Genomic DNA, 72,089 nt, shown 5'->3' on the forward strand with positions numbered 1-72,089 from the left:
GATGAAATGAACTGTCTCAGTGTTCAGTGGTACTTTTCTATCTCTGAATATAATCTAGCAGAGCCTGGATGGGGGGACTCCTTTTGATTTTGAGATATCTGGATCTAATTCACAGTAGAATTTCAGGAATGAGTCTAGCTAAATGGGTTATCTCAGGGATGTCTGCTCTGAAAGACAGACTCCAACAGAATCAATGCTTTAATCAATTTTCTCAAAGGTCATTTATTTGCAAACTGTCTAAAAGTTGTGTTATATGCCTTCTATCTCTACAGCAATTTAGTTAACAATTTTCTTTTAATTCATTTACATTTTAAATTTAGACTGTATCTGAGAAACCATAGGTTAGGTGTAACAGCTACTTGTTTTATCTAATAGTTTTTTTTTTGTGTGTGTGTGTGTGTGTGTGTGTGGTAATGGAGAGTGAATCCAGTGGTGCTTTATCATTGATCTATATCCCCAACCCCTGTTTATTTTTTATTTTGAGACAGCACCTCAGTAAGTTGCTCAGGCTGGCCTCAAACTTGCAATCCTCCTGCCTCAGACTCTAGAGTAGCTGGGCTTATAGGTGTGTACCACTGTGCCTGGCTAATATCTAATAGATTTTAAAATAAACACAAAAATACTAAAATCTCTTCTCAAGTGTTGTTATTTATTCCATTGTAAGAACATTCTCTTGATACCTTATTTCCCCCTTAACGAATGCACTTATTTCTTTTCTTTTTTTTAAGAGAGAGAGAGAATTTTTAAAATATTTTTTAGTTTTCGGTGGACACAACATCTTTATTTTATTTTATATGGTGCTGAGGATTGAACCCAGTGCCCCATGCATTCCAGGTGAGCATGCTACCGCTTGAGCCACATCCCCAGCCCCTAATGCACTTATTTCTTGACTTCTCTCTATAGTCAAGTTCCAACATCTCTCTCCCTCCTCTTTCTTCCTTAAAAACATTCTAGTTAGGCTATCACTCCAACCACTCTGCCCAAACAGCTTTTTTCAGGGCTACCTTCAAGTTATTAAATTCCCTAGATAATCCTAAGTGATCTGCTATAGTTTGGATGTGAGGTGTCCCCCCAAAACTCATGTGTGAGACAATGCAAGAAGGTTCAGAGGAGAAATGATTGGGTATGAGTGCCTTAACCCAGTCAGTGTGTTAATCTCCTGATAGGGATTAACTGAGTAGTAATTGAAGTGATAGGGTGTGGCTGGAGGAGGTGGGAATTGGGGAGTGGCTTTGGGTATATATTTGTATCTGGCAAGTGGAGTCTCTATCTCTCTGCTTCTGATCACCATGTGAGTTGCTTCCTTCTGCCACACTCTTCTGCCATGATGTTATGCCTCACCTTATCCCTGAGGAATGGAGCCGGCTGTCTATGGACTGAGACTTCAGAATCTGTGAGCTCCCAAATAAACTTTCCCTCTCCTACAGTTGTTCTGGTCCGGTCTTTTAGTCACAGCGGTGAAAAAGCTGACTGAAGCATCATCCTCTTACATGACCTGGCAGAAGCCTTTGAGATATTTGGTCATTCCCTCATCTTTGAAACACAGTCTTCACTTAACTTCTACAACACCAAAGCCTTTCAGTTGCCTCCTACTTCACTGGCACCCCATTCACAGTCTCTGTTACTTATTTATACTTCATTTCTCCAACCTCTGAACATTAGTGTTCTACAGGACTAAGGCCTCTTTTGTTTTTGTTTTAAATATTTCTTTAGATGTTGATGGACCTTTATTTTATTCATTTATTTATATGCAGTGCTTAGAATTGAACCCAGTGTCTCACACATGTGAGGCAAGCACTTTACCACTGAGCCACAACCCCAGCCCCCTAAGGCCTCTTTTCTATCACTATTATTCCTTTGGAGGTCCCATCTAATCCCATAGCTTCAAATAACATCTGTATGTTGACGATCCCATAATGTACATCTCCAATTCAGATCTCTGCCCTGAACTCCAGATTCATATATCCAACTACTAGATTGACATTTGCTGTTAGATATTGTGGTACAGAATTCCAACATGTACCCCACGATTCCTGCCTGTCGTATGCATGCTGTGTATACTCCTCTTCCCCTGAATGAGGATGTGACCTCTGAATATTTTGCCTCTCTGATGATTAGGTTGTCATATAGCAAAGGTGAAGAAATCTTTGCAGATGTAATTAAGGTCCCTAACCTAAAGTTACTTTGAATTAATGAAATGGGAAATTATCCAGAGTGAGCCTGACCTAATCAAGTGAGCTAATCAGACCCCCTTTAAATTGGGGTCTAGGTGTGGTAGCACTCCCCTGTAGTCCCAGCTATTCAGGAAGTCCCAGCTATTCTGGTTCTGAGGAACCCAGAAGTTTGAGACAATCCTAGATAACACAGTGAGATGCTGCCTCAAAAAAGTAGGGAGCCTAGAGAATAGATACTTGGCCTATTCTTAGCCTTAAAGAAGCCAGATGCCATGCATTCTGTAGCTGCAGGGAAATTAATTCAGTTAACAACCATGTAATTTTGAAAGCATTATTCAGCACCTCACATAGTATATGTATATCTAATTTGTTTATTGTCTGTTTCACCCCCATTGTGAATCTCCAAGGGCAGAGTTTTTTTGTCTGTTTTATTTTATTTTTTGTGATGGTGAGATAGAATCTGAGCTCCACATGTGCCAGGCAAGTGCTCTACCACTGAGCTACAACCCCAATTCCTGTCTGTTTTATTAATTGACAAATCCCTAGGGCTTTAAACAGTGACTATCACATAGCAAATGCTAATAAATATTTGTCAAATGAATGAATCAATAAATTTGATTAAATAAATGAATTCAATAAATGAATAAATAAACTCAATAAATGAATCAATTATTTATTGAATTTTACATTTCTCCCTAAATCATTCCCCGTGGTAACTATTCTCTCACCCAATTACATCCCAAACTTCTACCCCTTTCACAGAGACATGAGTTTACTCTGTACTATCAAAAAATGATATCCCAGGACTAGACATGTAGTTCAGTGGCAGAGGGCTTACCTAACATGTGTGAGGCCCTGGGTTCCATCCCCAGCACCACACACAAAAAATGATATCCCACAAGATTAACACCCCCCACACACACACACACGCGCACTGAAGGAATTTTGGATACTTTACCAAAAAGTTATCATTCTTGGCAGATGTGTTGGTTTGTGATCTAGATGGACCTGGATGGGAATGCTGGCTCTGCAACTTGGTAACTGTGTTTAAGAATTAAAGTCTTTACTTCTTTTTTTAATATTTATTTTTTAGTTGTACACAATACCCTTATTTTGTTTATTTACTTTTATGTAGTGCTGAGGATCGAACCCAGGGCCTCGCATGTGCTAGGCAGATGCTTTACCACTGAGCCACAAATCCAGCCCCAGTCCTTCAAATTCTTTAGGACACATTCCCAAAGTGAAGTTGCTGATACCAATAGTGTGTGTTTAAAAAGTTAAAATAGTGTCAGATTATTTTCCCCAAAGTTGTAACAATTCATATCTATACTAGCTATGTATGAGAATGCCTGTTTCCCTCATGCTGTTCAGTAGTAGTGGATGGTATCAATTTTTTTCATTTTTGCATTTGATGGAGGAAAAAGGTATCCCATTGTATTGATTTCTATTTCCTTTATCATTTGTAAAGTTGAACATCTTTTCATATGTATATTCATTTTCATGTCTCCCTCTGTGAATTGCTTTTTTTTAGGTACTAGGAATTGAACCCAGGGATACTTAACACTGAGCCACATTTATAGCCCTCTTTATTTATTTTTTATTTAGAGACAGGGTCTTGCTGAGTTGCATACAGATTCACTAAGTTGCTGAGGCTGGTTTTGAACTCATTATCTTCCTGCCTCAGCCTCTGGAGCCACTGGGATTACAGGTGTGTGCCACCATACACATGTGTGAATTGCTTTCCTTTTGTCCATCTTCTTTTGGGTCATTTATAATTTTCATATCAATTTATAATATGGGAGAGTGAGGAGTGACTACTAATAGGTACAAATTCTCTTTTTGTATGATATAAACATTCTAAAAGTAGATTATGTTGTGCTACGGTTTGGATATAGTTTGAGTGTGTCCCCCAAGAGTTCATGTGTTGGAGGCTTGATCCTCAATGCTGCGATGAGAGAGGTGGTGGGACCTTTAAGAAGTGAGGCCTAGTGGAAGGTCCTTGGATCATTGGTGACTCTGCCCTTAGAATGTATTAAGGTAGTTCTTGAGAGAGCCTGAGGGTTGTGATAAAAACAGTAAGCTTGGCCCCACTCAGATCTTTGGCTTCCTATTTCAAGATGTGATCTCTTCTCCAGCAAAAACCACTCCCACCTTTGTGATACCATCTTCTGTTAGGCTCTCAACAGAGACCAAACCAATGGGGGCTGTTCAATCTTGGACTTTCCATCTCCAAAACTGGGATATAAATAAACCATTTCTTCAAAAGTAGCCTATCTCAGGCATATCTCATGCAAAACAGACTAACAATTGTGATAGTTCCACAACTCTGCAAATATACTAAAAACATTTGAATTTTACACTTTAAATGAAAGCTTATGACATATAAAATTTATGGGATATAGTTATATCTCACAAAACAAATTTTAAAAATACTTGAGAAGTGATTTTTAATAACTGCATAAAATTCCCTTTTATGGAATTATCATATTTTATTCGATCATTCCAATTGCTTTCATTATTTCCAAAATTTTACACTTATAAAAATTGTGATGAATATCTTTATTTATAAATCTCTCTCTTTTGATGGATACATACTTGGAATGCAAATTGCTGGAGGAAAAGATGATTTTTTAAAAGAAAGAAGTATATTCCTAATAAAAATATGTAAATAGTTGACAGGGATTCCATGTCAATCTGAACATTAGGCATTTTCACATTAAGTTCAGAATCCTATGTTTAGCACCTCAAAACCATTGTTGTTCTGCTTCTTCCTCCTGGGGTGATACCAGGTGCCACTATAGTTGAAGGCAGAGAACATTTTCAGTTCTCATCACACAAATATGTAAAGTGTACTTCTCTCTTTATCACCAGTTGTTTAATTGGTACAGACTGATTGCTGGAAAAACAAGACGAGAAGCTAAATTGCTTTCCGTGGTTCAAATCTATGGGGATTAGCAGCTAATTTTAGCACAATTTTTGTCAAAAGCTGGAAGCGGTGCTTATGTGGTCTCGTCTGCTACAGTTTCCTACTGCCTTCACATCTTGCTAACATATGCTGGAAAAAATACAATAGGGGTTGAAATCATGATAGATATTATTGACTGGTATCCATAAGGTTCTTTGCACAGAAAAGTACCTATCTTCTTGGTTAATTGTGCTAAATACTAAAAAAAAATCTCCCAGAAGGAACATGAAGGAAAAGACCTTGCATTTCCTCATTATTCTTTGACCCATCTTCTAACCAAGCCCTTCCTCTGTCAGTAAATCTTCAGATTCAGTTGGGCAAATTGATTGATGATCATTTATTCACTGATTTCCAGGACATTAGTAATGCTTGAGAAGAAGATCTATGCTATCATGGGCAGTTGATTAGGCTTTGAACAATAATCCTGGGTTTTAGTTCTGACTCTGCTGTTAACCTGTTATGTGGCTGGGCAGATCATGTGTCCTATCTGGATTTCAGTTTCCCACCTCTAGATGATTTCTCAGGGTTCTTTCAAGATCATCCTATGGTTCTAAAGAAACAATAGAATTAAAAATCTTCCATTAAGGAGTAGGGCAGGGAATAATTTGGGGAGTTGAGGTTAGAGGAGAGAAACTGAGTTATATGAGAAATGCAATATGATCTGGGATATTTTAAGTTAGATTCTTAGATTCATCATTAATAAACATACATTTAAGATTGCAAAACTCTTTAAATTTACTAAAACTCATAGAATCCTAGATATACAATAATAGATTTTGGGTACATAAATGATACCCTGAAAGAGCCATTAATATATATGTTCATTCTGTCATTTTGCTTCCAAATAATCACAGGTGGAATGTATGAAATCAAATAATCACAGGTGGAATGTACTGCGAATTGAACTGCGAATCTGCTACTTTATACACATGCATGAAAATGAGTGAGAGCAAAGAGACATGTTAATAATCTTGGGAGTTTTGTTGGCTTAGAGAAGCTGCTGGGCTCCGGGGAGATTGATGGAGTTAAAATGTCATTGTCGCAAGGGAGACAACTATTGATTTCACTGACAAACCCTGTAATTATGGAACACAATGCCTAGTTACATTAATTAGAAGGGAGTGAGAGAGTGGAGCTGAAGGCTCTGCTGGCAGGGAGAGGGAAAGTGGAGATCAATCTTCTCAGGTGTGGCTGGAGCACACAGGGAGTGGGGAAAGGGGAAGCTGAAAAGTAGGTTGGAGGTTGGAACCAATTTGAAGGTCTAAGATAAAGCACAATATTCAGTACTTTGTGTTGCATGTATATCAAATAAAATCACATGTGCACAATTATTTAAAAGTTGTGAAGTACTACAGAACTAAAACTATTTTAAAAGACAATATCAGCATATGGTAAAGTCTCAAGTGGTATAAACGAATACGCAATGGAAAGTCTCCTCCCCACCTGTCACACATTGCCCTTCCCACCAGTTCAATGTTTTATATATCCTTCCAGAGATCTTGTAATGTATTATTTTATGCATATACAAGTACCTGTGCAATTACATATATAAGGTATATGCATATACATGTATCTATGCAATTATATATATACATATATGCATATATATTTTACAAATGATTGGATATGGTTCATACTTTTATATATACACAAACACACACACACACACACACACACACACACACACATATTCCTTGCCTTAACAGTGCAGCTTGGAAGCACTCCTTATCAGCATATACTGATCCACCTCTTCTTTTTTAAACATATATAGTATTTCCTTGCACTGCAGCTTAAACCAGTCCTCTTTGAAGCACATTTCATTTGTTTTAGTGGCATCTAATTTACTAACTTAAGTTAAACTTCACCACTGAACAAGAAAGTAGTCTCTCAACATAGCATTAGAGAGGAAGGTTTTGGATTTTTCTTTTGCTTAGTATACTAATTTATTTTCATTTTCATTTTTTCAGCAAGTGTAATCATCTTAATATCCTCAAGACACTTTAAAAAACATTTCAATGATGCAATAAAGAGCTACAGAATAATTCAAGTATAAATCACTTCTAGAGAACTGATTTGGCCTGGCCAAATATAGTCTGCTAGGCAGGCTGGGCAGAGGTTTCTACATACTCAGGCTCCAACATAGAAGGAGTACTTAAGCCTTTAAGAGCACTGCCTGGAAAGAGAAGAACTCAGAGATGTAGTAGAGTACAAAGATTTCAGAGTCTGGAGTCAGAAGATTTGAGTTCTATCCTTAGTTTTACCACTAACTTACCTTGGATAAGTCTCACCCTTAGAGGTTTAGTTTTCCCTCAAGTATTAAATAGGGGTAGAAATATAAAACTCATAATGCTGTTATGAGGATTGGGTGAATTAATAGTCTCATAAAGTGCTTGATAAATGTTAATAATAAGGGACAGAGACATAAATCCAGAAGAGCTAGAGCTTGAGATAGAGAAAATACACACGAGCACAGATAGCAACCTGAAGGCTAAAAAGATGAACTGAGAAATAAATGGCCACTTCTTGGTAAGATATTAATTAATTCAGAACTTAACAAGGGCAAAGTATCCCTTTTTGAAAAAGTTCTTGTAGGTCTCCAGTTAAACGGTACATCTTTGGATCTGCAGACTATCATTCTAAGTGAAACAGGCCAGTTCCAAAAAAACAAAGTTTGAATGTTTTTGCTGATATGTGGAAACTAACCCACAGTGGGATGTGGAGAAGAGAAGTTCAGTGGATTACACAAAAGGGAATGAATGGAAGGAGGGAGGACAGAAAAAAAAAGAAAGACAGTAGAATGAATCTGACATAATTTTCCTATGTGCATATATGAATATACTACAGTGAATCCCACCATCATGTACATCCATAAGAATAGGGTCCTAACTAGAATATGATATAGTCTATGCTTGTATTATTATGTTAAAATGGATTCTACTGTCATGTGTAACCAAAAAGAACCAATAAAAAACTGTACACCCTTGTCACAAACTGTTGGAACCACTACTCTTTGTACATAGCATTTTTCCCTCTTTATAGTTCTCTATATCACAATTTACTGACCAAGGATAATAGTTAGTAGCCTTCAGCAAGAGTGAATGAGAAGATTTGCATTCTCAGGAGAAACACTCCCTATTTAGATATGCCAGTACAGAGAAGATATTTTTTTTTTAAATCAGAGCATTTGATATTTCATTGGGAGGAGACCAAGAAATAGTACTAGAAAGTAAAAACTAACCAGCACCTCGAGAAACAAGAAAAGCATGAGAGGGGCTTCTAGTATTTGTTAACTGATATAAGGTATTCAGAGGACAATTAAAATTTATATATTTGAATATATAATACGTAAAATTACACATATATGATATGAATAGATATAAATATGTATTTGTATATAAATATGGTGAATATATATAAATATGTATATATATGTTTTAATATATTTTGAATATATAAAAATATATAAACCTATATTTTGAATACATATAAATATATAAACATATATTTGAATACATATAACTATACATAAATATGTAAAATATAACTATATTACAAACATACAAACACTCATTAAGTATATATTTATTTGTTTTTAAGACAGGGTCTTGCTTTATTGCCCAAGCTGCCCTCAAATTGCTGGGTTCCTGCCTCAGCCTCTGGAGTAGCTGGAACTACAGGTGCATGCTTGGCTTAAATATTTTTTAAGAAAGCTAAACTGAAGGGGAAGCTCTGCCAGCTGGAGACCAGTCATTTAACTATTTGGTATATATTCATCCAGTCTTTAACATATGCACTACTGTTTTTTAAGCCTAGTTGAAACTATATTGTGCATACAACTTTTTTGTTTTTCTTGCTCTCCATAAAAATGCCAATTTCTTTTAAAAACACCTCTTTTCAAGTCTTATAAATAGTCATAGTATTTTCTAGAGCTGGTGATAAGGGTCCCTGGTTCATTTCAGAGAAGAGCCAAGTAATGAAATCCTTGAAAAGAAAATCCTGAAAAAAATGGGAAGAGGAATGTAAGGGGATGCAGTTACTAAGAAATGACTTGTATTTACTTGCTCATGAATGCGGAAGTCTAGATTCCATCTTTTCTTTTTTCTGCATCTTTATTACATTGTGCTCAATTCCTATTTGGATAGTTTTTTTTTTTTTTTTTTAGGATCAATATGCTTAAGTGACTATCTGGGAACAGCAGAGCATTCTGAAAATTTTTGTAGGAATCCAGTTGTAGGAAAACCAAAAGTAGATTATTGCAGTTTTAAGCTATTAAAATATATATACTAATGTCCTAATATATAAATGTCCTAGAGTATTAGAATGTTATATACAAAATATACAGATTACTGAGCCTAACTATCTGTCATTTTATAGATGGACAAGCTGAGCCCAGAGAAATTAAATGAATCACTTTGCTCACATAGCTACTGAAGGCAGAGCTTGGACTAAAATTTAGGTCTCCTAATTCCTAGGTCTCTGTTTTAGAAAACTCCTGAAACCCTTCAAAATTAATTAATTAATTCTGGTAAGAACGCAGCAAAGTAGGTTAGAGTTATTTATTCTGTCTTTAGAGCCATTTACTGAAAAAGTGATTAAATGTGTATAATATGAGCCAATTCTACTAAAATTAAATATGTTTTTAATTGCTCTAAAAATAACAGACTATTAAGTAGGCTTATCATAGTAGGAATTAGCTTTCAGTTTCTTGTGCAACCAGTTTGAAGATCACCACTTCTCACCTGGCATCTTAAATTACTTTTATATTAGGCATAAAGCCTTATTTTCTTATAAGATTAAGCAAATACATAGTCATTAGATTAGCTGCATCTCAGTGTTCTTCCAGTCCTCTCAGCAAAATCAATGAACGGGGGAGGGGAAGCATTTCACCTTTGGACTTGTATAAATTATTAGAATGCATCCATTGGCCTGTTGGTGATCCTTCCAAATGACATCCTCAGGCTTTAATTTCCGATCTTCCCTCTTTGCTATATGGAATAAGCAGGGGATGCACAATGGGTTTCTTTATATCATTTTGTGCCGAAATTATTCTCTGAATATGATCAAATAGTTTGCCAAAACAGACTTTAATCAAGATGTGCAGAGAAGACTCTTTAATCATTAAAGCAAATGAGTTGGAATTTTTAGTTCAAAATTTAAATTGAAGTGGTTGTATTATAGACCCAGGGAGTAGGTGAGTTTGGAGACTAGATCTTTTCTAGGATCCTCATATTTTCTTCCTTATAGTATTCACTGCTCTCATGCTGTCTGCTTTGGCATTCCACCAGAGCTTATCCTTTCCAAAATGTATCTCAAGTGCCAAAATGATTTTTTGTAACTAGTAAAACACTAAACAACACCCCCCCCCTTCCAGTACCCTGATTGCAGAAAGCAGGAATGAGGGGATAACAGACAAAGCTACAAGGACACTTGCAAATCATCTCATCTGATTTTATTGATAGGGAAACTGGGTCATAGAGTGGCATAGTCACTTGCCCAGTGTTAATGGCAGAACTAAAATTCAAATACCCTGCTGGATGATTTAGCCTAGATGCATTTTAACCTCCTCTCCTGTAAAATGGAAATAAAGATATTTATTCAGGTTACTATGAGGATCAATCACTTTGAAAATTGCAATTTGGTACATGTGTCTTTAATTTTTTTCCCATTAGGCCATGCCTCTTTCCATATGCTAGGAGTTAATAACTAGTAAATGTTAACATGTGATTCTTCCAAGTGGGTCTTACATTTGGAAAGAAGAGGTCCTGAAGACACATCAAACCCTGGAGGGGAAAAATAGATAATAGAGAAACATCCCAAGTGTCCCTCAAATTATTGCAGATGCGACAAACTCGGACTTGTAGAGCCATGGTTGTTTTTTTTTTTTTTTTTGCTTTGGTTTTTGGATTTTTGCTACCAGGGATTAAACCCAGAGGCACTTAACCACTGAGCCACATCCTCAGACCTTTTAAAATATTTTATTTAGACACAGAGTCTCCCTAAGTTGCTTAGGACCTTGCTAAGTTTGCTGAGTCTGGCTTTGATTTTATAATCCTCCTGCCTCAACCTCCCAAGCCATTGGGATTATAGGCGTGTCCCATGGGCCTAGCTGAGCCATATGGTTTAATAGTAACAACAACAAAAATAACTCATTTTCAGATTCTAAGGAGCTAATAACTTTGTGAAGAATCCCCAAAACTGCCCACATAGTAGTTTAGGCATCTAGGGTGGGGTTTCATTAAATTAACTTAAAAGTCCATGTTAATACCAAAGTTTTGCCAGATGAGGTGGCACATGCCTGTAGTCCCAGCAACTTGGGAAGCTGAAGCAGAGGGATCACAAATTCAAGGTCAGCTTCAGCAACTTGGTGAGGCCCTAAGCAACTTAGTGATGTTGTCTCAAAAGAAAGAAAGATTGGGGCTAGGATTGTGGCTCAGCGGTAGAGCGCTCCCCTAGCAAGGGCGGGCCAGGGTTCGATCCTCAGCACCACATTAAAAAAATATATTGTGTTGTGACCATCTACACCTAAAAAATAAATATAAAAAGAAAGAAAGATAGGCAGGCTAGGGATACAGTTCAGAGGTGAAGCACACCTTGGTTCAATCCCCAATACCAAAACAAACAAACAAAATCCCTAAGTCCTGTAATTGTGTGATTAAAACCGATTCATTTGTACAACATACAATCCTGTTCATGTGTTTTCTCTTCAGATCCAGAAACACTATGTTACAAATTGATTATCTGATCTTAAAAATGAAAAATCAAAAGGAAAAAGAACTCAACACATCTACCCATAAGCACATGTAAAACACTTTAGCAAGTTGGATATTTTTATTTATTTATTTTTGTACCAGGGATTGAACCCACGGGTGCTTAACCACTGAGCCACATCTCTAGCCTTTTAAAATATTTTATTTAGAGATAGGGTCTTGCTAAGTTGTGTAGGGCCTCCCTAAATTGCTGAGGCTGGCTTTGAACTCATGACCATCCTGTCTCAGCCTCCTGAGCCACTGGGTTTACAGGGATGTGACACCACACCTGACTATAAGTTGGGTTTTTAAGTTAAACTGTTCAGTGGTGAAGCACACCTGGGTTCAATCCCCAATACCAAAACAAACAAACAAAACCCCCAAAGTCCTGTAATTGTGTGATTAAAACATGAAAGAGTCATGACCTCTGGCCTTCAAATTGCCAACCTTGCTGGGCATGGTGGCACATGCTTATAATCCAGCGACTTGACTTGGGAGGCTGAGGCAGGAGGATCGCAAGTTTAAAGTCAGTCTCAGCAACTTAGGCCCTAAGAAACTTAATGAGACCCTGTATCAAAATAAAAACAAAAAAGTGTGGGAATAGAGCTCAGTGATAAAACACCTCTGGGTTAGATTCCCAGTACCAAACAAAAAACAAAAACCACACAAACAAACAAAATTGACAGCCTTAATGGAATGAGTTTAAATATTATTTAGTGATATTAAGCAAGAGAGAAAAATCTCAGTTTGTTTCCCCAACCCTTCATTTATTTGGATGAGTCTGAAGTCCAAAGTAATCATTCCAATTAGCTTCCTTGGGTTGGGAATGTAGCTTAGTGGTAGAGTGTGTGCCTGCATGTTCAAGGCCCTAGGATCCATCAGCATCCCCCTCACTTGCAAGGGAACCAATTAGCTGCCTCAATGTCTGTGTGGCAATGTGAATGGAAGCAGAATCATTACATCCTATTGAGGAGCACCTGATGGAAGGACCCAATCTTACACATTTTCATTTATTTATTTTTTCAGGGAAAATAACACACAAAATTTATTACATGCCTAAGGCATGGGAGTATTAGACTCTAAATCTTATATATTTTTATACCCCAACACTTGGCACATAATAGATGTGCATGATGTACTTGTTCAATGAATGAATAAGACACATCAGTATGTTTTAGGTCACATACAGTAGGGTAGGGAGAAGGTTATTTTGGACTTTGTATAAAAAAAAATCAAAGTGTTTGAGACAATGGCTCTTCTGAGTAAGAGGAAGTTCAGTTTACCTTAAGTATAGACTGCTCTGTGATTGGAGGTGGAATAGCTAGAAATGAGGCTGGGCAGGTGAGGTCAGGTCACCAAAGGTTTTCCATGCTGTGCCATAGATTTTAGATCTTATCCTGAAAGGAATGGGGGTAAGGGGAGAGAACAAAAAGGACTGGAAGCTGGGATGAGCTTTTAAGCTGGGAGGTGGTATCATGATTGCATTTGTGTTTTAGATCTGACTCCGGCTTTCCATGTGAAAAGGATGAGGAGAGGAGTGTTGGGAAGCCAGCCAGGAGGATGGAAGTCTAGAGGCAAGGTGAGGGGTTGAGAAGCTCTTTGGCAGTTGTGGTGCAAAACAGGGTAGGTGCCTGAACAAAGGCAGTGGTAGGGAGCAGAGATGAAGGTGTATTTAGGACAGAATGAACAGCAAAGATGTCTTGACAGAAGAGGGTGAAATCAACACCCCCCATCTCAGATAATCAAGTAGAAAACAGAGCCCTGTGATAGCAGCCACTGTGAGAAATACCCCAGGGGTGTGTTGAGAGTAAATCTAATAAGTGTCAGCTTTGTAATATGGCAGTCAAGAAAGCAAATGCTACTTTAGGGAGCTCAAGCTGAAAAGTCCTCTAGATAGGAGATGTGACCACCCTGGGTCTACTCCTGCAGATGGGACTGTACCCTGGGGTGGAGATAGGGAGAAGGAAGAATCAGTTCCTGCCTCGTACTTTTAAAAGGTATAAAGGAATTGGCCTAAATTCAGAGAAGAGACTTGAACTCAGTCTTTGGAGCAGCGGAGCCTGGAGGGGAAGTGAGCCAGAATTGACTTCAAATTGTGGGACCACGGTGGAGGAAGAAGGGGCAAGGCTGCCTTTGCTTGGCCTCAAAAGGACAGAAGTTACCAGGGAGTCAGAGCCCTATGCTTGCAGTCCGCAGTGAATCCCAATTACTGGAGGTTGTCCAGTTTACAAGGGCAGGACTTCTCTACATGGGACAAACAACAAAAATCAAAAACAGTGCAGGGATAGTCAGTTGATGATCTTTGAGGTTCTTGCTCACCTTGCGATGTGTAAGGCCTGGCCTATTGGGTGGCCGTTTCTCAGCAGTCCCTCCTCACAGGTGAGGTGGGCAACAGCCGCTCTCTCATTAGCCTTTTTATACTATTTTCCTCGAAGGCATTAGTGTGTGCGTGGGTCGGTAGACCAGGTAAGTTGCAGTCTTTAACATTGTAACCTTATGAGGCTGGGAGGGTGGGAAGCCTGGGTGAAGCTAGCGAATCTCAGGAGCCACCGCGTACTGGGGTAAACTTTGGCTCCAGCTTTGCCGCACTAGAGGGGCGGGGTTATTTGAACGGTTCCTCCTGAGAAGGCGATTGGCCCCGGGGGAATCGAAGGGGCGGGACTAGTCCATCTTTGCCATTGGTCCTGTGGGCAAGTTGAGGGATGGAAGCGAGGGGGTGGAGCCTCAGAGGGGAGTCAATTGGTTTGGCGAGAGCCCACCGAGCAGAGCAAGCGGGCAGGCAGGCGAACCCGCAGCCCGCAGCCCGCAGCCCGCAGCCCCGAGCCGGGAGGCAGTCGCTGTGAGCTCGCCAGGGCCGCAGCGGGGCGAGAGGTGCACGGGGCGTTGGCACCCGGCTGCGCGCCTGCGTCGCGGACTTGGATGCAGCGAGGACTCTTATGCTCCTGGTGCGCTCGACGCGAGCCATTCAACAGCTGGCCTCGCGGACAACAGTCGCAGGGAGCGACTGGGAGCGTAGGCAGTGGCTACTGCTGCAGCTGGAAAGGGGCGGCGGCGGCGGTAGTGGCGGTGGTGGTGGCAGACCCGCTATCCCAGAGGAGCCCAGAGTGGAGACGCAACGGCTCCTGAGTCTCCCGGTAAATGCCCTACGCTCTGCTCGCAGAGAAGGCAGCCACGTCCCACTGCGTCTGTGTCGGCTGTCCGCCCTGGCCTACCGGAGCTGTGGGTGCAACGCAGACAGGGCCTTGCCAGACCCTGGATGGGGATTGGGGACGGGCTATGCAGGGGACCCGGGTTACCCTTCCAGCCCCAGCAGAGTCAGGTTTTCCAGAGATGCGTCTAGTCTCTTCCCCTGGTCCTTTCCCTTCACCCTGCTGCGCTTCCTCTGGCCCTGGCACCGCAGTAGGGGGCGCTCTGGCACCCACTCCACTGCTCATTCCAGCCGCTGCTACAGCCGAGGTCACGCGAGGCATTCCCTTAGAGTGTGTTGGCAGTGTCATCCCGCTAATGAGAACTGAAGGTGCCCTCTCCTGCTACATCATCATGCCAAGGGCTTGGGCTCTCAACTTTATCCCTGCTGCCACTGCACCCATCCAATTAATCTTTAGCAGGGTTCTGCTGTCCCTACCTGTCCCCTTGATGACTCGGTCCTTGGTTTCAGGGACTTCTCAAGACACTCTGTCTCCACTGGACTTTTCCAGTGCAGATGGAATAAGACTTGTTTCCAATTTGACCAAGAGAGCAGGGTCACCCACAAGGCATTTGGAATGCTGAGTGCTGAGCTTCGATTGGTGGGCAGAGGGTTGAGGGGGAAAAGCAAGCTAGGAAGGCCCATGCTGCAGGGAAAACTGCCATCCCTGCATGCAAGAGAATCATAGTCTTGGTCCTTGGAACCTTCACCTTCTTTACATTCTATTGCCTGCTTTTTGTAACTCTCTTTAAAGCTGATCATTACCAGAAAACTTTTGAATGCTGCTAACTCCAAGGGGCAACTTGTATTGGAACACTGGTTCCAACAAGGGGGCTGGTTATCCTTCTGGCCTTTTCATTTTCCTTATGATATCAAATGTCAAAGATCATGTCCAATTTGTCCATTTCTGCCTGCTTCTAATCTAACTTTGAAACCTCATGCTGTTCAAAGAGTAAACTCATGTAGCACAGTTGGTGAGGTCCAGTTTTCATGCTTGGAAAACCATTCTTGGGATAAAGTAGTTGGATTCTCAGATTCTGGGTTTGTTTTGTTATGTTTGCTTTCTAAAAGGTATGACATTTCAGTGGTCATATTTTTCTGTGCTGTATTTTTTTGGGGTTGGGAGTCCCCTGAAAACATGGAGTCACCTGAAGCATGGAGTAACTTCCATTAAATTCTTTTTCTTTTAATCCTTGTAAAAACAGAGAAAAGTGAGATGTGGAATAAGATGGTGGGCACTGGTGCCCAGGGGATCCCACCTACTGCACACCTCACAGGATGGATGAGGCTAGACTTGTTACTCCAGTGGAGGTAGAGAGGGGGACAAGACCTGCAGAGGCCATCTTGGCTTCTTTAGTAGTAGATCACAGGCTTTCCATTTAGACAGGCAGTGTAGCCTGTTTGTTCAGGTTCCCCATCATATAGACATATAAAGAGAGTGGCCTTTAACTAGCTCTGTGTGTTATCTCTAGCATCAGAAGGAAGGACAGGGTTGAAGGTTAGGGAAGGTGGAGTGAGGACCATATTGGATAAAACAAGATGGTGTGGGAGGGGGCTGGGAGAGGGGAGGATTATCTAAACATGGAAGCAGTCTCCACCTCTGAGATTAGATACACATTGCTCTTCCCAGCATGCACTCTTGCCTTTGCTGGAGATAGGGACTTTGGCTGACTTGTTTCAGAGGTAGTGTTTGTTGTGCAACTCTGATTCAGTATTCACTCGGGTCTATGGATTCTATGTTGTATCCTACATACTCCTAGTACTTTAAGAAGCTTTAAAGCTAAGTTTCAGGTGAGGCAGGTCAATACTTGGGTCACAGTCGAGTAAAAATGGACTGCATGGAATCTAGTGGGTCTGTGCTCAGAAAAGTCAGCAGAAGGGCTGGAGCACTTACAGAAGGAGAGGAAGGTCAATGAAAATTGAGTAGGTATATTAACAATAAGAGTTCACATTAATTAATCACTTGCTGGGGAGCAAGTGCTTTATTTGCATTATTTTATGTAATCCTTAAAAAATCCTATAGGGAAGAGAGAGGGAGAGAGAGAGAGAGAGGAAGAGAGAGAGAGAGAGAGAGAGAGAGAGAGAGAGAGAGAGAAGAGAGAGAAAAGAAAATCCCATAAGGTAGGTACTATTAGGGGCTAGCTATCCCTAATCCAAACATCTGAAATCCCCAATATTCCAAAATTCAAAACTTTTCCTATCTTGAAAACCTTGCCAAGTTGACATGATACCACAAGTGGAAAATTCCACATCTGTCCTCTGTGACAGGCTGCAGTCAAAACACAGTCACTAAAAATATTGTATAAAATGACTTTCAGACTATGTGTTTGACATGTATATAACATATGAATGAATTTTATGTTTAGACTTTAATCCTATCCCCAATGAGATCATTATTGGTTATGCACATATTCCCAAATCCAGAATCTGTAACACTTGGAGTCTTAAACATTTCAATTGAGGGATATTCAACATGCATCATCTTCTGAGGCCCAAAGCATTTAGGTAACAAACCCAAGGATATCTCCCAGCTTATCAATGGTGGAAGTGAGATTTGAACCTAGGTCTTCTTGACACCATACCTTTTTGCTTTTTACTGTCACAGGGAAGGTTTAATAAAAGGGGTGAAGTGTGAGCAAACTTTGGAATGGTGGATAGGATTTCAATAAGGACAGGAGATATTGGGCTGAACAGATCATCATCTTAGAAGGAATTCAAGGAAGACTGGCTCAAATAGAATGGGGGATGAACACAGGGACATGATAAAATATAGGGCTGGCAAAGCAGGGGAATCATGTTTTGGAGAGCCTTAGAAGTAACTAAGTGCAGTAAGAAATAGGGGAGGTGTCAGGTGTGGCACTATATGCCTGTGATCCCAGCAGCCTGGGAAACTGAGGCAGGAGGATCCTGAGTTCAAAGCCAGTCTCAGCAAAAGTAAGGTGCTAAATAACTCAGTGAGACCCTGTCTCTAAATAAAATACAAAATAGGGCTGGAATGTGGCTCAGTGGTCGAGTGCCCCTGAGTTTAATCCCCGGTACCAAAAAAAGAAAGAAAGAAATAGGGGAGGGAGTTAAGAATTTTTAAGCAAGGAAGAACATAACAAAAGTGGTACCAATCATCTGGTATGACCTACCTGGGTCCCTGGGTCTGTGCATCTCTCCTCTTATCTTGAAAACCTTACCAAGTTGTCAGTACATTTAACTATTCTTTTTTTTTAATTTACTGACTCAGTGGGGAATACTCAATGCATGCAACTGAAAAGATTCCTGGGTTGAGTGTTCAGAAAGAGCAAACTAGAGGCCCTGGGTCAAATTCAGGCCTAGATGATGTGCTTCATCCTGCACACTATTTGAAAAAGCAATTGAAGTAGAGGTCAATATTGAAAAAGCTAAAGATCTCAATCAAAACTGGAATCTACAGCTTATCTTGAGATGTTAGAAGGCCTGAGCTATGTTTCACCTCCAGAAAGCAGAGCTGGGCAGAACTGACCCCTTTAGCTAGGGTAAGTGTTCTGCTTTCCCTGCTCAGCCCCCAACCCCCATTCTGGGAGCTACCTGGCTCTGTAGACTCTGAGCTACTGCTCAAGAGAAAAGAGCCCACACCAGGGAAGATTCTAATTCAAAATTAGCTTCTTACTTTACATTGTAATTACAGAATTATCAGAGGTACAGTAGAACTGTCTTTGAGAAATGAGAATAATCATAACACACAGGGATGCTGATCATCATTAGGGAAGGGCTAACTGCTAGGGACTGAGTATTTTCCATGGGTGGTAACTTTCCTCTGATGTGGGGCTGAAAATCTATGACCCTACAGAGACATTCTGGTGGGCCTTGCTATTCTCCTTCATCCTTTACTTGGATTCAAGTTTTCTTTCTGCTGAACACTTGATGAGTATAGGATCTGATTCAAAGACCCAGCTATTCCACTCCTCGGTTTATACTCAAAGGACTAAAATCAGCATACTACAGTAATGCTGCCACATCAATGTTTATAGGAGCTCAATTTACAATAGCTAAACTACTGAAATAACTTAGGTGCCCTTCAATAAATAAATGGATAAAGAAAATGTGATATATATGATGGAATATTACTCAACTTTAAACAAGAATTAAATTATGGCATTTGCTGGTAAATGATGAAGTTAAAGAATATCATGCTAAGTGAATTAAGCCAATCCCCCCCAAAAAAAACAACAAAGGCTGGATGTTTTCTCTGATATGTGGATGCTAATTCACAATAAAGGTTGGGGTTGCTAGGGAAGAATAGAGTTACTTTAGATTAGATAGAGAGGAGTGAAGGGGGGAGGGGATATGGGGATAGAAAGGATAATAGAATGAAATAAATATTATTACCTTATGTACATATATGGCTGCATGATGGATGTGATCCTACAACATGTACAATCAGAAAAACGAGAAATTATACCCCATCTATGTATGATACATCAAAGTGCTTTAAATGCATTCTACTGTCAAGTAAAACCAATTAAAACAAATTAAATTAAAAAAAATTTACACACACACACACACAGAGAGAGAGAGAGAGAGAGAGAGAGAGAGAGAGAGAGAGAGAGAGAGAGAGTGAGTTCAGAGGAAAAACAACCCAGAAGTGACTACCTGAGAAAGCAACATGTTAGAAATATGAATCTGGAATTCCCTGAATACATTCCATATATTCTAGATGAGTCTTTTCTGTGTTGTCATGGGAAGATCTTTATTGTGCAAGTCTGTCCAGGAACTGCAGGGCATTAAGCAGTTGCTGGCCCCCTGCTTAGCAAATGGCAGGGAAGCTTATTCCTTTGCCAGTTATTGTGACAAGTACAATTGTTTCTACATACGTCCCATTAAACCCACAAAGCACATTCCCAGGAATTCTAACACTCATTTTGTGTGAAAGAGTGTTAAGACCTTTATTGTTTATCTGTGGCCCAAAGTACTCTATACCTCTCATGGCATTCACCATTTTATTCTTCATATTCCAGTTACAAGTTATAAGTTCTTTCTCTTTGCAGACTTAGTCCTTTGAGGGTGACTTATGGTAGCCCTCAAAATGTCTAACTGGGTAGGTGTTAAGTAGATATACCTGAATTTATCTCAATGTTAATTAATGTTAATAGCTCTAGGAATCCAAAAGAACGTGCACATCTGCATTATCATTTTACTATTTGTCTTTGAGTGCTAATATTAGGATTTTAAATATTAAAGTCATGCTTTCAAATGCAGCTTTTGAACAGAATCTCTGTTTTAGGTAGGATTTAGCCTTATGAGTTCTTTTTTAAATATATATATATATATAGTTGCAGTTGGACACAATACCTTTAATTCATTTATTTATTTTTATGTCGTACTGAGGATTGAATCCAGCTCCTCACAGGCTGAGTGAGTGCTCTACCACTGAGCCACAACCCCAGCCTCCTTATTATTTCTTTATATGAGCCAGGTACTATCTTAGGCTTTGAAGATATACTGGTGAACCAGGCAGATGCAACCTTGCCCTCACAGAACTTACAGACTGGGAAGGGAAGGGACAGACAGGCAAAAGTAGGTTAATAAATATACAACATAAATGGATAGCTTCAATTTAAAAAAAATTACTTTAGCTTTTACTCCTTTGTTGTAGGACTATGAACCCCCTTCATTTACTATTATCCTTTTAAATTTTTTTTTGTAGTTGTAGATGAACAGAATGCCTTTATTTTGTTTACTTTCATGTGGTGCTGAGGATCGAATCCAGTGCCTCACACATGTTAGTCAAGCACTCTGCCACTGAGCCCCAGCCCCAGCCCCTATTATTATTCTTGATTTAAGTCACATCAATAGAAGGGAATATTATTTAAAGATTTTATAACTAGAAATGTGTACATCTAGAAGCTCAATTCATTTTTGGTAAAAATTTATGATGGCTATATCTTCCATTTTACAGCAGAATCTTAATTGGAGACTAAATAAAAGTCAAACAAAATAATAAATCATTTTGGATACAGTGATAGGCATGTGAATGAACTCATAAATTAATTAATTCAAAATTATAAGTTAAACTCACAGGAAAGATTTTTTTCTAATCTAAAGAAATAAAATTATGAACTAATCTCAGTTCTTGAAATTATAGACATCCAAATAATCATAATGCAGCACTGAAAGTGATAAGTGTGTTAAGAAAGGTATAGATATATTTCTAAGCAAGCACATTAGTGAGATAGATTATTGGGGAAAGCAGAGAAGTGAGGAAGAAGCTGGATCTAAGATTGAATTGAAAGATGAGCGAAAGCTTGACATGAGACACTGGAGAGAGAAAATGACTCAAGGAGCAAAGCTGTGGAGACTTGGAAGCGAAGAGGAGTGAATTAATTTTGCTGTGGAGTAGGGTGACTGAAGGGTGGTGGGGGATATACAACCTGGGAAGGGAATGAAATTCGCAGAGTGTTTTTGATAACTGGATCAGAAACTCAGACTTCATTTAATAGGAAGTGAAGGTGTACTCTCACATGCTTGATCCCCTATACATTGGGGGCACCCTTTTTGAAATGGGTATGTTTCCATGAATATTACAAGGTATGACTTTTGCAACTTTATACTAGAAACTGTTGGGGACTCAGAATGTCAAAGAATAAAGAACTGAGAATACTTGAAATATCCTGCTAGACTAAAGCACCAGTGACATATCTGACCCCAGGCTCTGGCCACTATTTTCCTTTTTAACCTGGAGTCTAGTGACTTGCATGCTACTCTTTTTATTTTTTTATTTTTTTTTGAAGAGAGAGAGAGAGAGAGAGAATTTTTTAAATATCTTTTTTTAGTTTTCAGCGGACACAACATCATTGTTTGTGTGTGGTGCTGAGGATCGAACCCGGGCCGCACGCATGCCAGGCGAGCACGCTACCACTTGAGCCACATCCCCAGCCCCTGCATGCTACTTTTACCACTTGCATCTTTTCTCTCTTTCTTTCTTTTTTAAAATCACAATTCAGCAATTTATTTAAATGCTTAAAGAAAATTCAAAGGGAAATAAAGATCATAAAATTGTATGTACTACAACTGGTTGTCATATATTAGATAGCATAAATGAATACACAGGGTGGTGCTTAAGGATAAAACTAAATATTCCAAATGCAGCACTCATGCATTTGCTGCTTCAACACAACACACTTTTATACAGATCTACAAGGTGTCAAAATTAGTAGCTAGCTTCAATGTTATGGTAAAAATAAAATGGAGTGATATGCTACTGTTGATAGGAGTGGGGCCAGTTCTATTTCAGATTATTTAGGGAAAGATGCTTTGAGATGATATTCAAGTCAAATCTGAAAAAAATGAAAAAGAATCAACCTTAAAGAAATCTTGGGTGAGAGCCCTTCAGATAGGGGGAACTCCATGTTCACCCTGTGGAGTAAAACTGCTACGTTTGTGGGGCAGTAAAAAGACCAATGGGGCTGGAATGGACAGAACAAAGGAAGGAGGGGAGGAGGGGTGAAATGAGTTGAAAGAGGTGGGTGGGCAGGGGCCATATTTTGAGGATAAGCAGTTTGCATTTCCTTCACAATGTCATGGGAAGCCACTGGAGGGTTTTGGATTTGTTTGTTTGTTTATTGGTACCAGGGACTGAACCCAGGAATCAAACCCCCAGCCCTTGTTTTTGTATTTTATTAGAGGCAGGGTCTTGCTAAGTTGCTTAGGGCCTTGCTGTTGCTGAGGCTGGCTTTGAACTCATGATCCTCCTGCCTCAGCCTCCTAAGTTGCTGGGATTACAGGCATGCATCACTGTGCCCGGTTCACTGGAGGGTTTTGAACAGAGGAGAGACATGGTCTGACTTAAGGTTCTTATTTACTTATTTCTTTAAAAACAATGTTTTTGTTGGTGGTATTTTTTTTTCAGTACTGGGGATGCAACCCAGAACCTGATCCTTGCTAGGCAAGAGCTTTACCACTGAACTACACGTCCTTAAAGTTTTTTTTAAAAAATCACTTTGGCTAGTGCATACAGTAGACTGTTGGGACAAGGATGGAAGAGGAGGCTGTTGGCAATGATCCAGGTGACAGATGGTGGTAGCTTGGACCTGTTATGTAGCAATGAAGTTGGAAATGGGTTTGGAATGTGTGATAAAGGTGGAGTCCAAAGGACTTGCAAAAGGAACGAATCAGAGAAGAAGGGAAGAATAAGTCCTAAGTTTTCAGCCTGAGCACTTGGGTGGAGGGTGACTCTATTTGGGGAGGTGGTAATCACTAGGTGGGAAGAAACAAGTTTGAGATTGAGGACAGATTTGGGGGATGGAAATTAGGAGCTCTGGTGAACTTGTTCATCTGAGATGCCAATGAAATATTCAACTGAAGATATTGAACAGGAAGTGGAATATGGATACAAGGTTGGCTGGAGCTTCAGTCTACATGAAATTAAATGCAAATGAGAGCTACTTGAAGTTTCTGTTATATACTAATAAAGGCAGCAAATATAAACATCATAATGATCCATTGTGTATAGGGCTGCAAGGGGGTCAGGCATGTTTGCTCACTGATGGCCTGATTAATTGACTTAATGTTTCAGGAGACCAATTTGACAATAGTTAATGAGCCATATGAATGAATTCCTGCCCTTTGACAAAATATATTTGAAAATACATTTTGAGGAAATCATTTTTGTAAAGATCTGTACAAATAATTTCATGGTAGTTGTTTTTTCTTATGGCAGTAGTCCTTTGGAAAAGGTAATGGTCTTTCAGGAAAAAAGAATATTAGAAAACACAAATCTCCATGGAGGGGGAATATCTCTAACTAAATCTGTAGTAAGTTCCTATAGAATTTCTACAGAATTTCTCTATCAAATTTCTACAGGAACATTCTGCAGGCATAAAAAGTGAGAAATGCGTTAACGATATCAATATCTGGAATTGTTAATAAAAACAAGTACAAAACCAGATTATGATGGTATATAAGCACGACTGTGCCAATATCAGACTCTTTGTGCTTAAGGTTGTAAAGATATAGTTGTTTTACTTATTTTTGTACTATTTCATCCACTTTTGACTATACCTGTTTCTGGCAGAGTGTTGCCTGGTTAGGATGCCATAGGTTACTATGAAGAGTTCACATGAATTGTGGCCTCCCTAGTTTTTCCTCCCTCGATCACATTTTCCACATAAGATATTGGGTAATATGTGGCTCTGTGGGACTTGTATTCAAATAAGATCACCTTAGGGTTTTGAAAAGCTGGGGAAATACTGCTGCACTCAGAAACTTAGTAGGACAAAGCCAGGTCCCATGTAAAGGTTGCTTTTCTCCTGTAGGTGGCGACTGTGGACAGGAATTCTGCTGGTAATTTTCAGACTCAAGACAGAACCTGGAAGCAAAACACTGGTAATTTCCTAAGATGCATTTCCCACAAACAATTCTAATATTACTCAGTGAGTGAGGAAAAAATATGGGAGATACTTAGCTACATTCCTTTACATCCATGATGGCCTTTTCTTTCTTTTTTGAGGTCATGTGGAGAAGAGAAAGCAGAAAGAAGGGAGTCAACTTTAGTAGCATTATGGTAAATTAATCCAAGGTATAAAGCGTCATTCTTGGCTGGAGGTGTCTGCAAAAAAGGTGCTTTTCAACAAAGTGCCGAAGAAGGGGCAAAAGACTAAAAGACTTGTTGGACAGGTCTGCCCACTGCTTTGTATATACAGTTTTTTAAAAATAGCTCCCTCCCTTGCTGTCATGGGAGGATGCCTGTGCTCACCCCAGCATACAGAGTTATATAAATGGATTTGCATGGAAAGGCTGAATACAAAATTTTTAAAAGTTTATTTATTTTCTGGTAGCCTCAGAAGCACTCAAAGCACTTTGCTTTCATAAATATCACATAAAGGAAACCTTAGAACAATCTTTTGACACAGGGAGAAGAAAACAGAAAATTAAGTTGCCCTGAGAGATGAATTAACATGAATCTATTTTTCTTTATTTCAAGATCAAAATTCCTCATACTAAGCTGGGTGTGGTGGCACATGTCTGTAATTTCAGTGATTGGGGAGGGTGAGACAGGAGGATGACAAGTAGGAGGCCAACCTCAGCAATTTAGGGAAGCCCTCAGCAAATTAATGAGACCCTGTCTCAAAATAGCAAAATAAAAAGGACTGGGGGGCTGGGGCTGGGGCTCAGCAGTAGAGTGCTTGCCTCACACATATAAGGCACCGGGTTCAATCCTCAGCACCACAAAAAATAAATGAAGATATAAAAAAAGGACTGGGGATGTAGCTCAGTGGTAAAGCATCCCTAGGTTAAATCCCTAACACCAAAAAAAAAAAAATCCCCTCACTAAACTCTACCTTAGAGGTAAGTTTCTTTGAGTGATGATAGCAGAGATTGTCTTTGTAGAACTCTAATAATTCACTGTTGCAAAGTTATCATTACTGAATGACTGTGGATCTTCACAAGTCACTTCTTTCCAGAAATCTTCATTGCCCACCCCCCATAATCTCTTTCATACCATCTTAATCTGGGAATTTGGTTGTTTACAGGGTTATCTACTGGCTATATTCCTACTATTGCAAAATTGAGTACAGTTTATTTTAATGATGTGATTTTGAAATTATTCCAAAGATCAGAGCATATGGTTAAGGCTTCATTTTAAAATGCTGTTTGGTTAATGATGTGTCAGAGTGCTTGAACATTTATCTGTGGCATCTTGACTAAAGAGCCAGAAAATATTTCTATTTGGTCAAAACTTACTGGAATTCTTTTTATTGGGGAGAGGTTAATAGGGATTTAACACGGGGCAATTTAACACTGAGCCATATACCTAACACTTTTTATGTTTTATTTTGAGACAGGGTCTTGATAAATTGCTTAGGGCCTTGCTAAATTGCTGGGGCTGGCTTTGAACTTATAATCCTCTTGCCTTAGCCTTCTCGGCTGCTCGTATTACTGGCATGTGCCTCTGCACCCTGTTTACTGGGCTTCTATATGACCAGAAGTTTGCAAATTTCCTAGGTTGATCTGATCCTAACAAATACTGGCTGCCCTGCTGACTTACATAAATATGTTGATATAATTTTATACATCTAAAATGCTTTCAAAATGACAAACTTGGAGGTTCAAAAGCCTGGAGAAAAAAAAAAGGCAGCAAGACCTACTTCAAAAGAGGATATTGAGTTATGCAGATTGTCCTATTATTTTCTACTGTTGTTTTTTTTTAAATGTGTCTTATTCTGATCACCTTGCTAAACACTCTAACAGCAAATATTTGTTTTTTTTATTGTTGGTTGTTCAAAACATTACATAGTTCTTGATATATCATATTTCACACTTTGATTCAAGTGGGTTATGAACTCCCATTTTTACCCCGTATACAGCTTGCAGAATCACATCAGTTACACTTCCATTGATTTACATATGACAGCAAATATTTGAGTGAGAAAGAATAAGAGAGAACAAATGGGTGGATACTTATGACTCAAGTACTTTCAATGTTTCAAAGTTAATTTGATTTTAAAAACCCAAGAGGTATAAGATGAGGCTCTCTAGTATGTTCTGAAATGAGAAAAGGTTTTGGAATGACTTTGGATGCAGACTGTGCAGAATTTATTGAGTTTTCACTGCAGTTTAAAAAAACTATTTTAGGCTTGGGAGAACATTTCCAGTGTGATACCTTTCCCCTAATCTCTTATTCCACTCCTATTTGGCCAGCTTTGCTACTAGGTACAGAGGTAAGGAAGATGAAGTTCCAGGTGATAAGAGAAAGCAGCATGTTCTCTGAGAATCTTCTAGAAATGTTCTGGCATTGGGAGCATGTTGAGTGAAATATTTCTGTAAAGCTACATACACAAGCCATTGCTAGAATGCACACTGTGTAAGCATTATTAAGTAACTGTAATTTTTTAAGGTTAAAGGACCTCCTATTGGCCTCTATAAAGGTATTAAGGAATAAATCATTTCAGTAATGATTTATTCCTTAATACCTTTTAATCACAAAGCTAGCAGCAAAATGTGTGCATGAGGTTGGAGAAGGTGTAAAGGTGGAATATAAGAGAACAGGGAAATAGGTAAAAATATTCATTAAAATTTGACCTTTTGAAGGAAGGGGAAAATTCCAATAAAGCAGGAGACAGATCAGTGGAGTAGAGAAAGGAGACTGAGGGGGAGAGAGGAAAATCAGAATAAGGGAAGAACAGTGGAATGAATCTGACCTAACTTCCCTATGGATGTATATGAATATACAACAGTGAATCTCACTATCATATATATTCAAGACACTAATTAAAAAACTATATAAGTAAATAGCAGAAAGATCAGTACAATGGAGGGAAGGGAACAGGTGGAGGGAGAAGAAGAGGGGAAGGAAAACCCTGGAGATTGAATTAGAACAAATTATATTCCATGCTTTAATAATTATGTCAAAATAACCCTAATGTTAAGTATTACTAAAAATAAACAATTTTTTTAAAAATTGACCTTTTGATTAATTTATGAAGGTCATAATTATGGCATTCTTTTTCATCAGGGCTTGGTTTATACTAGACTCTGAAAACCTTGTTGAATAAATCAATCTGTGGATATTACAATGGTGAAAATGATGAGAATGTTAATGAATTCTACCATTATTGTCAGTTGAAGCACAGGAATATTAAAAAGAAAATTAAAGGGTAAGTTAGATTGTTCTACATAATCAATTTTGAGTAATAGCCTAATAAATTGGTCTCAGTGATTCTACCTGTTTTTAGCAGATATATTTTAATTAATATATAATCTAATATGTAATATATAATTTAAAATAGATAATATTCTAGAATATGTTTATTTGGTTTAAACAGGGTTACAAACAGGGATCATATAGGGGGAAACAAATCTTTTTAGACCTATTTTCAAGAGCAAACCAGGACTCCATACAGCTTTAACTAGATAAAGATTGGTACATTAAGCTTGAAATTGAGAAATCATTCTGATTTACAGGAAAATACCTGTTGAAATTTAGCATTGTATGAGTATTTTCCAGAAAAAAATGTCTATTTTTATTATGTTACCCAATAAGTCAGATAGGACTTAAGCATTTTGCATCCAGATCAGTGGTTGATGAAGGCTGAAAAGGGTTTATAAAAGAGCACAAGAAATTTCAGGTGGGTGATGAGTGTTTTCACTGTCTTGATCAGAGTTTTATGGGCATGTGTACATATGTTAAAACTTACTAAAATGTACAATTTTGATACATGCACAGTTTATGTTATGGGATGTGTTTTATCGTACATCAGTTATGTCTCAATAAGGCAGTTTCATAAATGAGTTCTGCAGCTTGTGATGTAGCTACTATTGCAGTTGCCAAGTGATCTTTCATTGTTCAAAAAGTCCTATCCTAATCTCCCAGCTTCAGTCGTGATTCACACAAACTTTGATTTATAGGTTCAGGTTCCTAGGAGCATTTACATTGATGGCAGATAGAGGGGTGTCTTTGGTCAGGGAAGGGGTTGCTACTATATTAATCTGTTTTGAACTTTTTATACACAAGTTTATATCACCAGTTATACTTTATTTCCTTATAATAGCTTGTTATTATATGTTTCTGCTTTTAATTAAAAACTTTTAAAGCAAATGTAACAATGTTTATCGTAATTCAAAAAATGAAGCAAGAAGAAATATACAAAGTTAAAAGAGAAGGCTTTTTATTACCACTTCAATCTCATTGCTTGTTATTGGTCTGTTTAGGTTTCCTATGTCCCCTTGGTTCAATTTGGGTAGGTCTTATGCATTCATATCTGTCCATTTCTTCTATATTTTTCAATTTGTGGCGTGTAAATTTTCAAAATAGCCCTTAGTGATCCTCTGGATTTTTTTGTGATATCTGTGGCACAGCTCATTTCTTTTTAACCTCTGATTTTATTTGTTTGGGTCTTCTCTCTCTCTCTTTTTGTTAGTTTGGCTAAGGGTTTATTAATATTGTTCATCTTTTCAAAGAACCAATTCTTTGTTACATTGATCCTTTCTAAATTCTCTAATTATTTTTGGTTCTGATCTTAATCATTTCCTTCCTTATATTGGTTTTGGAATTGATCTGTTCTTGTTTTTCTAGGACTTTGAGATGCATCATTAAGTTGTTTATTTAGGATCTGTCTGATTTTTTTACATAGGTATTTGGTGCTACAAACTTTCCTCTTAGAACTGCCTTCCTAGGCCAGGTGTCATGGCACATACCTGTAATCCCAGCAGCTGAGGAGGATGAAGCAGGAGGATTTCAAGTTCAAAGCCAGCCTCAGCAAAAGTGAGGTGCTAAGAAACTCAGTGAGACCCAGTCTCTAAATAAAAATATAAAATAGGCAAAATAAGGGTGGGGATGTGGCTCAGTGCTTAAGTACCTCTGAGTTCAATCCCTGGTATAAACAAACAAACAAACAAACACTGCCTTATTAGTGTCTCAGAGATTCTGGTATGTTGTATCTCTAGTCTCAGTTGATTCTAAGAATTTTTTAGTTTCTCCTCTGATGTCTTCTATGACCTATTCATCATTCAGAAGCACTTTGTTCAATCTCAATGTGTTTCAGTGATTTCTATAATTTTTCTTACTGTTAATTTCTAATTTCATTCCATTACTATCTGATGATATGCAAATAATTATATTGACTTTGTTTTTCATTTGCTAAGACTTGCTTTGTGACCTAAAATAAGATCTATTTTGAAGAAATTCCATGAGCAGCTAAGAAGAAAGTATATCCAACTGTTGTTAGATAAAATATTCTGTAGATATCTTTTAGGTCCATTGGATTTATAGTATTTTTAGGTCTCAAATATTTTTGCTGATTTTACATCTGAATGACCTATCTATTGGTGAGAGCCTTTTTTAAACAAATGGTTCTGGGAAAACTGTTTATTAATATGTAGCAGAATGAAACTAGTTACCTATTGTGAACCCTCATGAAAGTCAAGTCAAAATAGACAAAAGACCTAGGAATTAGACCAGAAAATTTGCAAGGGCTAGAAGAAAACATAGGGGCAATATATATAGGCACAGCCAATGACTTCCTTTAATAGGACTCCTAAGACTCAAGAAATAATACCAAGAGTTAATAAATGGGATGGCGTTAAATTAAAAAGCTTCTGCATAGCAAAAGAAAAGCATGAAGAGAGAACCTATAAAATAGGAAAAAATCTTTGCCAGCTACTCTTCTGACAGCGGATTAGTGTCCAAGATATATAAAGAACTCAAAAAACTTAATATTAAAAAAGCCAAAAACCCAACCAATAAATGAGCAAATGAACTAAATAGACATTTCTCAAAAGAAGAAATTCAGATGACCAATAAATATATAAAAAATTTTCACATCTTTAGCAATCGGTGAAATACAAGTCAAAACTACACTAATGTTTCACCTCCAGTTAGAATGGTAATTATCAAGAGTACAAAGAATAATTAATGTTAGCAAGGATGTAGGGGGAAAGGAGCGCTTTTCAACTGTTAGTAGGATTGTAAATCAGTTCAACCACTATGGAAATCAATATGGAGTTTTCTCAAAAGACTAGGAATGGAACTGCCATATGACCCTGCTATGCCACTCCTCAGTATTTATCCAAAATAATTAAAGTAAGCATACTTTAGAGATGAGCATACCCATGTTCTTAGCAGTGCAATTCACAATAGCCAAATTATGGGACTAGCCTAGATGTCTGTTAACAGATGAATGGATAAAGAATATATATGTTATATATATACAGTGGAGTTTTATTTAGCCACAAAGGAGAATGAACTTATGTCATTTGCAGGAGAATGGATGGAACTGGAGAGTATCATATTAAATGAAGTGAGCCATAATCTGAAAGTCAAAGGTCATATGTTTCTTCTCATATGTGGAAGCTAGAGAGGAAAAGTGAAAAAAAGGAATCTCATGAAAATAGAAGGGAGACCAGTAGAGTAGAGGAATGGGGTCATGAGGATGGAAAGAAGAGTTATTGGGGAATGAAATTGATCAAATTATGTTATGTGACAAATATGTCACAATGAATCCCACTATTATTTGTAATTATAATGTACCAATAAAAAATTTCAAAAAGACTTGGAAACCAACCTGGACAGAAGATGCTAAACCAAGTGTATGGGTTAGAATTATCAACTGGGTATGCATTCATTAATGTGCTACATGTATTTCACCCTTACCCTGTTTATATATAACCCCCAGTAGGGTTTTTTTTGTGTGTGTGATGCCGGGGATCAAACTCAGGGCTTTATGCATGCAAGACAAGCATTCTACCAACTGAACTATATCCCCAGACCCCCAGAAGGTTTTTATGAAAGTTTACATTTGAGATAAATTGTTTAATAGATTGAAGATCTGGAATTTTGGAGTTTTAATATATCAGCAAGCCATTTAATTTCCTTTTCTCTATTGGAATCTCCCTATCTGTAAAACAGGCATGGAATTATCTTATCACAGGCTGCTTCATAGATAAAATGAGATAAATAACCACTAATAAATAACCGTTATAGCTTATGTTTATTGAAAACTTTCTGTGTGCCAGGTACTGTTATAATGATGTCACTTATACTTGTTCACTTAATCCTCAGAGGTTCTGTTTTCTCTATTTTATGGTTAAGAAACTGAGATCAAAGATATAGAAACTCTTTGAAAATTCTAAAATAGATTAAATGTTATTAAATAAAAATTAGATATTATTATTGTTATTATTATTATTAGGCTTTATGTTTTAGAGATGTTTTAGGTTCATAGAGCGGGAGGTCAGAGTTGCCATATATCCCCTTCCCCACCACACATAGCCTCCACCATTGTCAACATCCCTCCAGCAGAGTGGTACGTGTTACAGTTGACTAACACATTGACACATCATTGTCACCCCAAATTCATAGTTTACATTAGGATTCACTCTTGGCCTTATACATTCTATGAGTTTGGACACATGTATAACAGTATGTTTTTACCATTATGGTATCATTTGTAGTGTTATCATCAGGGTGTCCAGTTGGGGTCCAGGTCCTTGGTGTCCTGAACAAAGACTTGAGCAAGACACACTCAAGTAACAGGCAAAGTACAGATTTATTGAAGGTAAAGGTGAGAGTAGCAATCCATTAGGTAGAGCAGAATGGGCCAAGCAAGGGAGAAGAGCTCAAGGCCCTGATCTCTAGAAATTAGTGCCTTATATGCTGAGCTGTGAGGTGTTCTCTCCCCTATACAGACCTGGTGGAAGACCTTACCCCATTTGCTCCCATTAGTTACCTTATGATACCTCATTAGAATATTGTCCAATTTCCCCTCATTGGTAACTTTAGAAAACTGAATTAGAATACTTCCCACTTTACTCCCATTGGCCATTTTAAAATACTGAACACATGGTAGGAGTTGTCATGGTGATAAGTTCTCAGGGGTGGGAGCTGTCATGATAATGGGATTTATTGTAAACAGAGACAGGACTTGGCTCCTTGTTCTCTAGTGGCTTTTCTAATACTGTGTCAGCCATCTTGGTGTCCCTGAACTCTTTTTTTAAAAAATATTTTTTTAGTTGTAGATGAACATAATACCTTTATTTTATTCATTTATTTATATGTGGTGCTGAGGATTGAACCCAGGGCCTCACCAATGAGCACAACCCCAGCCCCCTGAACTATAAATAAAACTGCCTGTTTTAGTCAGAATTTTTGTTACTATGACCAAAAGACCTACAAAAACATTTTTAAGGAGGGAAAGTCTATCTGGGGGTTCACAGTTTCAGAAGTCTCACTCCATAGATAGTTGGCTCCATTCCCTGGGGCTCCAGGTGAGGAAAAACATCATGTGGAAGAAAATGGCAGAGGGAAGCATCTCACCTGATGATCAGGAAGCACAGAGAGAGCTCTACTCAACAAAGACAAAATGTATACCCCAAAGATGCCCCCAATGCTCACTTCCTCCTGCTGCATCCTACCATCCCTCATTTACCACTCAGTTAATCCTTGTCAGGGAATTAATTCACTGATTGGGTTAAATCTCTGTAACCCAATCATTTCACCTTGAAACTTTTTTGCATTTTCTCACACATGAGCTTTTGGGGACACCTAATATCTAAACCATAACACACCCTAAAAATCCGCCATGCTGAGCATGATCATACCTTCCTCCCCTTTACCCCTGGTGACCACTGATATTTTTACTGTCTCCATAGTTATCTTTTCTAGAATGTTATATTAGTTGAAATCATACAGTATATGGCTTCTTTCTCTTTATTATATGAACTTAAGTTTCCTCCTTGTCTTTTCAGTAGCTTTGTGGCTCATTTCTTTTTAGTGCTGTGTGATATTCCATTGTTTAGATGTAACAAAGTTGTTTTTTTTTTCTTTTTTTTAGGAGCTGAGGTTGTGGCTCAGTGGCAGAGTGTTTGCCTAGCATGTGTGAGGCACTAGGTTTGATTCTCAACACCACATATAAATAAATAAATAAAATAAAGGTCCATCAACAACTAAAAATATATATTTTTTAAAAAGTGTTTTTTGGGGCTGGGGATTTGGCTCAAGCGGTAGCGCGCTCGCCTGGCATGCGTGCGGCCCGGGTTCGATCCTCAGCACCACATACCAACAAAGATGTTGTGTCCGCCGAGAACTAAAAAATAAATATTAAAAATTCTCTCTCTCTCTCTCTCTCTCTCTCTCTCTCTCTCTCTCTCTCTCCTCTCTTACTCTCTCTTTAAAAAAAAAAAAAGTGTTTTTTTTAAAATCCACTTAACCTACCAAAGAACATCTTGGTTGCTCCCAGGTTTGCACAATTATGAATAAAGCTCCCATAACTATTGAGTACAGATTTTGTGTGGACATATGTTTTTACCTTCTTTGGGTAAATAAAGGAATATTGCTAGATTGCTAGATTGCATGGCAACAGTATGTTTGGTTTTGTAAAAAATAGCAAATTGTCTTCAAAATTGTCTATATCATTTTCCATTCCCACCATCAATAAGTGAGTTTCTGTTGCTCTACATCTTTTTAAATATTTATATTAAATATAAATATTAAAATTAATTATAGATGGACATAATATCTTTAATTTTTTATTTATTTTTATGTGGTGCTGAGGATTGAACCCATGCCTCACATGTGCGAGGAATATGTTCTGCCACTGAGCCACAACCCTAGCCTCTGCTTTACATCTTCACCAGCATTTGGTGTGATCAATGTTTTAGCAATTTAATAGGTGTTAATGGCATCTCATTATTGTTTTAATTTACATTTCCTAGATGACTTATGATGTATGTGGAGCATCTTTTTATGTGTGTTTTTCCATTTGTATATTTTCTTTGAGGAAATGTCTATTAAGACCTTTGGTCCATTTTATAATCAGATTATTCTCTTATTGTTGAGTTTTAAGTGTTCTTCATATATTTTGGATAATAATTCTTTACCTTTTGCAAATATTTTCTCCCAATCTGTGACTTGTCTTTTACATCCTCTTGACGGTATTTTTTTTGCAGAGCAGAAGTTTTAAATTTTAATGAAGTCCAGCTTATCAGTTATTGCTTTAATGGATCACACCTGCATTGCATTCAAAAGTCATCATCATATCCAAGGTCACATGGATGTACAATTGATCCAGCAAAGACTTGCTGAAAAGACTACCTTTGCTCCATTGTATTGTCTTTGCTCCTTTTCCAAAGATCAGTTGAATATGTTTATGTGGGTCTATTTCTGGAGTCTCTATTTTGTTCCATCGATCTATTTGTCTGTTCTTTTGCCAGTGCCATATCTTGATTACTGTAGCCTTACCAAAGTCTTGAAGTCAGATAGTGTCAGTTCTTCAACTTTGTTCCTCTCCATTAGTATTGAGTTGACTAATCTGGGTCTTTTGCCTCTATGTATAAACTTTACAATCAGTTGTTATCCATAAAATAACTTCTGGGATTTTGATTGGAATTGCACTAAATTTATAGATCAAGTTGGAAAGAACAGATATCTTGAGTTTTCCTTTCCATGGACCACATATTTAGTTTTTTGATATCTTTCATCAGAGTTTTGCAGTTTTCCTCATGTAGATCTTGTGCACATTTGATAGATCTCTACTTAAATCTTTCATTGTTTTGGATGCTAATATATATGGTATCGTGTTTTAAATACCAAGTTCTGCTTGTTCACTGGTGGCATGTAATAAAACTATTGACTTTTTTGTATTAACCTTGTATCCTGCATTCCTACTGGGATTGCTTCTTAGTTCCATGAGTTGTAAGATATTATTTTAATTCTACCCATAGTATAGATCTAAGTCCAGCAAAGCACCGTTTTATAATACAAATCTGTGTTTTGCTCCATTTGTATAAAAATGTTCTCTTTTGCCCTTTAAGGTGAACTGAGGATACCATGACAGTCACAGTGGTATATGATAACTCTGAGGCAACAGAGCTCTGTGCGGCTCAGCACCTCTACCTCAAGCCCATAGCAAAATTGATGATCAGTGTATTGCTCCCAGAAAGTATGGATCCTGTGAGGCCCTTCTCTAACTGGGAAGTTCTTGACCAGCTAAAGAGCCTCATTTGCCCTGACCAGTTCACCACAGTTCGGCTCTCCAAGAGTACAAAAGACTTTATCCGATTTGAGGGTGAGGCTGAAACCAGAAGTTTGGTTCAAATCTTAAAGGCAAAGTTACATGGAAAGATCATCAAGCTAAATGGTTTGAAAACAGACTTAAAAGTAGTGGCTACAGATGCCTTGGGAGAGTGGGAACACTTCCCCAGGGAAAAAGAAGCTTCACTGAGTGATGGGGCTGAAGAGCAGGACCACGATAAGAGCCCAGATTCCATATATTTTGAAGGCTTGCCCTGTAAATGGTTTGCACCAAAAGGTTCCAGTGGGGAGAAGCCATGTGAAGAGATTGTTCGGGTAGTCTTTGAAAGTTTCGGGAAGATCAAGAATGTGGATATCCCTATGCTTGACCCCTACAGAGAAGTGATGACTGGTGGGAGCTTTGGGGGGTTTAGCTTTGGCTTGCAGACATTTGAGGCCTTTATACAGTACCAGGAGTCAACGGACTTTAATAAAGCCATGGAGTCCCTTCGAGGGATGAAGCTGATGCTTAAAGGTGATGATGGGAAAGCTCTGGCATGTAACATTAAGGTAAGAAATAGCCAGACTTTCTTTTATTTCCCACTTTTCAGGTGATCTTGAGTCAAAGCTGGAAGGAAGCATCTAGAATAAATTTCCTTAGATTCCACCAGGCTCTGATTAATAACTCAAGTAAAGACTTATGTTGTCATTAAGCAATGGATGTCTAGGGAGAAAAATAATCTTGATTGGAACACTCCTTCTACTCTCAGGCATGATGGTTGTTATAATCTGGGGTTCTGCTGTAGCTTCTTGAGGGCATTAAAAGATTATTTGTGGCTCCTATGAAGTATCTCATATTCTGTTGTGTTAGGTTGCTGAGGGAGAGAGGGACACATGTAGTTTAAAACCATAAGGACAACAGTTTATTTCCTTATTATTCTGGGAATCACAGCTTATATTTTCAGCATGTCTGTCAGGTAAACTGCTAAAACATAATCCTACCAGATTTGGATCTTTTACTTTCAAAATCAGCCTGTCTATCCAGTCATGTCATCTCATTGATGTCTGTATGCTTTGGTTATCTACTTTTGGAAATCTTAACCCAGAAGTGGAAAAGAGATAACTATATGCTCCTTTTTCTATAAATCAGTCGTTACCGTTAGCATGAATTTGCACTTTTAGCTTTGTGTGTGTGAGGGAGTGCGTGTGTGATCATGTGTGAGCACTTTTGTTAATATGCATATTTTAAAATTATGAGCTATTCAGTAAGACAAAAGACATACCAAAAATTATAATGACTACTCATATGCTATTGCTCAGTTTATAAAATAAACCATTACTAGTAAGATGAAAGAGCACTTCCGTTCTATGTACCTCAATCATATTCGCCTTCCTCCCCTCAAAGGTAACCATGGTCATGAATTTGTTGTTTTTCATTATCATATAGATTTAAATAGCTCTCTCTAGCTGCTTTTACATTTTTAAGCAAATCTGTTTATCTCAGTCTGACTTTCACTTTATGATTTGAAAAGTAGTTTAATAATCATGGTAGTCACATTTCACATCACATCGTTCAGTTTTCTTGTAGTTTTTCTCTGTCCCCACCCCCATTTCCCATTAAGCTAACTGACTATTTTTTTTATTCCTGATCATTTACATAAATACAGTAATTCAGTTGATTTTTAGAACAAACCAGAGGTAATATACTCACATTTCTAGAGTGTGCTGATATTGGTGCTGTGATGCTGCCCATGACCATGTCAACCAAACTCTTCAAGGGTTTTTTTTTTTACATCTTTATTGAAATTTGACATATTAAATTGTAAAAGGTCAAGTAATGTTTGATATAATTACGCAAGGGTTCTACTAAAGAAAATCTGAGTGTTCACAAGTACTTTTCAGCTGGTAACTGAGAAGCAATGGAACAATATGGGCACTGGAATGCAGAGAGGACATTTTGAATTCATTTGGTTTCAAATTGCCATGTACCATCTTTTTTTTTTAAATCTCTCTGGCCTGTGTCACATCCAGTCAACTGACAAATCTTTCTAATAAAACTTTAAACTGTTTGGGGGCAGGTTATGTTTGACACAACCAAACACTTCAGTGAAGGAGCTGTAAAGAGGAGAAATCAGGAAAGGCTAAAATTACAAGAACTGGAGGAAGAAAGGAAAAAAGAAAAGAGAAGAGAAGAGGAAGTGGCTGAAAGGTGAGTAGACTGATTTTAGGTAAGGAGGGTTTTTCTTTTGATTTGTAGATTGATTCCTTTGGGTGAATAGCTAAACATGATAGATAACATTGAGGTGGGGGACAGATATTGGTATAGACTACAAAACTCTATTGAAGATTAAAGTCTTTAAAGTGTGCTGTAATGAAACCAAAATGATGAAACAGTTGAAAACAAGAGACTGGAAAAAATATGTCTATAAATGAGAATAAGCAGTAAGAAATTATGGGACTAGCCAGATTAAGATGCCTGGAAAGAAATTATTTTTAAAAGAAGGCTCAGGGAGTCTTATAGTAAAAATTCTAACCTAGCAAATTAGAAATTTGAGTAATTTACCTATTATCTACCAATATTACTTGCCTACCAATTTAAAATAATGAATAGGTTTATAAAAGATTTTATTCCACAAATTGGTCAACAAACCATAGGTACTGTACTCACATTTATCAGAGTAACCCATAGGCAAGAAAGTCACAGATTTCTTGGGGCCGTTTTTCTTGTTGGCTTAAATTCTTTCTGTGAATTTATGGAGCTTCCACATTTATTTCTTTGAGCTTATAGTTTTCCAATTTAGAGGCTTAAACCTAGAATGGGGTACTGGATTTCCAAAGGTTTGTCAAGGAGGTACAGATGGGCCAGAAATATAGGGCTCTGAAAACCAGTTTTACCTCCTGGCCCCTCCTCTTGAATGTAAATTATAACATTCAAAAAAGGAGCTAACAGTACCCTTTCATGTGCCCCTCACTTTTTGTCTTGTGGGGTGATAGGAGTTACTTGAGATCACAGCTAGGGAGCTAGAGCCCAGTCAAGATATGGTTCTCCTCCAAATTCCAGGTTGAATATCCCATTTAGACAGTCCTTTGTCATTTGGCTAAGTCCTGACTTCAGGTAGTTGCTTTCTTTCCCCTTCCCACATTCTCATAGGGACCTAACTGAATTAATTTTAATTTTCTGAAAAAGGCGTTAAAAACCATATTCTCCCAAGCCAGTGTATTTTTACAATAGTGTTTATGCTAAGTAATAGGGGCCAGGGATCAGTTTTCATCCTGAAGATTTTCTTAGTGCCTTGTCTTATATTTAACTGCCTATGTGAAACCAACCCACAGAACATTTTAATCTCAAGAAAAATGAAATCACTTTGAAAGCTCGGTCCTGTTGTCATTGCTTGTGGTTTGAAAATGTGGAGGATGGAGCCCCTCCTTTGAAATCTGCAGCTTTCTTCTTCCTCTTCCTCTTCTTCCTCCTCTTCTTTTGATAGTCTATCTTTGCATAAGATTTCCTTTACACGCTTGTATTTGACCAACTAAATCATGTATCTTTCTCCCTTGACCGATGCTTAACAGTAATTTTATGTGTGTGTGTGTGTGTGTGTGTGTGTGTGTGTGTGTGTTTGTCATGAGTTGTCTATGCTAGGTTTTGGGTTAACAGTGGTATATTCCTAGAAACCTAAATGATCTGTCCTCCCCTAACAGGGGAAGGAGGAAAGAGGAGGCCAAATGTTTAATAAATACCTTTTGAATGGTTTGATGTTAATCTTTGTCCAGAAAAAGAAAAGATGAGGAGAGGAGAGCCCACGAAAAGAGGAAGAAGGCCAGGACCAGGAGGCGAGCCCTGAAGGAGAGGGACAGCCACAGGTCAAGGAAGCACAAAGTGAGGGCCAAAGCTGAGGCACCTGAGGAGCCAGACTCTTCAGAAGAATGGCAGGAGAGGAAGCACATGCTGGCTCAGAGGAGAGTTGAGGCCCTTCGATTGCTACGGGTACTCCTGAGGAAAATCTCGGTAGGGCTATTTCCAAATTGTTATTCAGTTTGGGTAGGTATTAACCTTTCTGAGCTCCAGCCTTTTCATTTAAGCACTGGCCTATTGAAAGTCAACTCATGGAAGACTCATGGCATTCACTGGGGTTGCTTGGAAATCAACTGATCTCTAATAACCCTAACTGGGAATTTCCAAAAGGGATATCTACATTCTCTAAAGGAGTGGTCTCAACTCTGCCCTCCTATACATATACTTTATATTTCTAAACTTCAAGACTGTATTACCCAGAGTATTTAGCTAGTTTGTTGATTTTTTCTGTAACAGAAAAATGCAAGGGGAAGCAATGGATAGGTGTGGGTGTTAGGTTGCTGTCTTCTATTAACTTTACTTGTCCATTCATCTGTGACATGTTTGGATGTGAAGGGAGAGCCTGTAGCAAGCTTATGTTAGTCTAGTCTTGAACTATTTGCTGAAGAATTTCTTATCTCACAGAGCATTTGTTTTGTTTGGAGAGTTTCATTTTTGGAAGGTGTTTCTTTCCCTTTCTGGGTTCTTTTTTTATTATTTTATTGTTTATTAACACTTTTTATTTTGCAAATAATATATATATAAATTTTATACATTTATATAAAATATATATACCTAACAATCTCTCAGGTATCTCATTATGGTTTTAATGTGAAATTTCTTTTTTATAAATATTTTTGTAGTTGTAGATGGACACAATACCTTTATTACTTATTTATTTATTTTATGTGGTGCTCAGGATTGAACCCAGTGCCTCACACATTCGAGGCAAGCGTTCTGCCACTGAGCCACAATCCCAACCCCTTAATGTGAAAGTCCTAACAACAAATAATACTGGGTATTTTTTCATTTGCTTATTTGCCATTTGATTCTCCTTTTTAATGAAATACCTGTTTATTTTTTATTGATCTTTTTAAAAATAAATGATAGCAGAATGCATTACAATTCTTATTACACGTATACAGCACAACTTTTCATAACTCTGGTTGTATATAAAGTATGTTCACACCAATTTGTGTTTTCATACATGTACTTTGGATAATGATGTCCATCACATTCCACCATCCTTGCTAATCCCCTGCCCCCTCCCTTTCTCTCCCACCCCTCTTCCCTATCTAGAATTCATCTATTCCTCCCATGCTCCCACTCCCTACCCCACTATGAGTCAGCCTCCTCATATCAGAGAAAACATTCAGCATTTGTTTTTTGGGGGATTGGCTAACTTCACTTAGCATTATCTTCTCCAGTGCCATCATTTACCTGCAAATGCCATGATTTTGTTCTTTTTTATTGCTGAGTAAAATTCCATTGTGTATATATGCCACATTTTTTATCCATTCATCCACTGAAGGGCATCTAGGTTGGCTCCACAGTTTAGCTATTGTGAATTGCTATAAACATTGATGTGGCTGTGTCCCTGTAGTATGCTGTTTTTAAGTCTTTTGGGTATAGACTGAGTAGAGGGATAGCTGGGTCAAATGGTGGTTCCATTCCCAGATTTCCAAGGAATCTCCATACTGCTTTCCATATTGGCTGCACTAATTTGCAGTCCCACCAGCAATGTATGAGTGTGCCTTTCTGGGTTCCTAAAGACAGTCAAACTCAGCACAAGCCCTGGATTCAAACCCAGAAATACTTCCAAAGTATTAACTTAAAAATCCACATTTATGGGCTGGGTTTGTGGCTCAGAGGTAGACCACTTACCTAGCATGCGTGAGGCACTGGGTTTGATTCTCAGCACCACATAATAAAGTATTGTGCCCATCTACAACTAAAAATATATTTTTTAAAAATCCATATTTAGGTGAGCATGGTGGCACATGCCTGTAATCTTAGAAAATCAGGATTTGGAGGCAAGAGGATTTCAAGTGAGAGGCCAGCCTGAGCAACTTAGCAAGATCCTGTTTCAAAATAAAAAAGGGCCAAGTGTGGTGGTGCATGCTTGTAATCCCAGTGAATTGGGAGGCTGAGGCAGGAGGATCATCAAGTTCAAAGCCATCCTCAGCAGCTTAATGAGGCCCTGAGAAACTCAGCCAGACCCTGTCTCTAAATAAAATATAAAAAAGGGGTTGGGGATGTGGCTCACTGGTTAAGCACCCCTGGGTTCTATCCTCATGACCAAAAAAATTATTTAAATAAATAAAAAAATAAAAAAGGACTTGAGATATAAAGAGCTCCTGGGCAGTACCAATTATTTTTTTTAAAAAAATCCATATTTAGCATTTGTAAATATGAAGAGAGAATGTCATTACATAGAATTAATTTTATATCTATTTGCCATCTTGGCCTTTCTCATTAGTATGGACAGTCAAACTTAGTGAAATCAGGACCAGAAAAATCTCACATTTACATGTATAACAAGGTTTGCTGCATTTTTTGTTTAACTTAATAATTGAGGGTTACTCCTTTTTTAAAAATGTGTCTTTTTAAGTGAGTATAGTGTCTAATTCTGAGTCCCATTAATATTTGTACCAATTATGTGGTCCTCTGGTTTTAATCCCAGATAATGGGCAGGTACTGTACCCTGATGTATGATAGGTGTGAGTGGGAGCACAGTACAAACCCTTGTTGGGTGGCAGTGTGGGCAGCACCTTTCACCTGCTTTGTAGTTATGTAGAACAGATAGCATTAAGATATAATAGTAGGTAGACCCATGATCATAACCATTTTTGCTACTTGAAGCTTTTTATTTATTTTTTATTGTTTTTTTTTTTTCATGATGCTGATGATAGAACCTAGGGCCTCACATATACTAGGCAATTGCATCACTACTTTCCTAGCCCTCATGGGCTTGCTTTTTAATGAAGCAAGTGAGGTAGGGCAACTCAGAGATACCCTCCATAGTAAGAGGCTGGGATATAAAACAGAGATTGTTTATCTTTGAAGCCAGATGATTCTTGGACACATATTTCATCCATCAGTCCTTTCTTATGCTAGGACATTTCTGGGAGGGCTATAAAATGTTTCTTATTTCTCTTTGTCTCTCCAGCTCCTATTATGTATGATACCTAGAATAGTAGGTTCATCAATTTTTGAACAAGTGGAAAAAAGGGTTATGTGCTTTGAAAGCGATGTAAAGTGTGGTACCTTGTGATAAAAGGAAGGGCACAGACCTAATTAAAGTAGCTCATATTAGATAAAGATATTTATTTTATTACTTCCCATTTCTTCATTGCAATATTGTTCCTAATTTGGATCTGTCCCAGGTATTAGAAATCTCTTTGGAATAATGTTAAAAGAGCCCAGTTTTCTTTGGAATTTTTTCCATCTATTTAGTTTCTCATATGAGATTTTTAATCTTTTCCTTTGAAGGGATCTACACAATTTAACCCACAGGAGGTTGACATTACAGGACCCGAAGCTATTTATACTCTAGGGAACACATTGGAAATTCTGGAGGAAGAAGAATTCAACACTCAGCATCTTCCAAATCAAGAAGAAATGCCAAAATACCAGGTTGCCAAGTCAGATAATAAACAAACACAAAAAATAAAGAAACGAAATAGGGCTCGCTTACATCAATTTTCTCACTGCCTTCGGGGAAAAAAGTTAAGATACTCAATTAGAAAAGGGAGGACTGCAAAATTATTAACTGATGGATACAGACTGGTCTCTGGCCAGAATTCCTTGAAAACTACAATGATCCAAGGTCAGACTCTTGAAAAAGAAGACCACCACAGTTCTAATAAATCCTATTCTTCAAGATTCTCTGAGAGAGACCATGGCAGGAAAGAGAAGATCTATGAAACAGATGAATTTATTAACTATATATTAAACTATTATCAGACTCCAAAATATGCCCGGATCTGTCTACAACCAAGTCACACAACAAGCACATATCAGTGGCACAGGGACGTTCATGCTAAGGGAAATGGATTTGAGATCAATTTGAGAAAACGTATGCCTGATTCAATCATTTGGAGTCAAATCGAAAACATAGAAAGGAGAGAACAGGTTCAGGAAGATGATTACTGCTCAAAGGTATGTACTCAGGATCCTCAGGATAAACCACAAAATGGGGGGAAAGTAGATTATACCAAAGAGTGCTCTAAGAGATTTAAAAATGATTGCAAGGATACAGCCAGTGAGACTGGTGATCAGCTGTCCCCAACTGATGGTAAAAGCCATCTCTTAGAAAAGACTCACACTGACCAGGTCCAAGATTCCAAATCCCAAAGGAAAAGTCAAGATTCTTCCCCCTCCAGCTCAGTAGGCTTAGATGTGCATTTGACAGATTTCTTAGAGGAAATTAGTAGTGATTCTGAATGCTTCAGTGAAACTCTTAGCATAAATGAACAGGAGAAACAGAAATCTGTGACCACATATCATGGTTCTCCTGAAAAAGGAACTCTTGATGCAGATGAAATCATTACCTGTGAAAGAAAAACTAGGTCAAGTCAGCAGACTTCATATTCAGAGTGGAAACGTGATGGTGAGGAAAAATACTCCAAATACAAGCTTAAGACACCAGGCAAGAGGTCTAGGAATGAACCGAGATGTTCATGGCTTAAGGATGAAAGCAATTCCGTTAATGATGAGAAGAATAGCAGCAAAAAGAGGAGAAAAATGGCCCCCAACTACTTATTTGATGAAGGCTACTACCACGAATCCAGTTCCAGTGATCAATTAGAGGACATCACAAAGAAGAGGAGGGTTAGTAGGGGTACACTGGACCAGAATTTGAACTATAGAACCTCTCATGTGCCAATAACATCAAAAAGTGCTAATGCTTTCTATTTGGGATATTTTCCCAAAAGAAGAATGAGTCCTTGGAAGGCAGACTATAACCAGGATGCAAGAAGGCTTAAAAGACATGAGAATTCTAAAGATCTCATTTTCAGTTCTGATAATCATCATGTTAGACATAATAGTCAGGAGCACATTGACTATGGAAGCTATTTAGCAAACAACTACACTAGTTCTTTATATTTTCAAATGTTCTGATGGCTACTTTGATCAGGAACACTCTTATTTATAATCAATGATTTGGAAATAAGAAAATTTAAAACCAAATATAACTATGTAGTTAGTAACTACACAGCAAGAGCTTGAGCAGGGTCAAATGCAAAACCTTGTTTCTCTTTCCAAAGTGTAAAACATAGATCAAAATGACCGCAGGTGTGTTGGCAAGCTTTGGAAATATAAAACCTCTGGATCATGAAGCTTGATGAAACAATGTGCTTGCAAAGCTTCATGATTTAAATATTTCTTTTTCTTTTTCTTTTTTTTTTTTTTTTGGTATTGGGGATTGAATCCAGGGGTGCTCTACCGCTGAGCTGTATCCCCAGATACTTTTATTTTTGACTTTGAGACAGGGTATCAGTAAGTTGCTGAGGCTGGCCTCGAACTTGAGATCCTCCTGTCTCAGCCTCCCGAGTTGCTGGGATTATAGGTGTGTATAACTGCACCTGGCCAGGACAGACTTTTTTTTATACCTTTAATTTGGTGCCAGTGAAGGAGCAGATTAACATTGAGAAGGGTTGAGAGATAGCCCTGTATGGCTCTTTTGCTGACACAACATCATCATTTAGTATCATTCATCTTCAAAGAGGACAACAGTGAACAAATAAGGAATCTTTTACATGTTTTTTGATTTGGTCAGAAACACTAAGTGCAATAACAATCCTTTCTCACTTTTATTTATTAAAAATTATAGATAAAAGAGAGAGACAACAGCTAGAGCATAGACTTCTTCATGACATTAGAGAGTTTTTTCAGTATCCATAGGAAGGTAATTCATCATATTAATATATGTCAATAAAACCCAAAGAGTTGTCCTTTTAGAGACGAAGTTTGGAATAAGAATTTGAAGGGGGCTCAGATTGTCCTTTGTGGTTTAAATGGTCAGGGAACAATTAATAGTTTTTTGTTGTTGTTGTTGTGTTATGAACCCCATATCTTTCCATCATGGAAAAGCAACAGGATTGAAGTGATATAACTAGAGGGCTTTGCAAAATGAAATATTCAATATCCTGGAGCACCAATAATGGCACTTGGGAAGAGAAGATATGACTGTGCATTTCAGGTTATGTAATTCTTTCACTCAGGGTTGGGTGACATCGGTTTGTAAAAAGTCACTGAATATCCCCAAACTGACTTTTATAAGACAGTAACAAGTGCCTCCTCAATCCTCAATTATGCCATGGAGTTAGGAAGAGTTAAGGGAAAAAAAACATAGTTTTCTGGTTGTGGAAAAGTTGTATGTGTTCAGGATTTATAAACTCTATTTAACATAAAGAATTTATCTTTTTACCTACTCATTTTGGACTTCTTAAATATGTTTTAAAATTGAGACATTTTATAGATTATCTTAAAGATTTAAATCTTAGTGCAGCATATGTTCTATAGAAAGCTTGGCCAATGAATTCTGCCTTATGTTGGATTTAGGACCTCAGGGGCAGTAGATATCCTTTATTTTCCCAACAAAGCTATACCTGACCTGGCAATAGAAGATATCAGTTAGATTAGATACTGCCTGCACAGGAAAAAATGATTTTAATCCACAAAATCAGTGAAAGGCAACATTTTCATATTATAATTCATTTCAAACTATCTTAATTTGATATTCTGTAGAAAAGCACCAGCTAGTAGAAACAGGTAGGATGCCAGTCAGTGTGGTTGCAAAGAATGATGTCGCACAATGTGTGCCCATAACCAGCCTCTTGAGCAACCTGGTATCTGAAGTAGCTACAAAGTCTCATTTATCTAAAGAGCCACAAGTTTCATGGATCAATTTGTATTTTAATAATGATATGTTAGGACATGCAAAATTCAGAAGTGAACACACCATAACAAATCATGTCTATTACTAATAATATGAGTAATTTGTTGGCTCTCGTGCTCAATCCCACTTTTAAGCCAGTGACTCCCCTATTAAAACTAGGTTTGGCTAATCAAATTTGAAAAAGTGCTCATGGGGCAAGTGCCTTTTCTCCTTTGAGGACTAGCAATGACTATTCATGTTCAAAGTGCTGTTGTCCAGAGTAGCCTTTTAAACATACTAACAGCTCATATTTTATCAGACAACTTTGTTAACTAGGTTATTATCCACCTCCAATAAAAACCTGTCTCTTTATTTTTTCATATTTTATGTCATTGAAACAAAGAACTTTCTGAGTTTGTAATGGAAAATAGCTATTGGGGGAAAAAATCTCAAATTTTTCCATCATTTGATAATTTTTGTCTTTGCCCAGTTTTTGAGACATGGAAACAATTTACTGCTCAGCAAACAGACATAAAAATAAATTGCTGAATATAGCATGTGCAATTTTTCTTTGTATAATGGAACTGGTGCTAATTCATTTCTACATGGTATTTTTGTCTTGTTTGGTTTGTTTGCTATATACCATCCTGGGACCTAGAAGAAAGTAAGAATACAGGTTTTATGTTGACTTTCTGAACAACCTGTATTTTTATAGCTTGTGATAATGCATTCTAGATTTGAGTCAACCTTTTTGTGTAGCCTTAAATGAGAAAGACAACTTATCCTGTACTTTTCAATCAAGTGGCTTAGTAAAGAGTGAAATAGAACTGAAATTATTATAACCGTATTCTCTTAATTGATGTTATTCTTTGTTGTGCTGTTATTTAAGTGGTGCAAAGTATTTTCTCATATCCTTTTTCTATGTCGTATTAAATAAGGGCCTGAACTTTAAACTTTGTCTTTTTAAATAGGTATTTTCATGTTTTTCCTTGTATGTGCTGCTCATACTGCTGTAAGAAAGCTAAAAAATCTGTCATGTTTTTTGTTCAGTTTGAATTTCTCAGGTAGAAAGCCATGTAACTTGGTAATTTTGAAAATAGAACCAAATAAATGTATTTTTTATTTGTTGCAAACTGTTTAAAATGTTAATTTTTAAATAAATGTTGATAATTCCACTTTTGGGGGAAGTTTCTACCTGTAGAATACAGCATTGCACTAATGTTGCTCTTTTTCCTCATTTGCATTGTTAGAGAAATAGTGATACATTTAATTTTCATATATATTAAAAATAAAATTGTCATAGTGACTGTTGAGTCTTTGTTCATTTGCCACATGTACTGGTTAGAATATTGAACACTCATAATTAACAGTTTGTCTGAAAACATAGTGACCAATTTTAATATTGTTTTTATGCCAGTTTTCCCTTTATGATGAGTTCATGGGAACTGTGTAGGGCTCATGGTACCAACAACCAGTATTGTTTTCATTTTGGATAAATCAAAATCATGTTTGATTTGTAATTATCCCTCCTTCAGTATACTTTTTATCACTCCTATTAAAAGGTAGCAGAATTGAGTATGAAATTTCATCTTATCCCCTCAGCACTGGGTGGAAGTGTCAAAGTTTATACAATACAAAAAAAAATAACTGGGTATGGGATGGGGAGTCTAGTAGAGAAGCTAGATTCCTGATAATCAGTCTTTGATCATTTAAGAGTTAACTATATTTGTACATGAAATACACAACAAACTGCCTTGAGGTATTATGTAATTAAGACAGACTGTACCTTCAACTCTGGGCACTTGTGTGGTTAAAAGAACTCTTCCTGAAACAGCAAGGAATAGTGGATGCTTGTTCTGGATAGCAAATTTGCATAAATTTGGCCCTCAGAGGTAAAGAGAATGTTACATTCTACAGAGAAGCCAGATAGGGAGATACAGAAAACTTAGCCAATGCTTGCTTTGAAACACAGATACAGAAAACATGTAACTTATGCTGCTTGTAAACCACAGACATAGAAAATATGTAACCAATGCTGCTTGAGATCCAATTCTGCACTGAGAACAAAGTGTCTCTGCAGCTGGTTGGGTGACAGCAGGTGGGGAGCAAACAGAGGTTACCCAGATACCTGCCCTGCTGGATGTATGGAAGTGGTAACAATCACTGCTAACTTTTCTAGAATTACACATTTTTCTATACTATGACATATATAGTATGGACTTGATAAAAGTTTTGCCTCAAAATCCTGCCTTATGGTAATATCCCTTGACATGTAATCAACACAATGTTGATTCAGCTCTGAATGCAGGGGAATCAGGATATTGGGATTGAAGTTTTAATGACATTCTAGATGTTTTCCTCTTGGCATCAGAAAAACCTGCTAAACTGTGTAAACAGAGTAGCCTAATCTACAGGTTTAAATGAGATTCAAGGGCTGGGGTTGTGCCTCAGGGGTAGAGTGCTTACCTAGCATATGCGAGGCCTTGGGTTCGATCCTGAGCACCACATTTTAAGTAAATAAATAAAATTTGTGTCCAACTACAACTAAAAAAATAAATATTTGTTTTTTTAAAATAAGACTTAAGGCTACAAAGGTGGCCTAACTTCTTTCCCTCCACAGTTTCTCCAAAGTAGAAGGTGCAGTAAGGCACCTGACATAAAATAAGCATTTGAATATTTCTTGGATAAAATAGTGTGGGGGAAAAAAGCACATTTTAAAAATATTCATGCACTGTTGCAGTTAATAACATTACTCCTTAATAAACCTGCTACAGACTTCAGTTAAGAAAGTTCTGACTCTGGGGCCGGGGATATGGCTCAAGCGGTAGCACGCTTGCCTGGCATGCGTGCGGCTCAGGTTCAATCCTCAGCACCACATACAAAGTTGTTGTGTCTGCCGAGAACTAAAAAAGAAATAAATATTAAAGTAAGTTCTCTCTCTCTTACTCAAAAAACAATTCAATATTTCTTTTTCTTTGGTACCTGGGATTGAATCCAGGGGTATTTAACCGCTGAACAACATCCCCAGCTCCCCTCTTTTTAAATTTTGAAAGTTTCACTAAATTGCTGAGGGTGGCCTGGGACTTGTGATTCTCCTGCCTTAGCCTTCTGAGTCACTAGAATTACAGGTGTGTGCCACCATCTCTAGCTCAATTCACAATTTCTTAAGAAGATAAGGTGATATTTGTAGTGGAAGGATTATACTTGCTTCTTTTGGAGCACAAATAAAAAAAATCTGCACTCAAAAGTGAAACTGAATTTTAAGCTAAAGTAAAATGACTAAATCTAGTTTCTTTCTTTTTTGGTGCTTAACCACTGAGCCACATCCCCAGTCCATTTTCATTTCATTTGAGAGTCTTGCTGAGTTGCTTAGGGCCTTGCTAAATTGCTAAAGCTGGTTTTGAACTTGCAGTCCTCCTGCTTTAGCCTCCCAAACTGCTGGGAGTATAAGCATGGGCCACCACACCCAGCTCTCAATCTAGTTTCTTAGAATAAGTTTTTAAAAAGTTAAAATGAGCCATCACACTATACAGGGTAAAACCATTTTATTAGCTGACCAAAGCACTTCATTTTGTTTTCTGATTTGAGGTAAAACCATTAAACACAGCTCACAAGAAAATACAATGTCTATTTAACTACAATTACAAGAGTTTGAAACCTTACTAGTTGTTCATATAATACTTTTACAAATTCTTACAACTGTAGAGTCTACTTAAGCTAGGTTTAGTGTTAACCAAAAGAGTACTATCTGAGACCTAGATACTTGACTACTACTTTTGCAGTGGCTAGATTTGTAACAACCGAAGGATAACTGTTATTATCTCATGAATACATTTTACTTTAAAAACCACATGGCTAGTGACATGTACTGCTTCTTCATTCTTCAGGACTATGATGAAGACTCTAAGGAGAGCACCCACCTGCTCCTAGTCCATATACCCCTCTCACATTGAACATTTTATCAAATAAACAAATAACCATTGCCGTGTCATGAACATGGGGACCAGGAGGCCAGCTTTACAATCTTCTTCATGCATTTAGATTTTTCCCCCCTAAAGCTATCTTTTGAATGTTCAGATCCTGTTTTAATCCTAACTGTAGGTTACTGTGTTTGTGAAGGTGTCTGTGTGTCCTGCGAGGGCAAGGACAACAAAGCAGTCCAGAAACATGGTGAATCTTCCTGAATGAGCCCTGTGAGGGAGGTGTTGAGATATCAGTTTGTTACTGGATGGCTCTCTTTAATCAATACTCAAACCTTTGGAACACTGCAGATTTGCTTTAGAGGTAGATAAAACAGAAATCATGCAGGTAAGTCAATTGAGTAAAAGGGATTTGTTGTCTTTAGAGAACAACATGACTAAAAGTTAATCCTTTGTTCTTGGTACACATGTAACATTTTTACCTGTTTGGGGAGGTGCCCACGTCTTACCTGACTCTCAGGAAAACCAAATCTAAATTCAGCTTGTGCTAACTACAGATAGAAGAAAAACAGCATTAACATTTGTATTATACCACTGTGGTTCATTTTCTGGATTTGTGACACATAAACACATCATGCATTCAAAGACAGAAATTAGTTTTATCAGTGTCACTAGTGATGTTAATTTAAAAATTTACAGCAAGTTCAAAACTTTTCTAAATTTTGAAATCACCATGTTTTAAAGACAGAATGGAATGTTACAAATGATTCTGCAAAATACAAAAATAGATATGCTTCCACTGAATGCTTTAATCATTTTTGCGAGCATTCTCATCTTTTGGTTCTTCATCATCTGAGTACACAGTGGGTTCCTCCCCCTCCTTCAGCAGTTTCCCCACGTGATGATACTTGACTGGTGGTAGAGAAGAAAATGCAGATGGTCATTTACATGCTTCATAAAAACATTACTACATTTCCTTTTAAAATATTAAGGGCCTATAACATACTCAGCAACATATTAGCTTCCGTGAAGGATACAAAAGTAATTTATACCACAGTCCTTGCCAATAGGGAATTAGAGTTTTGTTTAAAAGACAGAAGTATGAAACAGGTAGCTATGTCTGACAATGAACGTGCAAAGTAATGTCAAAATGAATTGTGTGTGTAGGGAGTATTTAGAAGAATAAGACTTCATTCATGAGTCAGTCAGAAGGGTTGCAGAGCACTTTCATGCTTTGGAGAATGTGGAGAAGGATTTGGTGAGAGAGTTCCAGAAAATGAAAACATTATGTTCAAAGGCATACAGGTAAGCCTGGACATATCTGGAACGCAATAAAAAGACCAAGTTGCCAGGAGAAGAATTGACATTTGGAAGTAGAAGGAGATAAGGTTGGCCAAACAGTGTGGGGAAATATTATGAAATCCCTTAAGAAGCCAGCCCAAGGAATGTGAACTTAACCTATAAAGTGGCAAAGGGCATTGAAAGTTCATGAGTAAAGGAATGACATGGCAAAATAGCATTTGGCAACAACATCACTGATACAGAGCAGATTTCAATAAGGGAATCTAAGGAGCAGGGAGACCAGCATGTGAAGGGACCAGAGCCAGGAATAGGGTGGTATCCATAGGAATGGAAAGGAAAGGATATAAGATACTTTGAAAGAAAACAGAAAACATGAGTTAATGGAGTGAAAACTAAATAGCCCATGGACCAAAATGGGGACTCTGTAGAGGGAGCCACTCTGGTGGGGCACAAAACAGGAGATTGTGGGGCACTGCAGTACAGGCAGGAAGCAGGTCCCTGAAAATCTTTGCAGTGTATAGGGATGACAACATATCAGAAGTTTATTGGACAGTTAAAGGAAAGAATAATGGTTTAGTAGATATACAGGATAGCAGGAGAGAATTTTTTTCTCCAGCATGAAGAAAAACCTATGAGTAGATAAATGAAGTGGTAAAGGAGCCAGGAGAGGACTGGAAATGTTGGAGACAAAAGATTTTTGAGGGCAAACTAGAGTCAACAAACTACAACATTATTGCAGTCAAATAAATATAGGGTTAATTACCTCAATGTCAGAAGCCAAAAGGCCCAAATCTCTTTTGGAATATGGGTAGGAATGAGAGGAGTAACCAACCTGTCTAACCAGGTAACTAGAGCTGCTTTTGTGTGAAATAATCATTGGGAACAATTAGAACTTCCCTATTTGAACATAGCATAAAGGTCCCTGGGGTGTTCGGGACTGTGCAAGACAAATAAAAGGCAGGTGGCACCTGGGAAACCTGCCTTAAGGGGGAAATCTACACTAGCTTTGAGTGTAGCTGAGATGTTACAACAGTATTTGAGGTTCATCTCAGTTTAAGGGGAAAAAATCATTTGTCTCCCATTGATAAAGGTAAGCCCTAGAAAACAGAACATTAGTTGTTCATATACATACTTTTATAAATTCTTACAACTGTAGAGTCTACTTAAGGTAGGTTTAGTGGTAACCAAAAGTTATAAATTATTCCTTATTATTTTCATATAGAAGACTTTTATCATTATGAAGGCATCCTTGGGATGCAATTCGTGACCATGTTAGGTAGCTGGACTATGTTTTCAAAGTAAAGATATTTGCCTCTAGATTTGAAAGCTCTATGTGGTCTGCTTGAGATCCAAACTCAATGGTAGAGCTACATCTGGCTAATTATTAATCTAGAACTCTCTGTGAGGTCAGCATTATTTTCAAAGAAAATGGTTGGATATAGCCAAAAGAGCATGTAATATTTAACTGATTATAGAGAACAGCAAATAGAAAGCTACATTTTAATGAAAAATCTTTTCTCAAAGAAACAGTCACGGTCTTCACATACTTTTCATAAAATTTGGGAAACTTTATAATCAATTTGTGTCAGTAAAATATTGCTGTAGTAATAATTAAACCCTTGGGATTTAGGTCTGACAGAAGCCAATTCCTGAATTTTCAAAATTTGAATTTAACCCCTTCCCAAGACCTCAGCCCATAGCACAAGCCACAAACAAGTGTCTCCTTTTTTCTTTCTTTCTTTCTAAAAATGCAGACACCATTGTTGCTGGGCAGATTATAAGCATCATTTGTAGATGAGGCCTATAGTTAGGCTCAATTAGATTCAAAGAGAAGCTGTTTTGCAGAATACAAGTCTCCTATTCTTCAACAGAGATGTGGGCTGCTTTTAAACAGCAAGCTCTACAAGAGAGGGCTTATAAAAACCTCTCTTTCTATAGCCACGAGAGCCACTGTCCTTTCCCCTACATATCCAAATCCTAGTGTAAAATCTATACAAACCTCTATGCAAAAATTTAAAAATAAAAAAACCCAGAAACCCAAGTTTCCATAGAGAAAAGCTAAAAATTGGTATGCAATCATTGCAGGTGACTCAGCACTGCTACAATTACTTCAAGCCATGAACTTGATCCCTCCAAGACTCAGGAGCCTATCAAAATGCACCCAAGCTTCAGGCTGCTTAGTAATAACTATTGTCCTGCCATGAATCCCCATTACTGGTAGAAATTTGATCCAGGCACAATTAAGGGGGGAAAAAAAAACTGCTTACAAGTGAACTGAGAGTCCCAGTCACTCAGGGTCTCCTGCTGAGCAGGAGTGAGGTCAGAAAGGTCATCATACTCATCCTTCAGTGCTTCCTTATCCAGGCAAAATGTGGCAAGACCCCTGGATGCGTCTCTTCCAGCAAATACTCCATACGGTCCCTCTTTAAAAACAAAATTACCAAAAGACCAATTCTTTATTAGATAATAAGTTTCTCTGCAGTTTACAAACAAGAAAGTGGCTTCTTTACCCACCAACATAGAAAGCCCCCTTTTTGAATATCAAATTCCATTCAAAACATAAAGTGATATTGATACTTTGATAATTATGTAGGTAAAACTGAGACCTGTTGTCATGAAATTTATTAAATAACTAAATCAAAACACTTTACACTTTCAATATCCTGTGATTTGCAAGTTGTTAATACAAAAGTCATTAAATGGTTACTTCAGGGGGTGGAGGTATTAGATAATGATCCAAGATAATACAGTCCACAGGTTAGAATTCAATTCAGGGACTTTGAACACGGCATCTGTTCTACTCTAGGCTATTGGGTTACGCCAGTGAGTTATGGTTTCTTAAGGTGATAACTACTAGTGTGTAAATGAAAACATTTTTTCAAAAATGTATCTGAAATATTTTAATAAGTCAAAATTATAGGTCTCTTTGGTTGTGAGATTCAATTAAATATTAACTGGTGTTATCTGTAGGAGAAATCATTTTATGAGTATCAGTGGTTCAGATACTCATATCCACATGTTACATAAGATTCACTGTCAACAAATAGATAACACAGAGATCAGCTTCATTATTCCATTTTTGGTGGACTTGAAGACTGTGAAAATACTAAAATTTTCATGGAAACAAAGCAATCAATACCCCCAAAATAGTCCTGCAAAACTTAGAATGCCATTATTTATGATATTATACTGAACTTTTGTCCAAGAGCAGTGAATCATTCTGTAGACATTTAAAGTGGATGTTTAAATTTAAATATTGCATAAATAAATGAAAAGGATCCAGTGTACTTTAAACAATGTCTTGTTTTCCCAAAAGTAGGCTAGATAGCAAATCTGAGGTTTAAAAGTTTGTAGGTAACCATTATGCCAAGTACTAGAATGAATCAAGTTTTGATATGGCCTGGTCATCTGAAATACAAATTAGATGAATTCTATGATCAACTTTTAAGTGCAATTAAGATTTCCCCAAAATGGGCTGGGGTTGTGGCTCAGCGGTAGAACACTTGCCTAGCACATGTAAGTCCCTGGGTTTGATCCTCAGCACCACATAAAAATAATAAAAATAAAGGTATTGTGTCCAACTACAACTAAAAAATAAATATTAAAAAAAAAGATTTCCCCAAAATGATTATTAAAAACAGGCATCATTAAATGCTGCCATTTCCATGAAGGCAGGTAAAAAATATTCACATTTTTCGACAAACTAGTTGCTACCATTTCCACCTCTAATGCTTGAAATAGGCAAATTATACTGGCTTGGACCTCACCAGTTGAGAAAGTATGTTCATTAGATTGGTAGAGGGAGTCTTCACCTAACAAATCCCTTTGAATAACTGAACAAGGTCTAGCAGGAACATTAAAGAGTCTTGGAGAATACATATTGTTCACTATAATGTATATTCACTAGAAGCTTTACAAACAGATATTTGTCTATTTTTGCTCACTGCTACATTCCCAGCACCTACAACAGTGCATTGCAGAGAGTAATAGGCATTTGAATGAATAAGTTTTAGGAATCCTTTGAAACATGAAGTATCATTTCCACCATGATGTTGTCATGTAGTCATGGGCCCACTCAATGATAGTAGAAGGTAGAGACTTAAAGATGTCACAATGGGCCTGGTAATTTTTGAGGGAAATTTCACTCCGAGAGATGCTTTGTACCAGGTCGCACAGCTGTTCAGTGACCTAACCAGGACTAGAGTGCAGGTTGCCTGACTCCAGTTTTGTGTTCTGTGCACAGATCAACATTCAGAATGACTTTGCAAACTACAACCATATGATGATTCTCCATATGCATGTTTTGACTACTTTATGGTTTGACTTAGTAATTACAGGTATTAACATGAAGATGTTTATTGATAATGAACTACTATAATGACAATATAAGTGTGGTTTGCAAATTATTTTGCAATTACATGTCTACAGAAAATAGATATTCTAAAATGTCTACGAAAAGAACTAAGTGGAACAGTTCCTTAGGAATCTTCACACATCTGATTCTGATTAGTTCAACTAGGCAATTAAAACAAAGGAATGTGTATAATGGGTTTAGTGTAGCCTACTGTTCCCCCTCTCAGACCAGTGTGGATGTGGACATACAGCCCCTCCCCCACCCAGTTCACTGTGTTTAGAGGAATCCATATTGGAGGACCTAAATTTTCTTGTTTCTTCTCTCCAAGTATTCCATAGTCAGGAGTTGCAAATCTGGTGGCTTCTCAAATTTGCCTATGGGAGCTTGTTAAAATGCAGATTCCTGGGCCTCTCCCAGACACTCCTGTGTGCTTCTGGCCAATTAGGCCAGGAACCTGCACTTTCCATCAAGTGCATCAGGTGATTCTGATAGGCAACCAGGTTTGGAAAAACCTCATCTCTAAGGATTCTTTCTAGACTGCCCCTCCAGAAGCTCAGCAGTCATCCACCCATCCATTCATCCTTTTGCCTCTGGTTGTTTTTTTTCTGAAATACCCCCACCCAGCCACCTTCATAGCCCTACCCCTTTTGTTTCTCAGAATTCTCCCATTTCTCTCTCCCTCAGAGGGGGGGGGTTCTAATTATTTCTCTCCTACTACAGTCTAAATTCTGCATTACCTATCAGCTTACCAGGTTACCAACGTCCACCACATTCAGCCTCTATTCCTTCTTCAACCAGCTCCCTACCCTCTATGGGGCCTCCCTTGTTTGCCTTCCAGACTTTCCTGGTCAATCTATCACACACGGCACACGCGCGCACACACGCATATCGAACACATGCCACGTTTCAAGCACACGCATGCACGTGCACACACACACCTGACAAACTACATACGTTGAATATATACACACCGCAGAAGTGCGCGCGCCCGTGCGTGTGTGTGCACGCGCGCGCGCGCGCACGCGCACACACACACACACACCAGTCTCCGCCAAGCACAATGCTTCTACCTGCTGCTAATCCTCATCTCGGCTTTCTTTCTCCCACACCCTTAACATTCCACCATGGCTACTCCTGGCGTCATTGGCCTTCACGTCTTCTCTAAATCTGGACTCCCTCCTCCTCGAGCACTCTCATTTCCTTTCTCAAACTGATACCAACCCCTCCTTCCAGGAACCTCCAAACCTGGTACCTTCAAAAACTCCCAACATCCTGTACTCTGGCATGTCCCCTTTGAGCCTTGTGGCCCCATTCCCCCTTCCCGGGCTTCAGAACCTCAGCCTTCTTCCTCCACTCTCATCCCAGTGCTGGCAGCGCAGGATGAGGATCTGCGTCCCCCACTGGCCCGCAGACCCTCTAGTGCGCCCCTCGTCCCCCCCTGCCCAGGGAGCCGCCCTGCCACACCGCCCGACTCTCCTCCAGCCCGCCCTCCCTGGCGCGTCGCCATTCCTCCCTCCCCTTAGGGGCGCCCCGCTCCCCCCTCCCCTCCAGGGCCTGGCCCCATGCTGGGCCCCCCTTCTTTTGTCTCCGCGCCCCCATCACTGGCCGCCGTACCCGGCCCGTAGAACTTGCGGCCTTTGGTCACGTCGAACACCTTGCCATTGATGGCCATGAGTATGCGCGGGTCCTGGACGCCGTCGAAACGCCTCAGCTCGGCAGGAGTGAAGTCGCGCCGCTTGAGGCGGGGCAGCGGGGGAGGCTCATCGTCGTCGCTATCGCTGCTGGCCCCGGGCTGGTCCCCGCGCACAATCTTGTAGAGCAGGAAGATGCAGAGGCCAAGCAGCAGCAGGTTGAGTGGCGACGTGAAAATCTCATGTAGCAGCCCGCCACCCTCCAGCTCGCTCGGGTCGGCGCCAGTCGCCACCACATCCTCGGCAGCCATGATCTCTGGAGCAAAGGTTGGGCCGGGTTAGGCACAGCTCCGGAACTCAATGCTTTCTCCTCCCTCTCTGCGAGCCTGTGGCGCGCTGGGCTCAGCGTCGGACGCTGACTATTCAGGGGAGGAGGTGGGGCCAGGCGGGGAGGAGCTTCCCAGCTCCGCCTACCCCGTGGTCACCTAAACGCCCCGCCCTTGCTCTGTCCGGCCTGGTCACTGCTCAGGCCCCCCACGTAGTCACCGGTTTTTGGCTTGGTTCCCCTAGCTGGCCCCTGCCTCCCCTGCTACCCAGCAGAGCCTACCCCTCAGTTCTACCTGCGGGGCCCTTGTCCCATCCTCACGCCACCCTCGCACCATCCTTTAGCTAACCGCCACAAGGCATGCAGCCCTCCTCTACACCCTTGGTTGCTACGCGCGGTGCTCCTTAGCACCACCAGTTGCTCCACGCAGACCAACCGTCTGGAAGAGCCTCGGCTTTGCGGGCCCCTATTTGAGGCCCCCTCCGCCACCTGATGCGTGCCCAAACTGGATTCCATTTCTCTTGCTTCTAGCTTCTCTCCTGCCTCCCTTTCCTTACCCTCTCATTCCCCCATTCTCCCTGGCATCCCCCACGACCACAAAGCTGTCTTAGGAAACTCATTTCTTTAACTCCCTTTTCCTCCTTAGAGATCTAGACTACCCATTTTCACCTTGGGAACCCGCATTCACTCATTTTGACGGCTTTTGCCCAGTTCAATCCCAGATGCCGTGGAACAGACATCCATGGGATAGCTAAAGTCAGCGCACAGGCTTGTCAATTCTCTGAATATCTGAGTATCGGATCACACAATTTACTTTTGGGTTTGTTCTAAAAAAAAAAAAATTAAGCCCTTTTGCAATCACTGATTTGCTTAGTCACAGGCATTTGTAAGTAACATTTTCTTGTTGAGTTTTTCCCCCCTTCAGAATACTGTCCAAAGTTTCTTTGTTTGGCAGCATTCTTCTATTTGAAGTCTTTCGAGCAACCCTTGACAATCACAATAACCCTGAACTGGAGTCCAGACAAAGGCGGGAGTTTGAAAGTATTCTAGGCTTGGTCCCTTCCTTTCCTAGGTATTTCATCCGGCCTTTGATGTGCTATCAGCCTGCACAGGAGCAGGTCCCAAAGGCGGAAGGGTAGTCTCTACCCTTCAGAGGCCTAATCTGGCAGCTCTTTTTTATTGTGGCGGGGGAGGGGAGCGGAAGAAAGGATAGAGAGAAGGGAAAATAATTAAAACCAAGCCATGCACACATCTGCAACACAGAGCAGTACTTTTCCATCAAGGGTTCCGTTCACTTGCACATAATTTGCCCCCTCTCCGAACACACAAGAGACTTGAGGAAAGAATTGGCTTCCTATCTCAGAAGTCTAAAAATTTTCTGACAAAAACTGTTTCCATTTCTGCCCCTCCCCCATCATCTTAAATCGTCTTAAAGTGTAATGAGCAAACTTTATATCAGGCCCCATACATTTTGTTTTCAGAGCTAAATTTAGGATGGCCCCTCCAAAGCTTTTGTCAAACCTCTTCAATGTAATCATGGGGAAACTGAGGCCAGTCATCTGTAGTTAGAATCTAATTATCCTTTGTTTTTTTACGAAAAGAAAAGCTATTTACAGCCAAGACATTTTTAAAAACCAACAAACTTGTGAAAAATATTTTCATTTGTAACTAAAATAGCAAAAGATCAATGTCCTTTAAGAGCTCATTCTAATTGATAAGAAAACAATATTTAAGATCCTAGTCCAAATGCACAAAGCAGGAGCAGTTTCTTCACAAGAGGGAATACCAGTGATAAATAAGCATGTGAAAAATGTTCAGTTCTTGCTAGTAATAAAAACATGGAGATTCCACTATGACATACGACCTTCTTATAAGAAATATAAAAGGGACGATGCTGGCCAGAGTGGTGAGACTCATGTACCTTTGGTGGGAGTTGATATTGGCATAAACTTTTGCCATCCACAAAAATATTTTCTAGTCATTCATTCCACTTCTAGAAATCTGCTCTTTGACCCAGAAATTATACTTCTGGAATACATCCCAAGAAAACACTTAGAATGCAGACAAAGATTTCATTACTAAGATGATCATCCTAGATTCATTTTAATACATAAAATCAAAACAACCCAAATGTTCAACTTATAAAATGGCGAATTAATCCACTTTAAATGTGATAAAACTATATACTGGCCATCCTAATATCATCATGACATGAGAAAATGCTTATGTTTTAAAACTGGGAGAGAAAAACAGGATACAAAACTATATACAGCATGACTTCAACTATGTCCAAAAATGCATTAAAGGAAGCCTGGAAGGAAATATGCTAAAATGTTAACTGTTGTGATTGTTAGTTTCTTCTTTATACTTTTCTACATTTTCTATGGTGGGTACATGTTGCTTTAAGATTCAGGAGAAAATGATTTATTATTTCTTTTCTGAAAAAAATGTAGAGTGATAATACATGTTCACTATAATACAAACTTAAACAGCACCTTAGTGTATAAAGTAATATATATATATATATATATTACTTTATTATTATAAAGTAATATATATTATTATTATTATATATAATTTCTCCCTCTCCCAGCTCTCCAATCTTAAATCAGATTCATACATTAACAATTTGATTTATATTCTTGCAGACATAGGCAACACACACACACACACACAGACTTTTGTTTTATAAAACGCTGGAAAAGTTTAAATAATAAAAGATGTATCCATTTTGTTCAGACTCAGACACAATGTCAAAAGATTAAAAAAAAAAAAGTTACTTCTCTCTACCCAGATAACTCCTGCTGGGATTATTTTGAAGTTATATATTTGTTTGAGGTTAGAAAAGTTAAACTGGCCAGGCCTAGTGGTGTTCCCCTATAATCCCAACAACTCAGGAGCTGAGGCAGGAGAATTGAGAGTCCCAGGCCAGTCTGAGCAATTTAGGGAGATGCTGTCTCAACATATTTTTTTATGTTCAAATATTTTTATTACATAGAAAAAATAAATAGGCAGAATGTCTGTTTCAACTTAAAAAAAATTAAAAACACAAAGTTCTGTTCTGGGGATATAGCTCAGTTGATAGAGTGCTTACCTAGCATGCACAAGGCCCTGGGTTCAACTCCCAGCACTACCAAAAAAAAAAGTTTTAGTGAGAAAAATGAGAAAATGTTAATGTCATTTAACACAATGCCAAAATAAACTTCTGAAAATTATGTATATTGCCAAAACCTAAAAATATTTTCAAACTACTTTATCAATTACATTGTGATTTTAAGTAATAACTATTAGTAAATTATACTGACATGTATTCATCATGAACTTTCTTGTTTTCTCAATTTTATATTTCTTTTGCTGTGAATTATGCTTTGAATTGTCTGCTGGTCAATCAACTATAAAATATTGCCATATACTTATTTTTAGTATTTTTTTTTTAGTTATACATGACAACACAATACATTTTGATGTAGTTATACAAGCAAGGAATATATCATATTCTAGTTAGAATCCTATTCTTATGATGTACATACTGGTAGGATTCACTGTATGGTTTTCATATACGTACATGAGAAAATATCAATATAAAATTTTAAAAAGTGCTGAGGATGTAGTTCAGTGGTAGATCACCCCTCAGTTCAACACCTAGTCCATTTAAAAAAAATTAAATAATGGCAGGATTCAGAAGGTAATTAAAGCCCCTATTCTCATTCTTGATTCTCTTTCCTCAAAGGTAACCACTATTAAAAATGGGTAAGTTGTTTCTTTGGAGGACTAGAGGTACTTTGTCATTCTCATTTATCACAGTCTAGTGTTCTTTCTGCCACATCTCTGTGTCCCCTTAGTGGATTAATAGATTAAAGAAAGGTAGTCTTGCTTCACCTGGAGTGTAGAAAATTTGTGTAATTTAAAAACTCAAGAAGTGATACACTCTGAAAATATAAATGCTTTCAAACCAGATTTGATGTTAAAATAAAATGTGCTATTAGCAACACTGTGATGTAGAGATTGTTGAAAAATATCCCACCATTCGGGCTCATGTCAGAATGGATGCTGAGTGGACAGGTCTCATTCAGTGTGGCAGTTTCCAAGTTATCTGAAAATAACAAAGGATGCTCATGACTGAAAAAACCCTTCTCATAAGAGTTGCATTATGTGTGCTTTTTGATTGCAAATCAATTCCTAAAGCCTATATACTTGACTGAAGGACTACTTATTTCCCAAGATAGATTTTAAGTTTTTCAATGCTTCTGAATTTCCTGTCTCCTTTATTTTCAAAGATTTTAAGGAGCTTTTAAAGAAAAAATAAGACAATTAACTGATTAGCTAGAAAATATAGGGGAAAAAAGTTCAACCTTACTAGTAATCAAATAAATCCAAAGAAGCATAATAACAATGTGCCAGTTTTCATCTCTTGGATTGCTCAAATTGTCTTTTCTTTTTGTTTTCTTGGCAATTTTAAGAAAGGCAATACTTGAGTTGGCAATCACATAGCAAGGCAAGCACTCTGATATATGCTGGCAAGAGTGAAATTGCTAGAATGCAAGATTCATTTTCTTCATCTCTAGACCATGTCTGTCATATAATAGCCACATAATATTTGTTAAACTAAATTATATAGTAAGTGGGTACAATATAATTGGGTGGGGACAATATAATCTTCTGATCCTAATTATTCCAAGATGGTTATTCATATTAGAGTAAAAACCAAAGGCCTTACAGTATCCTGTAAGATCTTACAGGATCTGCACTACTTCGTCTACCCTTACCTTTTACTACCTTAGGACATCATCACTTCCTCCCTCATCACTGTGCTTCAGCTACAATGGTATCCTTGCTGTCCCTTGAATAACTAAGCATATTTTCAATTTGAGGGCTCTGTATTTGTGATTCCTTTCACCTGGAATACTCTTCCCCCAAATATCTTAATGGGTCATACCCTTACCCTTTCTAATCTCAAAACACCCCCTTCCCCTACTCATCTCCTTTATTTTTTTATTTTATTAGTTATTGATGGACCTTTATTTATTTGTTTATATGTGGTGCTGAGAATTGAAACCAGTGCCTCACACATGCTGGGCAAGTGCTCTACCACTGAGCCACAACTCCAGCCCCTTCTCCCCTTTCTTGGCTTTATTTTTCCCTATCACATTGACTGCTTCCAAATTTACAATATAACTTCTCATTTTTGTGTCTTATCCAAATTAAATATAAGCTACAAAGAACAAGAGATGTCCTCCCTCACCTCAAGCCTTGTGGAAATGGAGTCAGCTATCTATGGACTGAGACTTCTGAAACTGTGAGCCCTAAAATAAACCTTTACTCCTCTAAAATTGTTTATGTCACGTCTTTTGGTCACAGCAGTGAAAAAGCTGACTAAAACACCATGGGAAAAAATGAGGGCTTAAATTAAGTTTGTAAATACTAAGGACATAATGCAGGGATTGTTAAGATTTATGTTGAAGAGTTGGATATAGGGAGCTTAGGATTCCTTTTCTGCTTCTTCTTCCCTTCTACATGGAACTTATGCCCCAAACTTTTGCTTGCATGAGTAGATGAATGACATATCATACACCAAGATGAAATATTACAGGAAAAAGAGAAAACCTGCATAGAAGACCTTTTTTTCAAATGGGAATTGTGTTTTATTTATTTTTTAATATTTATTTTTTTAATTATAGATGGACATAATGCTTTTATTTTATTTATTTATTTTTTTATGTGGTGCTAAGGATCGAACCCAGTGCCTCATGCGTGATAGGCAAGCGCTCTACCACTGAGCTACAGCCCCAGCCCAGGATTGTGTTTTAAAGTGCAGTTCATGAACTAGCAGTGGTGTTAACTTCAGCTGAGAGTTTGTTAGTATCCCAGACCTATTGAATCAGATCTCCATTTTAACTAGACCTTGAGATGATTCATGTGACATTAATGTTTGAAAAGCACAGGCAGGGCTGGGATTGTGGCTCAGTGGTAGAGTTCTTGCCTTGTACATGTGAGGCACTAGGTTCGATCCTCAGTACCATATAAAAAAATGAATAAATAAAATAAAGATATTGTGTCCATCTATAACTAAAAAAAATCTTTAAAAGAAAAGAAAGAAAAGCACAGGCAGAGGGAATATTCTGGTAAAGATATCCAGTAATGTATCCAGTCAGATATTTGGGGTTGGGTCTCTTGAGAGAGGTCTGGACAGGAGAGGTAAAGATAGAAGGATCAACTTGAGGGCAGAGTTGAAGTCACTGACGTTGAATGAGATTACTAAGGAGTACACAGGGCAGAGGTCTTTCCAAGGCTCATTGCACAGTGCACTAAGGCAAGGGTGAAATTTGTTGACCTTGTTGGCCAGAGCTGGCTTGAACACATGTTTATTTGACTCTCATTTTATTTTAGTTTTTCAAACATCAGATGTAAATGTAGATAAAAGAGAGAACCTCTGTGCTTCCCCCCTTAGTTCTTTTTTTTTTTTTTTTTTTTGGTACTGGAGATTGAACTCAAGGGCACTCAGCCACTGAGCCACATCTCCATCCTTATTTTGTGTTTTATTAGAGACAGGGTCTCACTGAGTTGCTTAGTGCCTTGCTAAATTGCTGAGGCTGGCTTTGAACTCACAATCCTCCTGCCTCAGCCTTGCGAGCTGTTGGGATTACAAGCATTCACCACGGTTACTTCCCCCCCTTATGTGGGCTCTTTGGCTGGATATAGGAACCTAATCAATATCAGAATTAATTAATAAGGGAAAAGCATGAAAATTTTATTAATTTTACATGTTACGAGGAATCTTCACCAGAAAGTAAAACCTGAAAAAAAAATGGCCAAAACATGACCCTTTTACACTTCTTAGACAAAAAACAATAAATGTATGAAGGAATAATAAGGTAAATGGCTATGTGAACAAGAGTAGTAAATCCTAGGGATGTTACTAAGAAATATATGGGGGTAGTATGTAGAAGCTAATGGAAGATAAGGGTTACTTTAAAGAGTTTGCTTATTCAGACATTGCAGCCTCATTGAATCACTCTCTGGTGTTCAAGGCTATTTTCTAGCCTTGGTATGTGAAGGACATTCCCTCTCAAAAGAATCTTCCAGGGTCTGTTCCCTGCAAGAAAACAAAATACAGATGGCTCTTTTTGGAGTTCCACAAGTGATTTTAGCTTCAAGTAATGGATATACCAATGGCATATTTTGAGATAGAACATCTTTAACTCATTCATAAACATGTAACCAACAGATGTTTACATCAAACCCATCTTTCTGACTCCTCTTAAAAATGGGAAGCTCTGACATTATAGTCCAGTGTGGCAACAATTGGCCAGAGTGGGTTAGCATTTGTCTCCTTTGGATGGTACACCTAAAGGTGATCCACTTCTCCCTAGTGCATCCCAATGCTGAGATCAAATATTAGTTTCTTTTATCATATTTGCTATGTTTTTGTTAATAGTACAGCTAAGTGGATATTCAAACATGTGGTTCTTTTTGTACTCGTGGCTGTCAAAAAATAGAAAATGAAAGGCAGAGAATAAGGTTGCTGTTTCAAAAAAAGGCCAAGAGCATATTTTTGTGTGAATTTCAGTGCATACTACATTGTCACACACCCACCAGACTTTTATTACTCATTCGTATTAGCTGGCACCTACAGGTAGTTAGCTGGTTGTAGAAAGAAAAAGAGGGCCAAGATAGAATCTTGATGACAAGAGGGAGAGTTTCTAGGAGGGAGAGGTTCACAGTGCTGTGTGGATGCATCAAGAAAGATGAAGACCACAGAGCAAATTGGACTAGGCAGTTAGGAATTTCCAGATTATTTGTGCCAGAGTCTCTTCATCATGACATGAGAAGAGCAAAAGCCTGGTTCTAGTGGCTTTCTCTAAGGAGTGAGTGGGATGTGAGCATGGAGACCCATCTCTTCGTAAGTTTGAGAAGCCAGATGCTATGGTTTGTATCTGTTTGCTAAAGTTCATGAGTTGAAAACTTGATCTTCAGTGTAGCAGCCTGAAGAGGTAGGGCCTAATGGGAGGTAATTAGGTATGAAGACTCCACCTTCATAAATAGATTAATGCTGTTACCATAGGAGTGAATTCCTTATCAAAGGATGAGTTGGGGTCTGGGGCCGGGGCTCAGCAGTAGCATGCTTACCTGGCATGCATGAGGCACTGGGCTTAATTCTCAGCACTACATATAAATAAATTAAAAGTCTATCAACAACTAAAAAAAAAAAAAGGATGATTTGCCTCCATCTGCCTTTTCCCTTTCATTTTGCATGGGATGACTCAGCATGATGGCCCCCCAGATGCATTCCTTCTTAGACTTCCTAGCTTCAAGAATTAGGAGCTAATAATTTTTTCTTCATTTGTATATTATCTTGTTGGTGATATTCTGTTGCAGCAGCACAAATGGACTAAGATTCTTGACAGGGGTGAGGGCTGTGGAGAATAGAGAAAAGATGGATTTTTATGATTTGATTTTTGCTTTTCTGAACTATAATCAATTTAGGCTGCAGTAACACAGCTAGTAGATGCTTTGGGATTGAAAATACAAGAAAGAGGAGGGTATTATTCAATCCTGTCTCATGAAAGGAGAGAGGAGAGGATGAAATCAAAACAATAGGTGGAAGGATCAGAAATTATCCCTTGGGAGGGGAGGGAGAGAGCTATGGAGATCTCAAGGTTGAGGAATGCACACTGGACAGCCTTAACGTGTTTCATGAAATAGGAGTCAAGGTCAACTGTTGCAGGGATAGAATGGGGAGAGCGAAGGACAAAGCAAGGGCTTGAGCATTGGCCAATGTTAATATTTTCACCATTCCCTCCATAGGGGCTTTTTGGCACAGGAAGAAACAGGAGAAATACAGGCATTATGTTGCCTAGGAAACACAGTGGTTTGCTAAAGCAACAGTAGGTTGTTTTGAATCTTATTAACCTATTCATATCCATTGTTATCCAAAAGATAACTGGTATGTAGGGATAGAAGTAGAGAAAATCCTGCTATTTCATAGGGCATATAGTAGGCAACCTCTGTAGCCTGGGGGATGAGAGGGATATGAGTAGCCTGGGACAGGAGACTTAAATAAAAAGGAAGGGAGCATCAAAAGTGGCAGGAAGGAATCAAAGACCATTTCCCCCTGTTTCCTAGAGCTCATGTGTGTAATTAAGACACACATACACAGTCCATACCTCTGCATGTGTATAATAAGCACGATCCCAATATTATAATGTTAAGGTTTGAATATGGTTTCAATATCCCCCAAGGCTACATGTGTTGAAATTTAATCTCCATCATAAAGTATTAAGAGGGTGGATTAAGTAATCTGACTATGGTGTTTAGAAATGGGGCCTTTGGAAGTGATTAGGGTAACATAAGATCATTAGGGTGTAGTCTCATAATTGAATTCTGGTGGTTCTATAAGAAGAGGGAGAGAGACCATACAGATGTGCTCTCACTATATTGTGACACAGCCAAGAATGTCCTCATCAGGGCTGGGGATATAGCTCAGTTGGTAGAGTGCCTGCCTTGAATGTACAAGGCCCTGGGTTCAATCCCCAGTACCACAAAATATATATATATATATATATATATATATATATATATATTTATCAAAGATGAGCTATGGTCAGTGCCATGTCCTTGAATCTCCAAAACTGTGAGCTAAATGAGTCTCTTTTCTTTATAAAGTTCACTTACCTAAAGTATTTTGTTATAGTAATGAAAACCTAACTAACACACCCCCCACTAACTGGAAGTATCTAGAGTTAATATGATGGAATTATTCCTTTCTTGATTTTTTTGGATGACAGGATAATCCAACTGAGAAATTAATGATCTCTGGTTTTAGTAGGTTCAACACTAAATAAAATTTGCTTTTCTTTCTCCTCAGTCTTGCCACAAAAGATAGCAAGGGCTTTGAGACAAGGAACTCTGGACTTTACTTGTGCCAGGAGGAGAATAAACAGGATTTTGTTTCCAAAAAGTCTAGGTTATTGAGAGCTTAGAGCTGGATTGTCTGAGAGTGAAGGCCTCTGGGTATAGGGACAATAAAAGGTGGGCCAGCCTCAGCGGGTGCTAGATCCCCTGATCCTGGGCACTTATGTGAAAGGCAGTGTCCCAGAGTGTCCAAGATCTATATCCTGGTACACCACCTCTGCCAATTCCTTAGAAGCCCAAAATTCCTCCAAACTCAGTTGTCTTCCTCAAACTGATGGTGGTTCACACTTTCTGGTGACCTTAACGTTCATGTGGATGTCCCATCTCACAACCTGTCTTTCTGTTTTCTTCACTTTTATTACCTCTAATCACCTTTTCCTCTACTCTACATCAGCCACCTTCTCCCTTGGTCACACACTAGACCTTTTCAAAATTCCCACTGGTTAAACCCAACTGTAGCACCCATTCCCTAACTACACATAAATAATTGAACCTACAGTGGAAAACTGTTTTCTACTCACTAGTCTCACGTGAAACAAACTTTGGAAAGGAAGAAATAAAACTTTTAATTTACAGATGAGGTAATCATCTATGTAGGAAATCTAATGGATTCTACAAATAAGCTACTAGAACTAATGAGTTAGCAAGGTTGTAGGATACAAAATTGACATAAATATCAATTTTATGTCTAGGTGATAGCAATGAATAATCAGAAATGAAATGGAAAAAGATATATTTTATGATAGCATCAAAAAGATGAAATACTTGGGGGAAACATATGATTCCATTTGTATAAATTGCCAGAAAATTCAATATAATTTATGAAAACAGAAAACAGCAGTGGTTACATGGAGATAAAGAATGAAAGGCAATCACTTGAAAATAATTGATCATAATTCACAAATGGACTATGCTGTCCAGCAATTATACTACACAACTCCAGGCCATTCTCTCTCGCATCCTCTTTCTCTAGGAAGACTCAATTGCATCATCTCCACTCTCTTCAAATCTCCAATATCCATTTTTTTACTCCCATTCTCAAATCATGACCTTACATTTTATTTCATTAAGAACTTAGTGCAGGTTCTAATCCCCTGGATGGGTTTTTTTGGGGGGTAGGGGGTACTGGGTTTTGAACTCAGGGGCACTTAACCACTGAGCTATATCCCCAGAAATTTTTTTTAAATATTAAAAATATTTTTTTAAAAAAATTAAAATATTATTTAGAAACAGCCCTGGATGTTTTTTATAACATCTGTCTCTCTCTGTCCCTCAATAATATTTGGCAGTTGATCACTGCACCTGAAATTATTACTTTCCTGAGATGATTTCATTATATGGAAACTCTATCATCTTCCCACTACCTAACCCACTGACCTTTAAATTTACATTTTCTATTTTCCTTTGGATACATTGCAGGGAGTCTCCTTCTCCTAGGAAGGACCTTACCCCAAAATTTACATTCATTTGCCTCACCTATTCTCAAGATGTTGGCTCCCACAGTAATCACCTCTGCCTCCTATATATTAATCTCATCCTCTCTATTTCATCATACTTATATGCAGGTAAACATCTCTAGTATTTATTCTCTTTTAAAATGCCATCCTCTGACTCCAGATCTTCCTTCTAGCTACTGCTGCATTGTTCTGCTCCCTGTATATACAAACTTCTACATAGGGGTGTCTTGTGTGCACTATCTCCACATCCTTTCCTCCTATTCTCTCTTCTGCCCATTTCTTTGGGGGTTTTGCCCCCATCACTGCTTCAACACGATTCTTGGGCAGGTTCTAATCCCCTGGATGGGTTTTTTGGGGGTAGGGGGTAGGGTTTTGAACTGAGGGACACTTAACCACTGAGCCATATCCCCAGAAATTTTTAAAAATTTTAAAAAATAATAAAAATATATTTTTTTAAAAAATTAAATATTATTTAGAAACAGTCCTGGATGTTTTTATAACATCTCTCTCTCTCTCTCTCTGTGTCCCTCAATAATATTTGACAGTTGATCACTGCACCTGAAATTATTACTTTCCTGACTTGATTTCTGGCATACACATTCTGATGGATTTTCTTCTTCCTCATTGGCTATCCCATCTCAGCCATCTTTACCATTTACACCTCCTTTCCCAGAAAGTTAAATGTTGGAGCACCCCAGGTATGTCCTGGGTCAGCATCTGTTCTCATTGTCTTTCCAGGTGATTTCATCCATTCCTAAGGCTCAGAATGCTATTCATATATGAATATCACTTATCAATTACATATTTAAACATCCTACCCTGGTCTTACCCCTGGACTGCAGATCCTGTATACATTACTATATACTTGATGTCAATAGGCATCAGAATCTTTGCATGTCCAAATAAGTATTTTATTTTATCCCTGTGATTATTCTTCAGTGGAGAGAAACAAAATATTTATGATTTTGAGGAGAAAGGGATGTAACATAACACAACAGGGAATTAAGTGCTTGCAAAAACCAATGATGCTGGGTGCTGTGGCACTTGCTTTACAATCCCAGCAACTCAAGAGACTGAGGCAGGATGACTGTAAGTTCAAAGCCATCCTTAGCAACTTAGCAAGGCCCTAAGCAACTTAGCCAGACCCTGACTCAAAATTTTTAAAAGAATTTTTAAAAGGATGAGAATGTGGCTCAGTAGTTAAGCCATCCTGGGTTTAATCTCCCGTACAAAAACAAAATCAACCAATCAACCAACCAAACAAACAAACAAAAACAATGGTGTGCTCAAGACCCTTGGTTTTTAATCCCTAGTACCACAGACACACACACACACACACACACACACACACACACACACACGGTTTAAAAATCAGTGGAAAGGCTGGAGGAATGATTCTTAGGACTTCATCACTAAATAGTCCCACCAGGGTGACTCCCCCAGTCAGGAAGGTGAACAATCAGGAAAACTATCAACTTTGAGCCTATAACACCACAGCTGCAATCCAGGGAAGCTGGGCTAGTTACTACCACTGCCATTGTAAACTGCCTCCCAACATCCATGAAATTAGTGAATGAGAGACCAGAATAGGAAATTGGGTTTCTGTCATTATTGCAATAGTGTCTTGGCTACCATTTTTACTGTCTCTCTCCCCAATCCCTGCAGCATCTAATACATAATACATTGTGTGTTCAAGGCACTCTTGCAAGTCCTGTTCTCATGTTATCCTTATGATTAGACCATGCTACATATGAATAAACTTAGGGAGATTGAGTAAGTAGCTGAAAATCATATAGCTAGTGAGTTACATATGCAATTATTCACCTTGCTTTTTTTGTCGGGGGCGGGGGGGGGTACCAGAATTTGAACTCAGGGGCATTCAGCCACTGAGCCACATCCCCAGCCCTATTTTGTATTTTATTTAGAGACAGGGTCTCACTGAGTTGCTTAGCTCCTCACAGTTGCTAAGGCTGCCTTCTGGAGTTACAGGCATGTGCCACTGCACCTGGCACCCACCCTGCTTTTTATCTCTGAACATTCCTTTGTCAGAGTTTTCTGCATAACTAAAATTCTCATATATATATCAACCATAACTATTTTGACCATTTTCCCATTTTCATATTTAGATGTATTTCCTATTTTTCTTTATGAATACTAAGTGCAACAAACGCTATATATACAAATTTTTTTGTCTGTTTCTGATCACTCCCTTTGGGTAAACTCCTCAAAATTCAACTCATGGAGGGCTGAGTATATAGCTCAGTGATAGAGCAAGTGCTTAGAATGCATGAATCCCTGGGTTTTATCCTCAGAACCAAAATAATAATAATAATAATAATAAAAACAACAACAACATCTCCTGGGTCAAAGGCTATGATTTTTTAAAATAGAATTTTCCCTCAAAAGTTGTGAATTTTTAAATTTTTGTTTTCAAATTTGTTCTAATTATTGAAAGTTGTGAATATTTTTAAGGCACTTAAGTATGCTAATGGGTATGTCAATCAGTAATGTATGCGAGCACTTGGCCTCATCATGCCCTCCCCATCTACACTGGGCATAATTGTCTTTTCAAGGTTTTGCTCTACGTTCCGTGCTGTAATAACACACTTATACTGAAAAAAAAAGGCCTTCATTATTTTTCCTGAAATTCAAATTTAATGTATTTTATGTGGTAATCCTACCTGATGTAGATGCCCAGACCCCAGTGTAATTCTGGAAGACAAGGCTGAGACCTGCTACCATGGAAACCAAAGGAAGTACATATTGCCTCTGCATAAGCCCTGGGTGGTTAGAGCACCAACAAGGGACCCAGGCTCTAATTGAAGACTTTGAATCTTGAGGAGTGGCAGTTTTTAATTCGTTTTTTAAAAACTGCATCTAACAGAGGCCCCAGAAGGCAATGTTGGTTGGATTAGTGGAATACAAAGG

At 38.3% G+C, this 72,089-nt stretch overlaps 2 protein-coding genes across 2 annotated transcripts; one reads left to right on the forward strand and one right to left on the reverse strand.

Moving 5' to 3' along the window:
- The first annotated feature begins 14,650 nt into the window (after nt 1-14,650).
- Akap17a (A-kinase anchoring protein 17A) lies at nt 14,651-47,566 on the forward strand. The gene is made up of 5 exons (XM_013356015.4): nt 14,651-15,019; nt 35,347-36,115; nt 37,624-37,754; nt 39,317-39,551; nt 42,870-47,566. The coding sequence occupies exons 2-5, from the start codon at nt 35,363-35,365 to the stop codon at nt 44,499-44,501; spliced, it is 2,751 nt and encodes a 916-aa protein (XP_013211469.2). The 5' UTR covers nt 14,651-15,019; nt 35,347-35,362; the 3' UTR covers nt 44,502-47,566.
- Nucleotides 47,567-49,788: 2,222 nt separating this feature from the next.
- Nucleotides 49,789-57,882, reverse strand: Pgrmc1 (progesterone receptor membrane component 1). Its single transcript, XM_005319384.5, has 3 exons — nt 57,451-57,882; nt 53,750-53,905; nt 49,789-51,092 (listed from the first exon to the last, which is right to left on the reverse strand). Exons 1-3 carry the CDS (start codon nt 57,776-57,778, stop codon nt 50,989-50,991), a joined length of 588 nt encoding a protein of 195 aa, XP_005319441.1. The 5' UTR covers nt 57,779-57,882; the 3' UTR covers nt 49,789-50,988.
- Between the last annotated feature and the right edge of the window lie 14,207 nt (nt 57,883-72,089).

This window comes from Ictidomys tridecemlineatus, chromosome X (genome assembly GCF_052094955.1).
Source record: "Ictidomys tridecemlineatus isolate mIctTri1 chromosome X, mIctTri1.hap1, whole genome shotgun sequence".
Classification (NCBI taxonomy): Eukaryota; Metazoa; Chordata; class Mammalia; order Rodentia; family Sciuridae; genus Ictidomys; species Ictidomys tridecemlineatus.

What these genes read in the sequence shown, in the direction of transcription:
- Akap17a (XM_013356015.4), top strand. Translation starts at nt 35,363, where the DNA reads ATGACAGTCACAGTGGTATATGATAACTCTGAGGCAACAGAGCTCTGT. An exon ending in CTCTGGCATGTAACATTAAG is followed by an intron (nt 36,116 to 37,623) that starts GTAAGAAATAGC and finishes GTTTGGGGGCAG; the next exon opens with GTTATGTTTGACACAACCAA. An exon ending in GAAGAGGAAGTGGCTGAAAG is followed by an intron (nt 37,755 to 39,316) that starts GTGAGTAGACTG and finishes ATCTTTGTCCAG; the next exon opens with AAAAAGAAAAGATGAGGAGA.
- Pgrmc1 (XM_005319384.5), bottom strand. Translation starts at nt 57,778, where the DNA reads ATGGCTGCCGAGGATGTGGTGGCGACTGGCGCCGACCCGAGCGAGCTG. An exon ending in CCGCAAGTTCTACGGGCCGG is followed by an intron (nt 53,906 to 57,450) that starts GTACGGCGGCCA and finishes TTGTTTTTAAAG; the next exon opens with AGGGACCGTATGGAGTATTT. An exon ending in CTGGGACTCTCAGTTCACTT is followed by an intron (nt 51,093 to 53,749) that starts GTAAGCAGTTTT and finishes CTCTACCACCAG; the next exon opens with TCAAGTATCATCACGTGGGG.